The 72,089-nt window shown below is 33.1% G+C and overlaps 3 protein-coding genes and 2 pseudogenes across 16 annotated transcripts; 3 read left to right on the top strand and 2 right to left on the bottom strand.

Annotated features, from left to right (window-relative positions):
- Positions 1-1,636, top strand: part of LOC121172946 (putative disease resistance RPP13-like protein 1) — a 20,601-nt pseudogene extending 18,965 nt beyond the window's left edge.
- Positions 1,637-8,129: 6,493 nt separating this feature from the next.
- Positions 8,130-16,834, bottom strand: LOC106794748 (TMV resistance protein N-like; annotated as a pseudogene).
- Positions 16,835-19,397: 2,563 nt separating this feature from the next.
- LOC100798302 (L10-interacting MYB domain-containing protein) lies at positions 19,398-22,486 on the bottom strand. Of its 6 annotated transcripts, none has more exons than XM_006588815.4 (5): positions 22,391-22,466; positions 21,082-21,422; positions 20,872-21,004; positions 20,391-20,764; positions 19,398-20,311 (listed from the first exon to the last, which is right to left on the bottom strand). In XM_006588815.4, exons 2-5 carry the CDS (start codon positions 21,412-21,414, stop codon positions 19,601-19,603), a joined length of 1,551 nt encoding a protein of 516 aa, XP_006588878.3. In that variant the 5' UTR covers positions 21,415-21,422; positions 22,391-22,466; the 3' UTR covers positions 19,398-19,600. The 6 variants fall into 6 exon arrangements, with proteins under 6 accessions (XP_006588878.3, XP_006588882.1, XP_025979851.1 ...); XM_006588819.4 differs by having other exon boundaries at positions 21,082-21,231; positions 22,391-22,428; XM_026124066.2 differs by lacking the exon at positions 22,391-22,466 and adding an exon at positions 21,784-22,384 and having other exon boundaries at positions 21,082-21,231.
- Positions 22,487-28,718: 6,232 nt separating this feature from the next.
- On the top strand, positions 28,719-34,506 carry LOC100798284 (uncharacterized). Of its 3 annotated transcripts, none has more exons than XM_006588820.4 (11): positions 28,719-28,898; positions 29,458-29,693; positions 29,824-29,942; positions 30,285-30,393; positions 30,503-30,542; positions 30,819-30,908; positions 31,016-31,115; positions 31,212-31,351; positions 32,405-32,507; positions 33,049-33,872; positions 34,024-34,506. In XM_006588820.4, the coding sequence occupies exons 2-11, from the start codon at positions 29,558-29,560 to the stop codon at positions 34,358-34,360; spliced, it is 1,998 nt and encodes a 665-aa protein (XP_006588883.1). In that variant the 5' UTR covers positions 28,719-28,898; positions 29,458-29,557; the 3' UTR covers positions 34,361-34,506. The 3 variants fall into 3 exon arrangements, with proteins under 3 accessions (XP_006588883.1, XP_040862000.1, XP_003535828.1); XM_003535780.5 differs by lacking the exon at positions 28,719-28,898 and adding an exon at positions 28,917-29,108; XM_041006066.1 differs by lacking the exon at positions 28,719-28,898 and having other exon boundaries at positions 28,908-29,693.
- Positions 34,507-37,138: 2,632 nt separating this feature from the next.
- LOC100798830 (iron-sulfur cluster co-chaperone protein HscB homolog) lies at positions 37,139-42,761 on the top strand. 7 transcript variants are annotated; one of them, XM_014763062.3, is made up of 8 exons: positions 37,141-37,399; positions 38,099-38,588; positions 39,253-39,349; positions 39,515-39,604; positions 39,991-40,056; positions 40,687-40,755; positions 40,887-41,029; positions 42,317-42,761. In XM_014763062.3, exons 2-7 carry the CDS (start codon positions 38,251-38,253, stop codon positions 41,022-41,024), a joined length of 798 nt encoding a protein of 265 aa, XP_014618548.1. In that variant the 5' UTR covers positions 37,141-37,399; positions 38,099-38,250; the 3' UTR covers positions 41,025-41,029; positions 42,317-42,761. The 7 variants fall into 7 exon arrangements, with proteins under 7 accessions (XP_040862005.1, XP_014618548.1, XP_040862003.1 ...); XM_041006069.1 differs by having other exon boundaries at positions 38,196-38,588; XM_041006068.1 differs by having other exon boundaries at positions 37,141-37,378.
- The last annotated feature ends 29,328 nt before the right edge of the window (positions 42,762-72,089 follow it).

A 72,089-nucleotide genomic window follows, 5' to 3' on the forward strand; every position in this document is an offset into this window, starting at 1 on the left:
TGCAAAGAAGCATTAATCGGTTGTACCATCGGGGATCCATTATTCGGAGAACTTCCAGGAGGTTGAGAAGAATTTTGCAATAACAGATTCATCGCTAACTGTATTTGATCCATAGAATTCTGGATCTGAAGCATCTTATCATTTTGCTCTTGGTAACGCATATCCATCATTTGACCGAGACAACGAATATCATCTGAATGTGTACGAATTTATGTTTGCAAGTCCTTCAAACGCATGTTCTCAGCCATGGAAGCACAATGAAAGAACCAATGAAACAATTCAATTATTCAACAATAGTTTATTACAATGAACGGAGAACTAGAATCAACGATAATCTGCAGAAACAGCGAGGCAATGAAGTAGAGGAAGAACGATGATCTTGGCACACTCCTCAGCCGTCTACTGGCAATAGAATCACCTGATAGGAAGGGGTAAGGTGAGAGAAGGGAATAACAAAGAGAAGAAACAAGCTCTCAGAAGAGAAGAAGTAGAGAACAGAGAAAAGGAATCACCTTAGAATAATCCTAAAATGTGTAATCCTCCAGCCTTATATTCTCCCTCCTCAATCTTGTGCTATGCTTTCCTCCCTCACCTTTTGGATCGTGAGCCATGTGTCCCTCTCTTCTAATAGAATTTTGCACCAAATCTCCTTCCTTCTTTATACACATCACAGGTGCTTTTCTTTTTGTGCCTTATTCCCCAAAGAGTATGAGTTTGATAAGGAGTGTTTAATTTTGTTGTGGATAGCTAAAAAATTTCTACAATGCCCTCTACATAGTAAGAGTCTAGAAGAAGTTGGTAAACAATACTTTCATGATCTATTATCGAGGTCTTTCTTTGAACAATCAAGCATATCAGAAGCTCATTTTGCCATGCATGACCTTTTCAACAATTTGGCGAAACATGTTTGTGGGAACATATGTTTCAGGTTGAAAGTTGATAAACAAAAATATATACCAAAAACAACCCGTCATTTTTCATTTGCAATCAAAGACATTAGATATTTTGACGGTTTTGGGAGTTTAATTGATGCTAAAAGGTTGCATACATTTTTTCCAATTCCAAGAAGTGGGATTACGATTTTTCATAAGTTTCCACGGAAATTCAAGATTTCAATACATGATTTTTTCTCCAAGTTTATGTTCTTACACTTCTTATCTTTGTATTGTTGTTCGGAGCTTAGAGAGGTTCGTGACTCGGTAGGTGATCTTGAACATCTCCATTCATTAGACCTTTCAGGAACTAGCATAAGAAAAACTACCTGATTCAACATGTTCGCTCTATAACTTGCTAATACTGAAGCTGAACTTTTGTCACAATTTGGAGGAGCTTCCCTAAAATTTGCATAAACTCTCCAATTTGTGTTACCTTGAATTTTAAATATACCAAAGTGAGAAAGGTGCCAATGCTTTTGGGAAAACTAAAGAATCTTCAACTATTTAGTACATTTTGTGTTAGAAAAAGTAGCAAGTTCAATGTTGAGCAACTTGGAGGACTCAATCTTCATGGAAGGCTATCAATTGAGAAGCTGCAAAATATTGTGTATGTGTCAGATGCATTAGCAATGGATTTGAAAAATAAAACATACCTCTTCATGGAAGGCTCAGCCACTTTCTTCATTCATCATTTTTTTTAATATTTTGTTTTACATGCAAGGATTTCTATTACCAATATCATTAATTGTTCAAATTGAATTCCAACCACATGTGTTTCTTATATTTAGGACACTATGAAAATCGTTAAGGCGGTGAAGAAGTGCAAAAGTTCTGTCATGCGGCTTTCATTTTGTAAAGAGTACTCTATGATTGGGAATTATTGTGGCATCATCTTCCTTTGGCTTGTTGAGTAAAAATTTTTCTTACATTATGTTATGGATGTTTCTTCTGGAAAAAAATGAACTCAAGCTTCATAAATAGACTGAATCAAGGAGAAAATGACGTCGACCCCCAAAACATAAGTTATTTAACACCACTTGTCACGTTGTTGACTAGTTAATAGAGTTTATTATGTTTGCATGAAAGAACATGTTTCTAAATGTATTAAAAAGCTTGCCCTGGAAAAATCAAGTTATGAGTATGGACTAGAGATGAGATGCAAACTGCAATCAACATAGGGTACAATAACAAGGCTTGTTCTAGATTTTTTTTTTTTGGAAGTTGAATAAAGTTTAATCTAGTTGTCTTTTTACAGGTATGCTTTAGGTTTACTTAGATAAGACATGAAACAGAAAGTGACCACTCTTGATTAACTAGATATTGAGGCCCTTGTAAAAGGTACTAGACCTTACAAAGTTTTTCGCATTTAATTTTCTCTAAATACTATAGATATTTGATACAATTTCTTAGGCCTTTCATGAAAGCATTAAGAACCAAATTAGAGAGAAAATTTGGCAAATCAAGTTTGCAAAAGAGAATTCTAATACAAATAAAGGATGCTCTTCCAGGTTTGGCTATTCCAAGTCCTTCTTTGAGTTGGCATTAATTGTGTTGTCATATCTTACCCAAACAAAAAGAGGTTATGCTTATGAAAATGACTAGCTTATGTCTCTTATAAGCTCTTTTTATCTTATTTCAAATAAGCTACTTAGCGAAGCTCATAAAAATAAACTTTGTTTAGTTTATTCTAGAGCAAGTTTATGGCACAATCTCTTTTATGACATATTTAATGAATAAGTACTTAATTAAGTTGTTTACCTAAACACATCCTTAATTTACCATGTCCACACTCACAGAGGAGTTAGGTGCTGCCCTTAGGAGAACTACGCTGCTGAAATTGGTGACTCGGCACATCATGGAGCCAAAATATGGCTTGGCACATTCCAAACTGCTGAAGAGGCTGCCATGGCTTACAACATAGCCTCATTCAAGATGAGGGGTGCCAAGGCTTTGCTCAACTTCCCATCAAAATTGTTCTAGCAATTTATGGGGGTTTTTAACCATTAAAAAAATTGTTAAATTCATTTAACTTTGCAAATTATGACGGTTATTAACCGCTACAAAATTAACTGCCACTTAATATAATAAAATAATATGGAAATCAATGTCAGATCACCATATAACGGTGATATTTAATGGAAGAGATTAAAAGCGTTAATGGAATAAAATTTTAGGAACTAAGACTAGTCAAAATTTTATTCATGGACTAAAAGTGAAAACCTAAAAAAGTTTAGGGACTAAAAACATAATATCACCAAGACACTAACAGTGGTGTTGATGCAACAATCTTATTTCTATAGTTCATAATGTTAATTAATTACTCTATCTCATATTTTCAAAAAAAAATTATTTTTCACTTTTAGTAAAGAATTGAATTGAGGAGTTGATGTCAAGATCCCAAATATATTTAGTATTAATTAATATTTGACATTGCATAAGAGAAAGAAACTTGTAAGGAGTAGATAATGATGTTCAATGATTGGGATTTATTGATCATATGCATTATTTTCTTTGTAAGGAGTATAAATCTCACCTTGTCCATTTTTTTATCAAATAGAAGACATGTGATATTATAAAAATGGATATGTATTATTAGCTTTTTGAAGCATAAAAGAAAAAGATACAGTATTACAAGGCTTTCTCTACAATTCAATGTGTTTTAACAAAAGTGTTGAATCAAGCTATAATTACTAATTACTTTATGTAGTCTCATTTGCTTGGCATCGATGCTTCAACCTAGGGCAAAAGACCAATGAGCAGTAACAAGTAACACCTCAAGAAAAGAACAATAATTATTTGAACAAAAAAGTGATTAACTCTACCAACAAAATACAAAATTAATGTTTATTTTTTCACCAATTTTAAATAAAATATTTGAAACTGGAGAGGTCTAGACACTTGATGAAAAATAGAGTTGAGACTAGTTTCTAAAACTAGATATTTTCTGAATACATACTAAAATATGAAATGATAAACACAAACTTAAAGGAATGTATATAAAGATTCCAATGCTCAATCTACTTACATTGAAACCAAATCAAAGGAAAATATCTAAAACCAAACTTGACTAGACAACGTAAACCAGTTTAAGGTAAGCACTACACTACTAGAAAATATGCATATTACATCGTTTAGTTAACATTGGTTTAAATGAAAATCAATGTTAACAAATATGTAGTGGCATTTTTGTATATAACTACAAGTTGATTTTTGTATATAACTACAAGTTTGTAGTTATATACAATTTAGAGTGAATAGGCAATTTAGTCCCTGAGATTGTACCCATTTTGCATATTAGTTCCTAACTTAATGTTAAATTCAAAATAGTCTCTATCTTTGCATTAGTGTTGCAAAATAGTCCTTCCGTTAAATTTTAAAGTAACGCTGTTAGTGAGGTCAATTTTAGTGCCATGTGGACTATCCAGTGTGGCACTAAAGGATGACGTGGCATGGCACATGGACGTGCCTCTTAAAAGATGTCACGTCATTTGATGATAACAAAATGAGTAAATAGGCAATTTAGTCCCTGGATTTGTACCCCTGTTGCATATTAGTCCCTAACTTAATGAAAAATTCAAAATAGTCCCTATCTTTTGCATAAGTGTTGCAAAATAGTCCCTAACTTAAAAGATGTCAGAAATCATGCTTAGTCCATGCATTGCGAAGGTTGTGCCTTGCACGATTTCTAGCGGCACATATTCCTCCTTGGATTCCTTGTCATCTTTTGATTCCTCTAGTTTTTTCTCTTCTTCTTTCTTTTCTTCTTCCTCTGCTTTTTTCTCCTCCACTTTGTTTTCCTCTGGTTTTTTCTCTTCCTATTCAGAACACACAAAAAAATCAGAACCCGGAATGATACATTGATGGTAATTGAAGGAAAAAAAAAGGAAAAGAGAATGGTTATGCAGACCTCACCCATTGGTGTTGATGGCTACAGAGATAAGGTTGTTGCTGTGGATTTTTGGTTCTTTTTATTTGTGCAAGTGTGTGTGGGTTCTTTTTCGTATATATGCCTCAATTGGTTCAAAACCATCAGATTTGAATAACTCATTCTATCATCATCAAATGACGTGGCACTAAAATTGACCTCACTAATAGTGTTACTTTAAAATTTAACAGAAGGACTATTTTGCAACACTTTGCAAAAGATAGGGACTATTTTGAATTTTTCATTAAGTTAGGGACTAATATGCAACATGGGTACAAAGTCAGGGACTGAATTGCCTATTTACTCGTTTTGCTATCATCAAATGATGTGGCATCTTTTAAGAGGCACGTCCATGTGCCATGCCACGTCATCCTTTAGTGCCACGTTGGATAGTCCACGTGGCTCTAAAATTGACCTCACTAACAGCGTTACTTTAAAATTTAATGGAAGGACTATTTTGCAACACTTATGCAAAGATAGGGACTATTTTGAATTTAACATTAAGTTAGGGACTAATATGAAAAAATGGATACAATCTCAGGGACTAAATTGTCTATTCACCCATACAATTTATATACAAATCTTAACATGGGTTTTTGTATACAGCATTTTTGGCGTGCTTTGAGGGTAATGTTTGCACTTCCTTTGGTGTTTTAGTGTCACTGATAATGATTCTGACATTGCCTGTAGCTTGAAGTGAGGCCTTACTTGATGGATGAATTGGGAAAGGTTGATGGTGCCTTGTTGGAGTTGACACATGAACATCAGCTTAGGGTTAAGGTGAGCTATGGTACTATTGATATCAATGCAATTGTTACCTATTTGATTTATCAATTACAAATTGAATAACTTGTTATGGTGGATGATCGGATAACTAGTAATAAATTGCAAGTCAAATTCATGGTTTGTTTTATACCGTGTATCAGACTTGTTTCTAATCTTTTGGGTTGTCAGGATGAAATAAGGAACAAGATCTCGACATTGGAGACAACTCTGGTGAATGAAACTCATAATTCTACTTCTTCCTTTTTTTGGTTTGAGAAATATAAACAAACAAGGATGGACTTAGACAAAAAGTTTGACACTCAATATCAGTGTTAGATGTAAGATTTCATTGTCTCCCCTTCCCTTGCCTTTTCTTTCTAGGCATTATGACTATTTTTTTCTACTACATATTTGTATTGTGAGACTTTAATGCATGCAAAAGTTATAAATTGTAGGCCACTATAGTATTTTCTATTCGCATTTTTAATGAGTTTTATGATACCTTTATACAGTGGATTATTTGTGTGGAAAAGGGCATAATGTGTTTCACAATTCTCTTTAAAAAATACTAGTGAAAGGATATAAGATTAATAATTTAATTTGTTTGTGGGAGGAAGACAATCTATCAAAATAAACATCAATTCAAAACTTGGGAATCTGATTTTATTTTATGAAAATTGAATTTGATGGTCCTTTAATATTGATTTAATTTCTTGTTTTAATAACTAAAATTTGACATTGTAGCATTTTTTATACTGGTCTTATAATCTCACCCCACCAAAAAACCAATTTTATTTGATTCTTTTATTCTTCTTCTGGACAATTACTATTTGAACTATTTGAAAAATGAAGAAACTAATGTTTGACCTCTCTCAAATTTTTGTTTTGCAGAAGCACTTGATAATCACTTGACAATTGTTCAACGGATCGTGTACTTAGATCACAAATAGAAAAAAGGAATATCAAAAGTGATGTAGCTTAAGAATAGGCCAAGAGAAAGGTTGCTTTTGAAAAGCAACAACAAGAAAAGGCTAAAGCTGAAGCAGAGCTGCCATAACCTTTATATTTTAGTTGACTGTTAGTTATTTTCAAAATGTTATACATATATGATTTCAAATTTCATTTGACATCAAAACTATGAATGCTTGATGAGCTTAGTTATCACTTATCACCCGTTTACAACTTTTTTTTCTTGTACATTTTCTTTATAGAGAGTAGAAACTTTGGCCCAAATTCCCTTTCATTCATTGTTCATAATTTTTTGGGTGCAGGCCAAACTTAGAGCTGAGGAAGCAAAACCAAAAGTTGGGAGAAAAACAATAATGGAAGCCAAGAATAGGCAGTAATTAAAGATGAATAAAGTGCAGCAATAGAAGCTGAAAGAAGAGCAAAAAAGGAAGTTACTGAAACTTCCAAAAGAGTTACTTCTGGAGGGACCCAACAAGCTATTGCCCATCCAACAAATATTGCATCAAGCCTATCCAATGACAGTGCTAGTTTTTGTTGTTTTCTTGTTTTTCCACATCTAATATGCAAGAATGATTTTCCTTTTTTTACAATTAGTCTATCACTTAGCTGGTAATTTGATTTTCTTTCTACATTTCTATATTAATGTAATTACTATTCTTCTCCCTTGTCTTATCAACACTGGTTTGATGTGGCTACTTGCATAATTTGGTGTGATTTAAGACATTTGAATCTTCTATTTTATCTTAAGTCACCACATTTTTAATTACAAAAGTTCACTTTTGTGCACTTGGTTATTTTCCCTCTTGTTTTTAAATCTTTGTTGTCTTTTGTTCTTGGTTTGATGCTTTGTTGTGGAAAATAAAAACATTGATGCATTGGGATGCTTTGTAAAGTTGTAAGGCTTTGGTGTAATTGGTCTTGATTCATATTGATATGTGCATGTTGGTGTATTCCCTTGCATGCAAAAGTATTAAATATATAGTCATTCAAGATAATTTATTTTTTTCTTAATAGAATACATAAATTTTAAGAATATCTAAAACTATTTATTTGTGTTTTCAAACACCATAACATTCTTTTTCCTAGTCATATCATCATTTTTTTGCATGTCTTGGAAGGTATGTTTTGAAATTGTGGAACTTCCATAACAACTAGCATAACATCAATTATAATGGAAGCTAATACATTTTGAACTCAAGGTTGAGAGATCGGGTAAAATAAATGTTCCTTTTGTTGCAAACATTATAATAAAGTCACTCTTGCACTAACATATCTTAAATATACATAAAATTGTATTGAGTTTTCTTTTTTCTTATATCTTAAGCATCAATTTTTGTGAAGAACAAAAAGAAAGGGACAAAAAATAAAGATAAGACAGAAGCATCCAATCTTTGTCTTAGTTAGCTAGTTGCTCATGTGCATTTTCTCATTCTGTGTATTTGGTGACCTTAGCACATTTAGGGGGTCCTATTTAAGCATTTTTAATGTTTTATGTCATGTGGAAAAATGCTTGGTTTAAATCATGTTCTATATAGTCAAAACTGACCAAACCGAGGTACAACATTATGTTGTTGTGAAATATTTTCTGATCTGCTCCTTGCTTGTGATGTATCTTTCTAAAACAGTAATGTATTTTTTAAAGGAATGATGTAATTGTTGTGATGTATCTTTCCAAATAGCACAAGCAAGCAACCACAATTTAAGAAAGATTTTAAGCCAACACCTTGATAAAAAAAACTACCAATCAGAAGTATTATGTCAACTTGACACGACTTCACCATCCATTCCCCAACTCTTAGAATATTGGGTTCTATGGCACAATTGAGGCCTCCATCCATGTGATCAGACTATGTGGTAAGGAAGATAGTTTAGCATGGTAAATAAATGTTTTTACAAATTCTTTGAACCAAAGTACCAAATATTTATTGCTTCTATACTATAGAAAACATTTATTTTGTCATTTTAAATCAATTTTTTTTCTTATTGAAGTACCAAATATTTATTACTTCTCTGCTATTGGAGTATTTTCAAAGAACTTGACTTGAAAAATTTAAAGAGTTCTTTCGGAGAGATATAGTTCTTCTATGAATTTTTAGCTATGTATTTATAACCAAATATTTGAGAAAATGAAATTGAAATTTAATTTACAAAGGAAAACTCCTATGTCAACCGACTATAATAGGAATGCATTTGTTTATAACTTTATATCAGTGTTAGAATGAATATTCCAATACATTTACTCTATTCAACGTTGGTTAGATCATATTGACTTGTTTATAAATACATATAGATGATTTCTCACTAGACTATTGATCTATTACCAATTCAACCTGGGAATTAAGAAAGCAACTAATATCTGTAAAATTGTGTAGTATATTAAAGTAATCAGTTTTCACCTTGTCCCTTTTCTCCCCCTCTGTAACTTTTAACTTTGTATGTGGGGAAACATTGTAGCTATAAATATTGTTCTTTTTTTACTTGTAAAAGCATATGCAACCTATGTTGATAACTGGTGAAATTTTTTTAGGTTAAAGCAACATAACTTAAATTGGATCAAGCACATGAATTTGTCCAACTTGAATTGAACAATGCTGCAATCTGTCAATTTTAGATTAATTTTACATGTTTGAGAGTCTCTTTGAGATTCTAAAGTTGCTTCTCACTCGCTGCGAACTCCTATTGTAAAGAAGTAAGGAAGAATGGAAAAAAAACTAGCAAGTAAGGAAGAATTTTAGGTTCACGTTACTAGTTCACTGTCTTTAAAGTGTTTCTTCTATTTCCTTCTTCTTTTTTCAATGGATAATTTGTTTACTTAAACCTTGTTTGTGTTTTTCATAGGTTCTTCAATCCATAGATTTTGGCTCTTAGAAAGGAATTCCCAGGGATGTATATGTTGTTGAGACTCGGGTATCTTGTCCAACATTTAAATACTCTATTTGCATCAATGATACAACACCTAATGAATGTCCTTCAAAGCTTCACACAAATATAGTAAGCTAATATTTCATTTTTTGTATAAAGCATATACTTAGAATGACTCATTTGATAACACACAAGCACATGTAACATCAATAGCAAATTTCCCCTTGGTTCAGATTTTGGCATTTGGCCTCGGTGGAATCTCTTGATTGTGTGTTGGATGAATGTTGTCATCTTGCTAAGCTTCCTATTTTTTGACATATAAAGAATCTCTATTATTAATCTTGAACAAACAATATCATGAAACAAAAGATTAAATGAAAATGAATTTAAATTTTTAAAATCTCTTATGTCGTGCTATGTAGTGAACTCATTAACTTTTTTATGATCCTTTAACTGTATTGGTGATGTTCTCTTTTTCTTTACTTTGTTCCATAGCTTAGGTTTGGCATTGTTGAGGATTAGTTGGGACGTTATTTGTGTAGGAAGTTGCATTCCATTCCATTGGTAGATATAAAGTGGATGGATACTTGTATAGTTTTGCTGACAAGCTTAAGATACCGATGACTAGAAAATGGAATGAGGCTATGAATTATCAACATTATGACTAAGAGGGAGAACCAAGTACTTCTAAGTATTGAGCTGAAAGAGATTTTTTATTCAACTTTTGTCACTATTATACCAGTTTTTGTTGATTATAAATATATTGATATGACTTAGTAACAAGCAACTTTATTCTATATATTATCATTTTAACTGTTTCAAAAATTCTAGTAAAGATTAGTGACTTATCCAAAATTATTTGTGTAAGCATATATATCATATTTAGAACTGTATTTTTAATAGTTTGGTACACTTATTAGTTTTTATGCATAGAATAAATATTTTTGTAGGTTAGATTCATTGTGAAACAAAATAAATATTAAAAAATGAACTTAATTTCTACATCATTTGTGACTACAACTGATGTAGAAAGTTTCTTTACAACATTGGTTTTGAGCAAAAAGGTGCTTTCAGCATCAGTTTTTGAACCATCGTCAAAAGTTATCCACTTTCAACGATGACTAATTCAACGACGGTTCTAAACCGATGTTAAAAGTCCTCGAGAATCGATCTTTAAGGCTTTTTCTGTAGTAGTGCTAGAGCAAGTAAAAAATTAGTTACAGTTGTTTTGTTTTATCTACATTGATACCATCGAAGTTGAATCATCTTTCACATTATTATCCAATTATTGATTGTTGGAGCAACAAGAAATTAAAAACACTAGTGCACAGTTCCACATGCGCGTCAAGAAAGCCATAGGATGTTGGTGTTGCACAAATTGTGTCTCAGCAAGTTCCATGTCCACAAATCTTTGCTTTTTCAGTGACAGTTGGCCTTGTGATTTTGAAAAATTGACATCATCATCTAATTTTCTTTTCCTACCACAATTGGTGAATTGAATATCCTCCATGAAACTTTGTTGTTTCAGTACATGGATTCACCAGTTTGTAAGGTTTGTGACGACCATCCAATGTTCCATATAATCTCTAACAAATAAAAGACTGTGTTTGCAACCTCATGCAACTCCTATTAATTCATCAAATTTAGCAACAATAAGGTCTTGTTTAGATAAATTTCTCCAAAATACTTATAGGAGAGAAAAATAATGTAAAATGAATTAAACTTCTCCAATTAGCTAAAAACAACTACCTCAATTTTTGGAAATATTCGACAGGAAAACTTTTATGAATGTTAGAGTGCATAAATGTTTATGGAGAAGTTTATCCAAAATAAACCCTTGATACACTATCAATGACCAAATCAAATTCATAAAAACAATACCTGTTTTAGTAACATGCTTCAACACGAGGAAGTCAAGGATAAGCATCTTTTTGCAGAGAATTGTTTCAAGTTTGGAGGAATCCTTCTAATTTCTTCAAGAATCACATTCATCCAAATTACGGATAGCTAAAAAGCGGTCTTCTTTGATGCATTCAAGAATAACTGTGAAATTATTCAATGATAGGTCTAAGTCATTCACATTAGCAAAATATGGGAGAAATGTTGGAAAAAAATCATCTAACAAGTTGCAATATCAAAGAGAAACATGTTAAACATTTGAAGACATGGTTAAGCTCACTTTTCATGCACCTTTATCCTCCTTAGGCAATACCCACCCTTCCCATTGCCAAGCTTCAATTTCAGACATTTCTGACATCAAGGAAATGTTCCAAATGAAAATAGCAATGCCATAGTGACTTTCCATCATCCTAGGCAACTAAACAGATAAATTCTTTTATCATAGTTCCTTGCAACCTAAGCTTTGTTATATTTCCCATCTTTCCTAATATTTCTGGAAAACTCTTGAGATTGATACAATATGAAAGTTTTAGTTTTTCAAGAGAGGTCAACTTGATGGGTGGAAAACTCTTGAGCTTGTACATAAATTCTTACACTCTCGAAATGAAATTTTTTCCAAATGTGAGAGACAAGATAGATTATGTATTTGTGTTAAATATTGACACATGTCAAAATTCAAACTTGTCAAATTCACCAACTTCTGCAACAACAAGATATATATATATATATATATATATATATATATATATATATATATATATATATATATATATATATATATATATATAAAGCAGCCAACTCAAGTGATGTAAAAAAACTTTTGGTAACTTGCATATAGCAAATTTCTTAGGATGAAAATCATATGGCAAATCATGTGAAGGATATCTCCACCATTCCAATACTCTTAAAGTGTTAGGAAGAAGTTTAGGACCTTTGGAAAAAATACCATTGATAATAATAAGTGTTTTGAGATTTTTCATCTAGTTGAAAGCATTTCCATCCCATTCTACTTTTACTTCATCTTCTTCAAATAAAAGGAAATCCATAAATATTATTTCAATTTGACTTGTTTCCTTTTAACACAAGAAACACAAATCAACAATGCATGCATACATATTAGGAATTCAACATGTATATTTAGAGAAATGTACATAATTTAAAGCAAACAATAATTGTGACATGAGCATATAATAATCAAAACAGATAATAAATGGTTTAGATGATAAACAAAACCATCCACATGTATCAATCTTTTCACCTAATTTTCTTCTAAAACTTGAACTATATCCTTAGGAAACCATAATTAACCTACTACGTTTCCTAGGCTCTTCTGGTGATTCTTTCCTGACAATTTCTTTACCCATGTCCTCTATAAAGTTATGTAGTGTCACCTTACCATCCCATTTAATCTTTACGAGAGATTTTTTAACTAGCACTCCAATATGATATTTCATGCAACTTCCATGATGAGCATGAAGTATATCTTGGACATCTGACAATTCACATTCTTTGAAGCAACAAGTTATGTCAAGAATGTAGAAGCATGTATGATATGAATTTTTGATGATGCCAAAGATAAGCGCTTCTCAAGTTTGATCCAAGCCAAGAGTCACAACTCTTCAGAAAATAACTCCCAAGAGTCACAACTCTTCAGAAAATAACTCCCAAGAGTCACATTTGTTCAAGAGATTTTTGAATGACCATCAAAGGCCTATAAATAGGTGACTTGGGACACAAAATTCCTAAGAGTTTTTCTGAACTAAATTTTCGTATCCTCTCAAAACCAAAATGTCTTATCCTCTCAAAAATATTCCTTGGCCAAACACTTGTGGAAGCAAAGCTTCATGATGAATCAACAATGATTCAAAGATGTTTTGATGATAACAATGATGACAACAAAAGATGATGAACAAAAAGCTCAAGAGAATCAAGAACAAGTCAAGAGTTCAAGAATCAAGAAGAATTCAAGATTCAAGAAGAAAGCCTACAAACGAGATTCAAGATTCAAGATTCAAGATCTCAAGAATCAAGATCAAGATTCAAGACTCAAGATTCAAGAATGAAGAAAAGACTCAATCAAGATAAGTATTAAAAAGTTTTTTTAAAAACTTTGAATAGCACATGAGTTTTTGACAAAACCTTTACCAAAGAGTTTTTACTCTCCAGTAATCGATTACCATATTGTTGTAATCGATTACCAGTAGCAAAATGAGTTTGAAAATGTTTTCAAACTGAATTTACAACGTTCCAAATATTTTCAAAAGGTTGTAATCGATTACAATGTTTTGGTAATCGATTACCAGTGCCCTTGAACGTTGAAATTCAAATTTAAATGTGAAGAGTCATATCCTTTCACTCAAAAGCTTTGTGTAATCGATTACACTTATTTGGTAATCGATTACCAGTGTTTGTTTCTGAAAAATCTAAAGATGTAACTCTTCAAAAAGGTTTTGACTCTTTCAAATGGTTTTTAAGTTTTTCTAAAAGTTATAACTCTTCTGAATGGCCTTCTTGACCAGACATGAAGAGTCTATAAAAGCAAGGTTTTGTTTTTCATTTTCTAACAAATCTTTCGAACAACAATCTTGAACACTAATTTCATACAATCCTTTACAAGCCTTGAATCTCTTTGAACTTCTTCTTCTTCTTTGTACCAAAAGCTTTCTGAAGTTTTCCGGTTTTCTAAACCTTGAAAACTTGTGCTATTCATCCTTTTCATTCTCTTCTCCCTTTGCCAAAAAGAATTCGCCAAGGACTAATCGTCTGAATTCTTTTTGTGTCTCTCTTCTCTCTTTTCCAAAAGAAGGAAGGACTAACCGCCTGAATTCTTTTGTGTCTCCCTTCTCCCTTGTCAAAGAATTCAACACGACACAGTCTGAGAATTCTTTTGATTCTTCCCATTCCCTAATACAAAAGCGTTCAAAGGTTTAACCGCCTGAGAATTCTTTTGTATCCCCATTCACAAAGTATCAAAGGTGTAACAGCCTGAGATCTTTGTCTTAACACATTGGAGGGTACATCCTTTGTGGTACAAGTAAAGGGTACATCTACTTGGGTTTGACTGAGAACAAGAGAGGGTACATCTCTTGTGGATCAGTTCTAGTGGAGGGTACATCCACTAGGTTTAAAGAGAACAAGGGAGGGTACATCCCTTGTGGATCTTTGCTTGTAAAAGGTTTTTTACAAGGTTGAAAGAAATCTCAAGGATCGCAGGTCGCTTGGGGACTGGAGGTAGGCACGGGTTTGTGCTGAACCAGTATAAAAATCCTTGTGTGTTTGTTTCCTTCTTCCCTACTCTTTTACTTTCCACTATGCATTTAATTTCCGTTTTTACTTTCTGTTAAGTTTCTCTTCTACTTCATATTCTCTTAACAACATAAGTAAAAGCCTTAAAAGAGTAATTTTTAATTGGTAAACTTTTAGGAATAATTAATTCAACCCCCCCCCCCCCTTCTTAATTATTCTGAGGCCACTCGATCCAACAACACTTGCATATTCAATAAGGAATCTTGATTGATCTTCAATTGTAATATCTTTCTCTTAAAGAGAGAATTCTTCTTCTTCGTCTTATTCAAAGATATTTGGTTAAGAGAACGAGAGTCTCTTAAGATGTAAGGATTTCTGAACACAAGGGAAGGGTTGTCCCTGTGTGGTTCAGACTTTGTAAAAGGCATTTTACAAGATAGTGAAAATCTCAAGCGGGTTGCTTGGGGACTGGACGTAGGCACAGGGCGTGGCTGAACCAGTATAAAAATTGAGTTTGCATTCACTCTTCCCTTAAACTTCTTTTATTTATTTTTATTTATCTTTTGCTTTAAAGAAGTTTATTTTTAATTATCTTTTGAATAATTCATATTAAGGGTGCATTGTTAATCCAAAAAGAGAGAGTGAAATTTTTAATTGGGGAATAGTTTTTGTATCTTAATTCAACCTCCCCTTCTTAAGATAACTAAGGCCACTTGTCTAACAAAGAAAAACAGTTTGCATATCTTCTTCCAAACCATCATAGCTTACCTTTAGTGCCTCTTGAATTGTTTTATTAGGAACTCTTTCGTATCGGTTTAAAGTAGATTTTCATTTTTCTATATTTCCTCCAAATAAGTTGGAACTTATTACTTCGAAAGCTAATGGAAGGCCTGAAGCATAAGTTATTGCTTGATTCAAAACATCCTTGAAATGTGGATCAATTTTTTCCAACTTAAAAGCTTTCCAACTAAGTAATTGAAGAGCATCTTCCTCATTTAATTCTTTCACCTCGTACATTCTTTCAACACCGTGATGAGCTAACAACTTTTGGTCCCAAGTTGTGATGATGACTCTACTGCCAAGACCAAACCAATTAGGTCTTCCAACAATAGCCTATAGATGATCATGTTTGTTAACATCATCTACAATCAAAAGAACCTTTTTTTTCTAGAGCTTATGTTGTATTATCAAAATTCCTTGCCTGACACTTAATAACTTAATGTGCTTCTCTCTAACTGTTTCAAAAAGAAGGTTGCTTTGAAGATGTTGTAACCTATGTTTGTTTGAAGTTTCTCAAACGTTTTCAAGAAAACATAAACTTTCAAAATGATGAGCAATGAATTATAAACAGCAACAACAACTGTTGTTTTACCTATGCCTTTAAGTTTGTGCATCCTAACCATGTGGACAACATCATCAAAACCAACATCTAGAAGTTTTCTTACTTTTTGCACTTGTGACTCTAGTCCAACTGGGTAATCCACAATTGGTTAAGGAGCACGATTAATCTTGCAAGAGACGAATTCGACAATCTTCTGAATAAACTCATATTCATATTTGTCCCTATTCCATAAATGTGTTTTGTGGGAAGTCATACTAAACATACGGCTCATGTCCATGTCTTGACGTGTATGTATATTGTTTAGGGTTAGTAAGTACTTTCATCTCTTGAAATTTAACATTAATTAAAATTTTATCAAAGAAGTGAAAATTAATGATTTAAAATAAGATCGGTGAGGAAGGGCACCCATGTGTGAAATGATAGCCAGACAAGCTACTACTTCACGCATAGCCTTCTTCCATTCCTCCAGCTTCTGTATGTTATGCTTGAACTTCTTTTCATGATTAGCCAATGCTTCTCCAAAACTACCTTTGTGGTGTCGCACATGAGAAGGTCCACGTAATAAAAAACTAGCAAAACCAAGAGACCCTTCCCCTTAATAAAGTTAAGGATGTAAGCAAGTTCATTTAAGCAAAAGGAGGAAGATGTATAGTTTTGGGAAAGGAAGATGATGAAAATTCTGGACTCTTGAATTGCCTTCTCAAGCGCAGAGGTGATTCAATCCCCTCTGTGGAGGTCTTGGTCATCGATGAAGGTGTGAATTCCTTTGTCATGAAGAGCTTTGTAGAGATTTCCAGTGAAACCATGACGAGTATCTTCGCCTCTGAAGCTCAGGAACACATCATAGGTGAGTCTATAGCTAAATGAAGAAGAGGATGATTGCATAGCCATGAAACTAAGAAGAAAAATTAGTGTGATTGTGGATGGAGTACTAGATCTCTAAAGCCAAACAAGAATACAAACCTGTATCATTTTGGTGAAGCTCTGTATGTCTTTTTCTTTGTGGCCGTGTGTATCGGCCAGCAAGGTTCAAGTCACAGCTTGTATAGATTAAACAAACTGTTGAAATTTCTAAAATTATACATTTTTTAAGAGTCGTATAGTCTTCTTGCTGATTGATTTATTATTACAATTGCAACTAGATATTCTCCGGCCCTAGTCAAACTATTGTTTAACAAATCTCTAAAATACTAACAAATTTTCTTTAGTAAATTTTAGGAGCAAACATCATTTTGTTATTATCAAACACCATATAGCTTTCTATTTGTGTAATTGTATCATACACATTTAAATACTTTCCTGAAAAAAAAAAACATATTTAATTTAAATACTTACAAATGTTCTGCAGACTTCAGATTGGATATGCCAAGAGCTAAAAAAAAAACTTCGTACCCCATTGCCCGGAGGCTCTTCGCTATGCGAAGGTATGGGGGAGGGATGTTGTACGCAGCCTTACCCTTGATATGCCAAGAGCTAAATTTCCAATTAAACCTATGGAAGATGAGTCGGTAAAACCTGATTGTAAAGTTCATCTTCAAGTTATGATGCTTCACCAGTTTTAGGTATCTGAAGTTGGAGTTATAGCAATAGCGGCATATGTAACTTACCTAACAAAGCCAAAAATAAAAGAAAATATACATCAAATCTAATAGTACTTACGTCTTCATCAAAATGCTTGCTCCCAAGTGTTCACATTAAATGTTCATCTGTTGAAAAGCAAACGATTTTAGTGATATTGCGTAAATGAAAGACAAGTCAAACTTATGAACTGATCATTGAAGAAAAACGATAACTTAATTATAATCTCTGTTGAACCACACATGCATTCTTCATATAACACTTCTTCACTTACTTGAAACCCAGTACTTATCTGTGGTTTTTCATCATATGGTCCATTTGGCTACGTTGAAATTAAATAAGTTTCAATTCAGCGCAATTGGATTCAGACGAGAGGTGATTGACATGATCAAGGTTAGGAGTTGGTTGTGGCTTAAGGCTAGGCTAGAAATAGAAATCTCTTCCATTTCACTCTATGAGTGGTGGACAAATCCTTCTTCTTGTATGTCCTCTAACTGCACTTTGATGAACACATCTTAATGTATTTGAGCTTGGGGTATCCCTTCTGCAGAATTTTTCTTTTGATCAATTTCTGAGTATTAGATACTACTGTGTTTGCTGGTAGCTTGATGGTGTAAAAGTTAAATAGTGGTTGGATGTTTGGATGTACTTTTTGATTTTTCAGCTAGCTCATGGAAATGGATAAGCATTGTGTTAGATTTCAACTTAAAATCAATTGACACTAAGTGTGAAGTTGTCTAACAAATATATAAGCTACACACCTCAAGAATTAAGGCAGGTGACGTGGGAGTTCCTAATACATTACAGTTCAACTGATTGTATAGACCTAAGAGAATCTTGGTAATTATTGGTAGACATGCCTCGTGTAAATTTGAAGGAGTAAAAAAATGAAATTTTAATTGGGAGGATTAAAAAAGATAGATCTCTATATTTGAGTGACTAAAAACAAATGGGATTTAAGCTACTTAGCTTAAATATAGGATTTAAGATCTCTATATTTGAGTGACTAAAAAAGATAGATCTCTATATTTTTGAGCTACTTAGCTCAAAAATAGGATTTAAGATTAAAAAAATGGGTGGTTGAATCTTAAATCTGTATTTTGGAAAAATGAGTTGACCAAATCCCCATCGGGAATTTGCCAGGAGATTCCTCATTCAATTTCGAGCATTTTGACATATTATGGGCCTCAAACGGATATTCCTATCAAAAGTTATACTGGTTTCAATTTTTGGTACAAAAAAGCATTTCGCCGTACATCACTGTGGGCATCCTAAATCGCCACTAGGACTGGCGGTATCACTGCTGCATGGCTATCTCGCCATCAGCAGTGGCGGTTTGCCTTTCTCGCCGGTTGCAGTGGCGAGTCCACTGCCACGTGTTTGCACGAGGCGGTTTCGCCATTGTTGCTGGCATTTTACATGGATTTTACGTAGTAAAATAGCCCCATGTTGGAATTTGTTTTAAAACAGCCCTATTTTCAGAATTAGTTTGTAAAAGAAGCCCTATTAGGACAATTTGCCGTGCAGTTTATTATTACTTAAAACTTTCAAATTCACCGCTGGATGTTGTGTGTCTTAGAAGTTTCATTTAACATAAGTGAACTCTGCCTCCTTTTCAAACATCCCCCCACTTCTTTGTATTTCATTATTTTAAGACTTAAATTTGTTTTTAGTCACTCAAATATAGAGATCTATCTTTTTTAATCCTCCCAATTAAAATTTCATTTTTTTACTCCTTCAAATTTACTAAATGCTCTTTTTAGTCGCTTGCTGCAGTAAAAAAACATCCCGATTTATACATCCAAACCGCCAAAAAATATAAATTTTAATTTAAGGAACTAAAAAAGATAATCCAAAATTTGAGGGACTAAAAATATATTTAAACATTATTTTAACAGACAGAAGTTAGCTTTCGACTTTAATCTCTTGTCATATAAATGTTGACAAAGATAAACAAAAAATAATTCTTCTAGTTTCAAATATGTACATGTGAACACATAAAGTTATGGCTTGGTTTGCATGCAGTCTAACAAAACTTGAAAAGTCTGACTATAAATGAACCAGCCTGAGGTTCACCAATCACTGCGAACGAAGCTTTCTCAATAACCATTTCTTTCTCAAAGGAGCAGCCAGTGCCAGAAACATCCTCCCTCTTGTCTCATCTTCCAAAAAATCACAGGCATCTAATATTAAATCATCATCCAGGTCTGGTATAGCCTGAAGCACCCTGATAACATTATCTACAGAAAAATTATCTTCTTTCTTTGCTTTCTGGGTTAGTGATGTTACTGCAACAGCTATATGCTCTCTTGCCTTCTTAGACTCATTCAAGGTTGGGGGCATCTTAGGTTGATGCCTTTTTAGGTGACCAGGAACATTTTTTCCAACATGTTGTAATGCTTGATTATCTGCAATAGCAAGAGACTGAGTTTCTCTTGCAGAGTTCTCCTCACCACCAATATGCAACACTTCTTTATCTGCATTAGGCAGAGGCTGAGTTTCTCTGGTAAAATTATTTTCACCACCTATATCTGATGCTCCTTTATCTGCATTAGGTAGTGGATGAGTATCTGGGACAAAGTTATTGCCCCAAGAAGATTCCTTTTCAAGATTTGATGCTCCTTTATCTGCATTAGGTAGCTGAGTATCTGGGACAGAGTTATTGCCCCCAGAAGATTCATTTTCAAGATTTGACTTGCAACCTGCAGTAACATCATTACGACATACTATGCACATGCCGGAATAAAAAGGCATGCTTTTAATTTTATAGAGCCGGAAGTTGTGATGTACCTGCAGTCACGAATAAGTGATAGTAGTAGAAAATCAAAAAGAAAAATGAAAATGACCACGAGGCAAGAACACTTTATACCCTGATGCATTTTCGCCATACTTGTTCATCAGCCACAACCTTGTGCTGTGTCTTATCCCAAATAAAGCCTTCTTTGCCAAGGAGAACATTTATAGAACAGTAATGCCTTCTCAGGACATTAAAACGGTTTCTCAAGACAATTCTACCATAATGACATAAAAATCGTTTGTTAAATGATTCTGTCATGTCTACCCATGCTTTCCTCCTGAATGTAGTGCCAATCTTGTTCCCTTTACACACCTGGTCCACCATAAGTTCAACAAAAAATTGGTCCATCATTGGAGACCAGTCAATTCTACCTTGATTAACAACTGCTGGGGGAGTTTGATCATCCACTCCTTTACTAGTCATAGTCTTGTCATCCAAATCTTTTTCTGTGAGAAGAATTAAAAATGTTTGAGCATGATGAAAATACCAACAGTAAATGAATAAATTTGGTAAAGAAATTTCAAGTTTCAACCATCAAGGCATTTGTTTCTACCTTCGTATTCAAAATCTACATCAAAACACGAAAGGCTGTATCTCCCATCAGCAACTGCATGGCCATAAATTATGCACAAATCATCATAATACGGAATGACTCTTTTTTTGAAAGGTTGAGCATCAGGATGGGCCTGCATGCAGAAAAACAGCCATAATTGCAATGTAACAATTCATTAGTGCTTTCGAAATATTGGATGACAATGTATACCTTTATACATTCATCCCATGCTTTATCATCAGCTACTATCATGTTTTGTGTCCCATCCCACTGAAATCCCTTTTGACCAACTATCATTTTCATATCATTGTATTGCTTCCTGAATCTTTTGTGACGGTTCTTCAACACTTCTACATCATACTTGAAACCAAACTTGGTGTTAAATTGTTTAATCATGTCTACCCAGGCTTGTCTGCTAAACACTTTCCCAGTTTTATTCCCTTTGTGAACATGGGACAGCAAAAGTTCTAGAAAATATCGGTCTTGAGATGGAGTCCAGTTAGCCCTCAATTTTTCCAAACTAGGGGAAGAATCATCTCCCATTATATTAACTGTAATTTAAACTGATTAGTATCTAAGAAGCATGGTGAAATTCCTCTAATCTTTGGACACTTGAACCCAGATAAATATGCACATAGACACTAAATAATAATAACAATATCCTTAGAATAAATAATACAATGTCATATGATCAGAAACTATCATGGATGATCAGTGTTACCAATGGCAGATGGCAGAAAATGGCAGAAGGCCAAAGTTCTGCCATATAAACACGCCATTGTGGCCTATGGTGCCGCCATAACGGACCTCCCTTCACAAATTGCCTAGGGCGGTTGGCAAAAAATCCATCATGGCAACACCATTTAACAACATTGTTAATATGATAAGTTGGTTGGTTTTTATAATAACTACCTTGGTCATACCAAGTTACCAGCAATGATTCTTTATTGGTTGAGACTTGACGGTGTAAAAACTTTTACATTGATAGTACATGTCTACAACAACAAAATAATAAATAAAAGTCAAAGGAACAGTGGCAGATATATCAGGATTACTACAGTGCACACCACCTTGAAATCTACCCTTACTCTGGCACATGATCTTTTTGCTAGCAAACACTATCATATTTCAAAATATATTTTGCTACGTTTTCTATACCTGTAACAAAGGTAATAATGCTTAATTTTGCCGCTACAAAAGCCAAACAAAATACACAAAATTCAGCTTAAAATCGTTATACAACATTGACCCAACTCCTTCCTTTCACGAGAAATCAGTTCCATGGTACATTCTCCTCCTCAAGATTTCAAGATAAATTTTATGCCTAACTCACACTGAAAGGTTTGAATTTTAGCAGCCAAACAAGGAAGGCATACCAGAGGGGCATTCAACAAACAATCAATTTCGATCTCCCAAACAATTTCGCCAAACGCGACATTGATGAATGGAACGTGATCGAACCCTAATTCTCTGTTTGGATGCTCAGAGAGAAAGAAAAGAAAAAGAAAAAGGGACTTACCAAAGAGGAAAGACAAACAGCGACGAAGAATAGCAGCGAGCCAAGCAAGTGTTTGAGAAGTGAGAAGAAAAGGAAGTTTTTTGTAATTGTGCTGTGGGCCCCGACGCTGATCTGACATGGAACTAAAGAAAATAGAATTATCTTGGGATTAAAAGATAGATAGAATGAAAATAAAAAAACAATATATATATATATATATATATATATAATATTTTTGGAAGTGTGGATCTTATGTAAGATTTAGATAATTTTATTTTTTTATTTCTCTTGATCAAACACACTTGTAATGAAAGGCACGTTTGATTGTTCCTATCTGGATACATATTGTTTGTAGTTGTTTCTTATTATTTCATTTGTTTAGCTTTTTAATTATTATAAAAAACTTAGGTGAGTTTTGTTGTTTTGAAGTATGTTCTTAACATTTACACGAACTTTGGAAGAAAAGTGAGAGAAAAAAATATAGAGAGGGAAAAAAATATGAATAATAATGTCTTTTTTTAAAAGAAAAACTAATAAGTAATCCGTAAATACGCACGTATCCATGCGCACTTGACGATTTAATCTATGAGAATGCATTTTAAGGGATCACACCAAAGAAAATAGTAATAGGTACACAGCTAAATAAGAATACAAATCCATGAACTTGATAACAAAAAAAAAAAAACTATAATCGACGATTCATAATTAAAGTAGCTAAACATCTAACCCTCTTACACACATGTCATGAATCATTCACTTTAATTGTATTTCAAAATATCATTTAGTTCTATATTCTAAAAGTACTTAACTAAAGAATACAAAATAAAGTACAATATGAAATCAATTAGTATATTGCAGCCAACAAATTAAGTATTTATAAGTCATATATATACTTGTATGCTTCAATTAACTACCACTTAAATTCATATAAAAATAAGAATTAACTTTTAGTAACAAAAATTCAAAAAAAAAAAACAAATTTACTTTTTAAAAAATTTAATTTATTTTTTTTCTCCTCTCTCATTTTCTTTTCTCTAAAAACAAACATAAGTATAAAGGATGCCTATAGATCCCTTTTTAACAAAATTCTTACATTAGTAAGGATATTTAAACTTTTAAACTTGTGGTTATATGAGATACAATTTTAATCCTTATAATTAAATCAACTTGTGCTCTATACTTACTTTAAAGGATACATGCTTAGTTTAAATTAAAGGTAAATATTTATTTATTAAGGAAATTACATTAAATATTTTTTATTAAAAATGAAAATTGTGGAGCTTATAAGATAATTTGACATTATGGGCATAAATATTAATGACTTCTATATCACCAAGTTCAACATGGTAGATGATCATGAAAAACTGATGAACAAAAAGGTCAGAAGATATTTGATTATTATCTTGAAGTGACATTAAAGTCCAGATTCACCAACAGCAAAGATAAAGCATACCCTGTTGGATTCACTTTCGTAGTCCCATTTCAGTTTATTATGATGAAAGTTTTTTGTTTGCCATGGTTTCAGAAATAGGCAAGCATATTAATGTAGACTCTAATAACTTACGGGTTGAGAGAGAGATTTGTTAAAGTTCTTTTGAGAGATTTCATTCAAATTATTGTTTAAATAACTAGGAGTGACAAAATACTTTTGTGTTTATTAATCTTTGAGAGAGATTAAAGGTGTATAAAAAATACCTAGAAAATATTTGTGTAAGTTAGAAATAACATGATAAAATACATGTTTTATAATCAAATTTTGATTATTAAAATTTTTTATGAAAAAAACTAGACATAGTTTTTGAATTTGATTTAACTAGTATAAATTAAGTGTTTTTTTTTCTCTTTTTATTGCTTTAACTTATTTTTTATTGAGTTTATTTTAATACACCTTGAACACCCAAGTTCTTGGTAAATTTCGTTTTGAGGATACTGTTTTTAGCTTCTTTGAACAATCTCTGGCTTAAACCATGCTTTACTAAACTTGGCCAAAAAAAAACTTAAAATTGAATGACTTAAATAATAATATTAATATATATTTAAAAATTAACCGTGTTCAAAATATATATTTAAAATTTAAAAATTGGATGACACTTAGCAATAAAAAAAATAAAAAACAGACGGATATAATTAACATATATATTAATATATTACATACTAAAAAAATTAAAATTAGAATGACTTAAATAATAATGAGTTTAATATCTATGCATGTAGTTTTACATTATCATTCAATCACAAATTATCATTTATATTACTTTAAAATAATTATTTTAAAAATTAACAAATTTATTATATATAATAGATTATAATTGAATCATCATGTAAAACTTCATATATAATTAATGCATAACTTATTTTTTCTAATAATATTAATATATATTTAAAAATTAACACATCTATTTTTTTTTATATTCAAAGTGATAATTTATTATGTTCGTGAAAGCAATTAAGGAGTTAAAAGGTAGTTTCAATATTGACACTTAGCCTCGTCTAATCTTTTACTCTGCTAAGGTGTCCATTAATTTGAGCATCTGAGTATTCTTAATGACACATATTCACCTACCATGATTTTTTAAATTAAGTTTTTACATATTAAAATTTTGTAATTTATTGGACTCCCTCCACCCACCGACACACACTAAAATTTATAAAGACATGTACATTTAATGCTAACTTTAAAAATATAATTAAATAGCAAACTCCTAATTGAATTCCTTTCGTACTAAAACTTTATGCAACATGCAAGTAAAAAAAAAATATGCAACTGACCAAGCACTAGGATGAGGCATGAGAATCAAGCTAGACCATCCTCCCTTTGCTTGAGGGCTACGCGATTTCATTCCCCAATTCAAGCAACAAGCTACACATAAATAACGCATTTATTCCCTATTCTTTCTCAGCTCCTTTTCCTTTTTTCAAATAAAGAAAAAAGAAAACTCTTTCATGGAGTTACTTTTAAAATAAAAAATTAAATATTTAACTATATTTATTTATAAATTTGAAAAATATTTCAAATTAAATAAGCAAAACAAACATTTCCGTTTTCTTATAAGTATTTTAAAAGAATTTTATCTTTTTATGATGAAAAAAGAATTTTATATTTTCAATACGATAAATAAACTAGTATTTTAGTCTATGTATCTTAAGATAAATATTTATTTTGTATGATTCAAAATTATAAATAATATAACGTGTATGTTGAAACACATACATATAAAAAATAAATTTGATTTTATAATGTGTAAGGGATCATTCATGTGGTTGTGATGGGTTATTTATGTTATGTGATTGTCATGTATTTAAAAGTTGATCTTTTAATTTAGTCTTTGAATTTAATAATTTATTAACATTTTAATCCATGAACTTAATTATTTATTGACATTTTTGTTCGTAAATTTAATCATATTCTATCATTTTGATTCTTAAAAACACTTTCAAATTTTTAATTAAATCTCATATTGTATGTAAATTATTAGTATAGACATTATCATATTTTTTCACTTCTATTCTTTAAGCCTCATACTTTTCACATTTCTCTTACCAACTTTACATTTAAATTATACTATAAATATGAAACTAATTTATGAAAAATTTTAAGAATGAAAGAGGTATAAATAGGAGGGATGATATAGGATTCATGCAGGTGATTAACACATATGATCCATTATCAAAGTGAAAGAATCAAACATATTAGAAAATATAAACAACAAAAGTTTGTTTCATGAACTATTACTGCAAATAAAGAATTTTAAATGTAATGGTTACTTGAGCTAAAAGTGTTGAAGAAACTATTTGAATTTTTTATTGAATAAAATGTAATTTTTTAAAGAAGTTGGACAATGTTTATTAAGAAAAAAGTTAAACACTTTTTTAAGACGTTGTTGTGTTATTTTTCTATTACAAATTATGTTTCAATTGAATAAATGATGAACTTTGTAATATAAATGGTAAATGTGAAAGTTAAGATGAACTATAAAGTGTGAAAGAGAAAGATGGAAAAATATGAGGGATATGAAATTGAATAAGGGGATATGGTCATATGGTGATGGTCATGCTGGTAAGTTACACGGAGTGTGATACTTAATTAAATTTCTAAAAGTACTTTTAGGATCAAAATGAAAATACGTAGTTAAGTTAATGAACCAAAATGTTAATAAGTAATTAAGTTTAAGGATTAAAATAACAATAAATTATTAAATTCATGAATTAAATTAAAAGTCAAATTTTTAGACACGTGACAACCGTTAGTTGTCATGTTATCACCATAGATGTCACATAGGTGTCTATGTTAGGGGTAATAGATGAGAGTTGACGACAAAATCAATTTGTTATATTTTTTGCACCTTCATATACTAAATTTGATTTTTCCATCTTTCATGGATCAATCTATCCACACTCACACTTTTAGGAATTAAAATAGATATTTACTCTATTATATACTTCATTTGTCCTTGAGTCTCTTTTCACTAATTCATACCCTTAAGAAAGTTAATTATATAGTTAATAACATTAAATTTGTTAATAATTTATATCTTTATCTTTAAGATTATTGAGATTTATAATCTTTTTTTTTTCCACTTAATTACTTTATCTCTTGATTAATTAGTGTGTATTAATCTTCTTATCCAATTTTTATAAAAGAAATAATGTACTATATACTTCATTATTTACAATAAAATAATTAAGGATATTTAGATAAAAAATAATTAATGTATAAAATAACTTTGAGAGTCTTAAAAAAACAAGCAATTTTTTTTTAAAAAAAAGGTTTTATATTTTGAAGAAAATAGAGTATTATGTTTGCTCCACAACACTGCTCCAATCTCACCAATGACGCGAACTAGTTTTCTTACTACTAGAGTCTAGAGTACTAGTTGTCACCATACCAATTTTAGCATTCACTGATTCCCACCTATGTCCTTCTGTTACAAAGAACAACCCCTTTTACTCAACCTTTTTAATGACCTTCTGCTCTCACCTGCCAGCCTTATCTATATGCCCATATATCATGTGTTTGTGTATGTTCCTCAAAAGCTCTTGCGTTTCCAAGTTCCAACTTCGCCTTCTAATGCTCAAACACGTAGGATGTAGCTATGCTTGAGCCAATTTAGCTAGATACTCTTGACAGTTTTCCTTATTAGTTAACACATTGCTTATTTGCTTTTGTTTTGGGTTAGGTATATAAACAAATACACACTTTCAAAAACAAAATGTAAGCTTTTTAGACATTAATTTCAGTTTTTTTTAAAAATTTAATTGTTACAATCAACCAAAAATCACTATTAGTATGACTTCAATATAGTTAATATAAAAATGTTACAACTACTCTCTATTATATATACGTAAAATAAAATTTTGTTTATGGGTAATGTTATGTAACAGTCTCATATTTATCGTTTTCAATTAAATGCAATCAATTTAAATATTAATTTTAATTATTTTATTCTTCTTCATTTAATGCAATTAATATGAATATTTATTTTAATTTTTTTATTCTTTTATATTAAAATAAAAATAATTCACAATAATTATTGAATTCTCTAAAAAAATGATTGAATTATAAAAAAATTATGATTTTTATGATTTGAATATGATTAAATGTCAATCTAAAACTATTTTATATGTGTATAGCTTATTTTTTTAGATTACAAAGAATATCCCTTTCTATAAAAATTAAAAAAGTTATCTTAATTGTCATTATTCAACAAGGCATTTTTAACTTTTTTCTTCTTCCAATAAACGTGTTTTTATTAAATTTTTTAACCTCTTATCTCTTTTAACTTATCATTTTTAATTATTTTATTTTAACTTGAATTTCAATATTTTTTTTAAAAAATCGTTAATAATTAAAAATAATATTGTGTTGTATTTTAATATAAATTATTTATCATAAACATAAAATATAATTTATTTATTAAAAAATATCTATTTATTTATATGACATGAAAATTACTTTGGATTTGGACTGCTAATGTATGTCCTCTCCAAAGCCCATTCATTTTCTTGATATTTCTTTAGTAGTTCAACTTGTTTTTCATTTTAAAAAATTATATTTGAATAATTTTTTTAGGTCATTAAATCTTTAGAAAAGTACGTTACCAAAAAAAAAAACTTAAGAAAAGCAAATATAACATGTTTTTTTATTGAATGGGTGTGGGCAAAGAGCCCCACATACTATAATAACATTCAAAATAAAAAGGAATATTAAATATAGTTAACAATTAAATTCTACGGAATTCAGTTTTTATTTATTTACTGCTATATGTATTCTTGTTCTTGTATTTAAAATTTTAAAATAAAATAAAATCTCCTAAAAATAAGGTATAATTTGGGCTGAGTTGGAGTGCTGCTATTTTGTCTCCTAGGACTTGGAGAAAGTACAAAGCAAAGTCCATGTTTTGTTGCTCTCACATCACCTGACTTTGTCTTGGGACATTGGATCATTGCTTGAGATCTGCCCTTGTTATGCTTCTTCTGGATTCTTCCCAGATTATGAACATTGAAAAAACCACCACTCTTCAAAGCCAAGGTTCATGAACCATGTATTTATTTTTTTGTTTATTTGTGTGGTTCTCAATAAAGTTTTCATCTTTTTTAGTTTTTAAGCTCCTGCTTCATGTGGGGTGCTTTGATATCTCCAGCTCTGTGTTTTGTTTGGATTTTCTCAATTGGGTTTCGTTAAAGTTCCTTCAATTTCTAAATGATCCTTGTTCACTTCAGGCCTAGAATTTGGTTTTTGGTTTGTAGATTTTATTGACTTCTGTTTGCCATGTTCATGTATTTAGCTATTCTGCCCCCTCTAGAATTTTGTTTCCGTGTGATTCTGAAATTTGAAGTTTCCTTGTGTGTCAAATGGATGTGTGTTGACTTTTTGGACTTTTGGCTTTTGGTTTTTTATATGATTCATCAAAAAACTACATATAGGGGTGGATTTAGAAAGAAATTTTGTTGCTTTGGCTAATAGAGAGAAACCTTTTGTGGGTTCTGGCCTATTAAACACATGCACTATGTTGTGTTTTTGTTAATCTTGCATGATGAGAATTATTAGCAAACATGATTGGCTAATCTTGTTTAATCTGTTGTGGTAGATATAGCAAAAGAATAGAAATCCTTCAAGTAGTTGATGCCTATGTTCATGAATTGACTTTCTGAGAGAAGGCTTGTTCAACGTTCTCAAGAGATGCAAAGATGGAGAAGAAAAGAAAGATTGTGCAGTATAGGGAGAGGCTGGATAGGACTCTTGCCTCACCTGATCTTGCAAATGATGAGATGCTCAAAAAGCTTGTTAGAAGTCAACTCCCACCTTTAGAACCTGAAGTAGAAGGTGATGACATTCCCTAAATTTCTTTTAATTCATATTTCGGGAAGAAATGCACTAGCTAATTGGAACAATTATTAAGTTAGCTTGCTTTTTCTATTTTTATTTTATTTCAATACATGTTTGGTTGGTGCAGGATTTAGAGATAAATTAGTAGAAAACAAGACTGCAGAGGTATCTCACTTTCTTGATATGTTGAGGAGTGCTTCTTCAGATGATAGTGGAAGATCTAATACATCACACACTGATTGGAAAGTATGCTATTTACTCTCTGTAGTTTCACCATGTTTTGTTTTCTTGATAAACTTTTTTTTCTTCTTATTTATCCCATCTTGCATTCATTTAGATCCTGAACCATTTTTTGAATGTCTAGTTGATAACTTTCTTTCACAGAAACCAGGAGTTTACATTAGATGTCTGACCCTGTTGACTTGTTTTTGCTCCAACACTATCCTATTGTTTAAAAATTAAAATTCAATGGACTATTGCAATCTCTTGTGACATTTGTATCCTGACTACTGTTATGCTTTAGGTTGAAGATACTTGGTTCGTTGAATCAAATTCTTGAGTTATTGATAATTTCACTTCTTTCAACAGTTAAAACAAGATGGTGAAGAGTTTCGTGTTATGTATCGCGAAGGACAGGAGGGAACCCCCTTTCATACAATGCTTGTAGAAGGCTTTGTAGATGGGCCTGTTGATGTTTGTAAGTCACACTGGAGCAACCACAATGTTTAATACCTCCCTTTTATTGACAAAAACTATATTATTAATTTCAACATGCAAATTTTAATGAATTACTTTCCTCGTTACAGGTTTATGTATTTCATGGGAGACATACCTTTACAAAAAATGGTGAGAATTATATTTAGTAAAATATGCTCCATGAATTTTCTGTATACTAGTCCCAATATGAAACTACACCAATATCATCAATTTTGAAGTTATAAATTTTGAGAATTATCGTTGCAACAACTGTGTTTCTCATGCAGTTGACTTGCTACTTTTTGTTATGAGGTGGTCCTGAATGTTGTTGTGTACCTTAGGAATGTTTTTGAATCTAAGCAATATATCATTGTAAAAAAGTGTCTGATAATTGTACCTGACACCCTTTTTTCAATTTCCATTTAGGTGGCCTCAATCTACTATTCCCACTTTCAAAATCTTATCAGCTGAATGTTTGCAAAAGGCCCGGATTGGGGAACAATTATCACTAGTGAGGTTTGTTCTTCCTTCACCAATTAATTTTTTTAACATTTTAATGTCCTTTACCATGCCAAAAGTTTTCACTTTTGAATGCTGATTTTTCACTGAATTTTGGAAGAAAGGGTGAAGGTTTCATGGCCTCTGTCTCTGAGGGAAGCTATAGTGCACTATTATCTGTTTGAGTACTTTCAAGATGACTTAGTTGTTGTTCTTACAAATTCGGTAATCATCTGGACCTGTGTTTGTTTTATCTTTTAGGGAAAGTTAATTTTACACTAGATCAAAGCTTCCAGAAATTTGTGCTTGATTTGCTCACAGGTTTCTGATTCAAAGAATGTCACGGAGACTCTTTGTGGTTTCAACAGTGAGGCAATTCCTGAAGCAAAGGATGTTGTAAGAATCGATTTGGTGGGAGGCTTTGCTTTGCAAAAGGTGACATCAGAAAGAAGTTACTTTCGGTGAGTTTAGGTGTACTTAAGCATAAGAATTTACTTTTTTTTTTTGTTAATTTACTTGAATGGAGTTATGGAATATAATGGGAAAGCAGTCATCAATCACAAACCATAATGCCCCATATAGGTTCTGCTTGTTTTAAAAAGAGAGTTGAAGACAAATGGGAAGAAACTTTATGTTTATAACTGTTGAATACAGCTACATGGTTATATTTCTGTATTTTGGACCACGGCAGAATTATGATACATATTAACAGATGTGTGATACAATAATACAATGTTTATTTGTTGCTTGCTATATTTACAAAATTTGTTGCATTTTCTAAATGTGTCTGCATGTGTATTTACAGTGTACTTGTACAGTAACTGCATCTGATTTCCTTTTATTTGTTATTCATTTAGAATATCTGGTAGAGAAAGAAAGAGAGAAATGGTTGTAGAATGTTATAATTAGAATATATGAAGCTAGTTCTCCCATAGATAGTTGTGAAAGTCTGCATTATTTCTATTCGTGATTCAAAAATGCTAATTTTAAACAATAACCATGACTAAAGCTTTACGATATTTATTTTTCCTAATAGTAGTTGGAATCAGGACCTTCACTATGAAAGGTACTACAGTTCTGTTTGTGTGTCAATGCTAATTTTGTGCTATATAGTCCTCTGAGACTAAGTGAAATCACTGCTTTTGAATATATCCTAGGGTTTGCATATTTTGCATTATAGATTATTAATAATAAAGTAATTTATTAGAAAAAATTCTGATTATGTTGGCTTTTGGCTTTCAGGGATCAGTCAGGGAATCAAATTGTTCTTTCTTAATATTTGTTTTGTTTACTTTTTTGTATAGTCTTGGCACTGCTGGTGTTTCTGTAAATGTTTATGTAGCTGGTTTGGTTGTTGTGTCTAAAGTGACCTTACTGGTTCCCACTGATTATTTATGTTTCCAATTTTCCATTCTAATTTACCTATAGTTTCTAGAAGAAATATGAAAGTAAACTGGCTTTATGGATTAACTGTATTGATTGTCATTTCTGATTCAAGACTTCACATTTTGTAGGACAATAGCAAATATGGATATAAAACTGAATTTTGTGCCTCCATCCCTTATAAACTTTATTTCAAGACAGCTCATTGGCAATGGTTTCAGACTCTATCAGAAGGTTGTAGATTCTTTTCAGATATGCTTCTTTTATTATGTGCATTCAACGAAAAATTGTTTATTTTCGGAATCTATCTAATGTGATGACTCGTTTTTTAATTAAGAAAAATAAGTTAAAATGAAATGTGATGGTGCATTTTTTGTGATGTCCTATAATCAAATCATCTACCCTTGGATTCTATAACTATTATCATTAGATTACTGTTATTTTTTCATTTTTTTATACCAGTTATTTGTGTAAGATGGAAAAATGGATCACAAAGAAATAGAGGGATAAGATATTTTCCTTGCACAAAGCAGCATAAATGAAAATTTTCAAACACACGGATTCTTTAATTATTACACCAATTTAGGGTAGGATTACCCTGGCTTTGTGAACTCGGTATTTTAATTGCAATGACCAGTTTGAAAGCTGGATTAAGCTGATGCACCATTTTCTTCTCCATCATGCAAAAGTAAAAAAAACATCATTGCTTCATTGCATTTTTATTTGGTACTGTTTTCTATCTTATAACACAAACCAATCCATAATTATGGTATAGACTGTGTCTTCTATGATGAGCCACGATAAAGGGGAATTCAGTAAGGCCTTGGGGGATCCATTATATGTTCGAATTCGTGATGCTCTATATAACACTAGTGGATCAAAGGCTATGAATGGTGAAGAGCTTCGGCAAGTTGCAAGTGTTCTCCCTGCTGAAGATCTTGTTGAAAGTGAGCAGGGTGGGGAAAAAGATGCATCTAAGGAAGATATGAGTAATCAATATGCAAATGATGTCATGCCAATGGCAATGAATATAGAAGTACAAGATAGTAGCAAAACATTTAATGAGATTGTAGAAGTAGATTGTGAAGAAATTGTACAAGGTGAGGAAAAAGATGCATCTAAGGAAGATATAAGTTATCGATATGCAAATAATGTGGTGCCAATGGCAATGAATACTAAAGTACTAGATGGTAGCAAAAAATTTGCTGAGATTGTAGAAGTAGATATTGACGAAATTTTACAAATTGAGGAGGCCAATGAAGAAGTAAAAGACATTCCAAATAAGGAAGTTGACATGAGTGTTCTAAGGGGCAAAAGGAGTACATATATCAGATCAGAGGTAGAACATGCTCTAGAAACATTAGACAAAGCCATTTCAATGGTTCGTGAACAGCGACTTCATTCTCGGGTGGCATCTTCTAGCGTTGCTGATGAAGAGTCCCATTTTCTGAAAAATGATGACAGAGTTGATACATATTCCTTAAAACTCACTCAACCAAGTTCCAAAAATGAGGTTAGTGTTGAGGTACCAAATGGAGATATTCCGGAGGGAGCTTCACAAGAAGCGCTTGGGAATAACCCTGGCATCCAAAACTCAAGGTGATTATTATATTACCGTTTTTATCATTCTATGGTTGTTAAAAGGAATATAAGACTCTGATTTTGTTTCTTTCCTTATGGTTTGTTTAAAAATAAGCAATGTAGTACAAGATGTTGCTGATCATTAAATTTTCTTTTTTTGTTCCTGCAGGTGTACAGGAACAAATCCTAACTCAAAGGAAGTAAATTCTAACAAAGTAGTACCAACAACATCAGAGCAAAACCTTTCAACACCTATTTTATCAAGCCCAGTTGTTTCATATCCTTTGGAAAACGGAGCAATTCTGGACCAAACAACCATCAGCAACAAGCAATTAAACACTGATTCAGTCGAAGACGCGTCTTTAGATCATGCAGACAAGTCAAGCAGGCAGAAAAAACTAAACACCATTGTAATTCCAGGTAGGAATTCAGATGCACCAAAGAAGTTAAGCAGACAGAAAAAATTTCTGTTGTTTTCTGCATTAACTAGAGGGAAAAAAAGTTAGTTGGCCATGAGCAGAGGAAGGAAATAGGGCATTTTGGGGTATCTTGTCAACATGTAACACAAGCCCCAGTAACTAGTACAGGTTTTTGTATACCTTTATAATTTATCATGTATACCAACAGGGTTCTCCCTTTTGTTTTGTTGGAAGATTCTTTTTCCATATAATCTATGTAGGTTGTTCATTTGCTCCTCAATCTATGTTCTTGTTAGGGGTGTTCATGAACCGATTAAATGTGGACCAAAATGTTTTTCTGTCTGTTTAGTGAAACTAAAATGTACCACTTATTAATAATCTTTTTGAAGCAAGGGTCATTGTGTATAGTTTTATTCTATTTTTAGGATGCACTAAACTTGTAACAAATGCTTTATCCCACTGTAATATTTTTATTAAACGATACCATTATTTCTTCATCTTTTCCATATTTATTGAACTAATTTTTGTAGTATTTGCATATTTGTGGATTAAATTGATTATTTAAAATTAAATCGATGATTTAAAAAATATAGTAACTAAGTTGTCAGTGAATGCATAATTACTAAATAAACTATTTACTTTTTTTTTCCTTCCCCATTTCACGAAATTTCTTCAACCTTCCAAAGTCTAAACTACGTCAAAAGCTTCGCCTTTAACTTTTCTTTTTTCCAATGACCTTTGTTTCTGGGCACTTGAAAGTGACTTTTTGTTTTTTTCTTTCTCGGACATTTGTTTATGAAAGTTCGGTAAGCTACGCGATCTGTATACAGAAGTATTATTAGTTTATTACTAGGAATAATTAACATTGGTGGGCACAAAGGGTAAGAATTTGTGTTATTAACTAAATGATCCAGGTTTGAATTCCGATCTTTAGTACTATTATTTTATAAATATCCGATCTTTAGTACTATTATTTTATAAATATGTTTGGTTAGTATTTAATAACTTAAAAAATATGTAATTAAAAAAATTAAATTGAAAGAAGAAACATAAAAGAAGGAAGTGAAGATAGATTTTTAAGGAATCTAAGATAGTGATATTCCTAAATTTACTTTTCCTAAAGTCTTTCTTTGACGTCTTAAAACAAATACAACCAAAATTCATAAAATTTTAATAAATTCATTTATTCGTAAAACAGTACATATAGTTATATTATTTATTCATAAATAGAATATTTTACGATATTATTAGCAACAACTACATATATTAATTTAGATATAAATTTATTATATTATATTAAATGTTTTTTGTGTGATGAAAATAGTTTTCTATCGAATTGGTTTGAAGTAATATACCTCCAATAATACTCATAATCGTAACTCAAAGTAAATTTTACTCTAAAATGGGCTTTATTTAATCATAATTTTTAATATAAAGCCTAGTTTCATAATTATGTTTATGGAATTATCCAATAATAAATATTATATGTTTAAAGTATGAATATAAATAATGAATAACACGTGACATAATGGTCAAATATTTCTCAAGTCACACATGGTATTGTACACTTTCTTTTTCTTGCACTCTTTTTGAGTGTTTTTTATAAGATTCAATTATATAATATATAGTATCAAAAAAATTAATAAATTTAGTTAATAATATTAAATTTATCTTAAATTTATATATATTTCCAAAATTACTACTAAGATTAATGAGACATACTCTTAATTTTTTAAATAATTTTATTAGTGTAATACTGTTAATCTCTATCATCAATAATGCTTATAATTTTTATTGAATATGAATGTGAAGTGATATAGTAAGTTTTTCTAAAATGATCATCTTAGGAAGAAGCAAAAGTAAGCTTCTTATCATTGTAAGAGTCTAAGACATCTATGTAATATATAATGGGCGTATTTTTTATTTTTTTATTTTTGGGTTTTTCAATATGCAAATTTTAAAATAAAATGCATTTAAAAAAATTGAAATGGTTTTTTTTAACATAATTTCAAAACAGTCTTATGTTAGTTTTAAAAAAATTATTATGAATTTGTTTTTTATTTTTAAAAAACACACTCTAATTGGAATATTTTGTTTAAAATTATTTGTAGAAAAATCACTTATTTTAAAAATAAAATAAGTAATTTTTTTGTTTTTTTTTAATGTTTGTCTATACTGTTTCTCTGCTTAAAAACACGATATTTTTACTTATTTTTGAAAAATAAATCCTATCTACTTATAAAAAAATATATTTTTTTAAAATATCTATTTTAAAATTATTTATTTTACCATTGACATAATTTTCTCATTATCACCAACACAATTCCATCATCACTAGATCAGACCTGCAACTAAACCATATCAGTCTATCGAGATTTGATTATTTTTGTAAAAAATGATGACCTGGCCGGATTTGGTGACCCATTTGAGTATTTATTTTTTTAGTCCTTAAAAAAATGTTTTTTATTTAGTCTTTCAAATTTTAAAAAATTACTTTTAGTCCATTTATTTCATTGTATTAATGCTGTCACAATTTATATCGAATTTTCACCGTCCGAGTCTTTTGCAAAAATTAATTTCTTTAAAACCATCTAAATATGTTAAAGACTGCCACAATTCAACATCCATATTTTATTTATTTTTCTTTAAAATCGTCATAATAGATAAAAAATCACCATAAAATTATACGAGTGAAATATTCTAACGGTTTAAGAGCACCATAAATCACTTTAAAAAAAAATTCAATTTTCACAAATTGTAAAACAGAGATGGACAAAAATCAGCAATTTGAAAATTTGAGGGGTGAAGAGCTATAAAAAATAATTATTCAAATTTTAAGGATTAAAAATATATTTAAGTATTTTTTCCCCTGAAAACGCATCGTTTCACGAACCTTCGTTTGTGCTCTCAGCTCCCATTTCTCATTAACGCAGCTCTGTTCTCTCATCTCAAACCCACACAACACCGTGACACCGTCGCTCCTGCAAGGTTGCCGCGCCGCACCGTCATCTGACGGTGGAACCTGTCTCAATCTGGCATCCTTACCGTCGCCGTCACGGAGGCTGCTGGAACAGCGACCAACGGCCTCCCTTTCTGAACGGCGAGGTAATCTACTGTCTGTTTGAGGTAATGTGAATTGCTTAACTTGAAATAATAAGGTTTTTTTCTGTTTTTGAATTGAGGACAAGTTCTAAAATTTGGGAATTAATGCACAGGAGTAAATCTGTAAGTGTTTCAATTTAATTTGGATTGCCTGTTGATTGTTATTTTATACAAAGAAGCATTGGATTGACTTAATTAATGCATGGGAAAACACCATTCTTGCTTGCAATCTAGTCAATTTTCTGTGAGGAGATTATTAAGGTGGCTATGGCTACTATTATGTTTTGATTTTAGTTTCTAATAAGTAGTGTTTGATTTCATGTTGCTTGATAGATTTTTGCTCTATTGTTTCATTTCCTATTTTGTGAGAAAATAACAGCAGTTGTTGAACTCAGATCAACATATATACAACACATTAAAAGGAGGAAAAAATGAGGTTCTGCAATTGATTCGCAAGTATCAATGTTTATGCAGTGGAGGAGTAATAGGAAATTTAGCAATTAGAATCATTGAATGCCATGCATCTCATGGACTCTAGGAGTGAACCAATATTCTTTATTTTTTTATGTCTTAGAGCTCAACATGCATGATGATGAAAATTACTTAATTTTTCTGTTCTTTTTTTTATTCTGGAAAATGATTTATATTACTATATTAGAATGCTGGTAAAGGACATATTATTGGGCGTCTATTGATCCTTTTCCTTATATTGATAATTTCTAGGTGTTAAATAGCATGTGGGTGTCTATTGATCATTTTCCTTAGTGAAATTACCATTCAGTCCTTGAACTTTCCCCTGACTGCTTCATTCATTCTCCAGTCCTCCTCCCAAAATCCAGGAATCGCTCCCTACCTTCTGCATCTGTGCTCACACGATGTCTAAGAACAAGCTCTGCACACCCCTTTCAACCCTTCTGAGACGCACTTTAACTTCATTTCCCCAACACTTCACTTCCAATTTCTCTCAGATCAAACTCTCTCTTCATGACTCATCACTACCGTTTGCACCCCCTTCTCATAACCCCACCTGCGATTACTATTATTCTCTCGGATTTTTCAGGAAAAGCCTATGCTCAAAATCTGCTGAGGAAATCCAACGTGGATGTTGGAATTGCCACACTGTCCCTCATTCGGAACCTTTCCTTGTTTGTGAGTCATGTCGGTGCATTCAGCCTGTGGATAGCTCCGTTGACTATTTTGACATATTTGGGGTGTAAGTTTCTGTTTCTTTATTTTTTTTTGTTCTGGGTGTTGAAATTGATGGCTAAGTTTTCTTCTTTATAACAAAGGAGAAAACTTACACCCAATTGTCTAGGTGCTTTTAGTACTACATTTAATGTTCTCTGATCAGAATTAGAGTTTTACTTCGTTATTTTGTGTAATAAAAGTTTGCATTAAAGGTTAGCCTAGCTCAGGTGATTGAAATTCCAATTTGGATTGAAGAATTTCACACCAAAAAAAAAAAGAAAATATAGGAATTGTATAATATAAGTTTTGTCCTTATAACAATTCATTTGTTTTTCACCCTGGTTGGTCAGTACTCAATAGCAATGGAAAACAAGTATATATATGGATTATGGATATTGTTAAGTCAGTCTGTTTTGATGAGGCATAAAACTAGTAAGGTGAAACTTAATATTTTGGGTAAGTAATTGTTGTTTTTTTAGCTTTCGGTTATTGCTTGCTTCATTTTCAAGCAGGAAGAAAAATTATAATCTTTTATTTGTCATAATTGATTCTTATTTGAATTTTGAGTTTCATTGATGGGGCTGGGAATCAGTGGTTTAGTTTTTGTGATGGAGAAAAGAGAAATATATTGATTTAATGAATGAGTATAAGAAGTTAAAAATCATTTTTTTATATATAATTTTAAACAGGGAGAGGAAGTATGACATAGAGGGTGAGAATTTGGAGGGCAAGTACAAAGATTGGCAAAAGAAACTGCATCCTGATTTAGTACATTCAAAATCTCAGGTTGGCATGATGGGATATCCTTTTCTCTCCCTTTTTATTTCACTTTTTCTTTTTGATCTTTCTTTTTATTCTTCTTGTTTTAGAGGGGGATGGGGGAGGGTAGTGAAGTTGAATGTCTTTTTAGACAAACTAAAAGATTTTGTTTTAATTCCTTTAATTGGTTAGAAAGAAAGAGATTTTGCTGCTGAACAATCTGCAAGGGTCATTGATGCATACCGTACTCTTAGCAAGCCTTTGTCAAGAGGAATTTACTTGGTAAGCATACTTGATGATGGTTCATTACAGTAGCAGAAATCTCTGCAGAATTTGAAAATCTTAAAAAGTTTAATGGTGATGATATATTTGTGATGATGAAATTTAATTTATTATTTGATTGTAAGCAAATAAATGAAACATGTCATCAATCTGCATGTTTGTTTACACATCTTAGATGTGCGTACAGTAAAATTTCCGAGTAAAAAATTTAGAGACAATGTAGAAGCTAGTTTTTCTTGCTTCCTAATTGATGTGGATCCTGTTCATCAAACACCAAACTAAACAGGCTAAATATAGGATTTCCAATAATGTCTTTAGTTATATATTGTTCAATTTCAATTATTTTTTCTGCAGTGTTACTATGTAATGTGCCATTTTTTTCCCAGCTAAAGCTTTATGGAGAAGAAGTTGATGAAGAACAGACAATTTCAGATTCAGAATTACTTGCAGAGGTAACAGATTAGAGCCTTATTTGTTTTAAATGTGAGATTTCCTTTTAACTTCCTTTGCATGGTAAACAAAATATCAGTGAAAGTGAAAGATGTACTTTAAAAAATGAGTGGATAGTTATCCTCTTTGAATCTTTAATCACCTTTCATTCTCAAGGTTCATTTTGTGAGTTGTACCTGTAAATGGGAAGATTGACAATTGTGTCATTAGTGGCTAGTAATTGTAGTTGATGAAAATTGTAGTTGATGTTTTTCAGCATTTGGAATTCAATATCCATTTAGGACTGGACTTTGCTAGTTTTCAGAAGTTTGACTTACCTTACAGTGAAAATAACAAAAATTTTAAATATATAAAGTACAAACTGCTAGTTATATGTTCAAGGAAATGAAAGCAGCTTTTTATCACAGGAGAAATACTTTCCTCTTTTCTTCCTTGTCACTCTTTTTTTTATTTTCTTTCTCTTGAAAAAAATATGCTTCCTTTTTTCCAAAACTTAAATTGAAATCTGGAATTTAGAATATGGTAAGATTAATGGTAATATATTGTTGGCTATTTCTTTTCTCATCTTTCCCTCTTCTATAAAAGGAAATCTACCTTCCAATCTTATTATATTTGGTCAATTTTGCTGGCAGATTCTGGAAATCAGGGAAGCAGTTGAAGAAGCAACTAACTCTGAGACTTTGAATCACATTCTCTCTGAGGTATGTATGGAAACTCCTATTTGCAAGGCAGAAGTGCTACAAAGAGAATGCTTGATCAGTTCAAATATAGATTTTGAATTATGATTACTTTGATGTTGTTTCTCCATGTCATCCTTTGATTGGTCATCCAGATGCAGGAGAAGCTACATAATTGGTCCAATGCCTTTGGTCATGCTTTTCAAAGCCAAAACTTTGAAGAAGCAAAAATGGCAATTAGGAGAATGACTTACTATAGTCGTGTAATTGATGAAGTTGTAAAGAAGCTTTGATATAGGTAATATCTATATTTTCTCTGGCCTAATTCATTGCGCTACACTCTGTAGAAGATGAAAAATAAGAAATTTGAAAAGAATTGTTTCTTGTGATAAAATGTGCTTAGTGCTTACTGAAAGTAAGTCAATTAGAAAGAAATGATAATAGGATCATAACTATTTTCATCTCATCCATTATTTTTTAATGCAAATTCAGTGAATAAAAGCTGAAGTGGAAGTTAAAAACAACTGTTATTGCTTAAAATAAATTTAACTTACCTGCCCCTTTACATACTTGAATTCATAAGATGAGATTGATCAAGAATTTTCGAAGCCTACCATATTTCATACCTCCCAAAAAGTCTTATGGAGGAAACCTTAGTTTGAGTGTATCGACCAGAGGAATTAATTTACTATATTCATTTTTGAAAAAAGATGTTATTATCTTCATTTTCTATCATATGCACACTCAATCACAAGTCTGCATGCCTTTTATATAGAAACTAATTCTATCAGTTAACTTACATTCCCATGTTAAATACAATATTTTCAAGGTCCAAATGAAGGAGGTAGAAAAGAGAAATTCTCTCATAATCATGAACATGGAGCAGTGATTAATGCATGCTCCAAGAATTAGTTAGTAGCCTAAAATTGATGTTAATGTGGCTAAAATCAATGGTGGAAATATTCTTCGAGCATGCATTAATTGCTAGTCCAGGGATTATGTAATAATTTCTCTGCAGAAAGTGGGATAACATCTTGTCCAAAATTCTACCATATAATTATAAAATTTCTTGCTATCTTGTGCTATGTTTATATGAAGATTTGCACATTACTGGACCATTTCTGACATTATTGTTAATCATGTTGCCGGACATGTGCTGTTGTACCTTTTCTGCATTTTGTGCTTCGAGATTTTTGCAGTAAAATGTATCTCTGTCAACAAACTGATGATTCTGCTGATTCATTATTTCTCTAGTTTACTACCTTGGAAATGTTATAGATAGTTTATCTTAGGTTTAATTACAATCCCCGCCACCCCCCCCTCCAAAAAAAAGTTTGACTGTTACAGATTTTGTCCCCATTATTTTTTTATTCTGCAAAGTTTGCCACGAAAGTTTCAAAAAGTGGCGAATTTTGACCTTTCGACTGTCTACTAAATCCATTTATTGTTAAAGTTTTACAACATTGCACAATTTTGCCTCATTTTCATAATGTTGCACATTTTGCCCCATATTTCCACAATGTTGCATAATTTGCCTTCATATTTTCGTGATCAACTAACGAATTTAACATACAATTGGCATAAGGTTAAAATCACCATTTGACAGTATGAAGAATTTGACTCACTTATACCAATGAAGTGGCCTATCCGTAAATCACCATTTGATTTAATCATGTCTCAATGGACCTTATTGCTTCTCTATGTACAAGATGGAGTTCACATTTTGCCACATCGTGAGGCACATCCTAAGCATGCACCCTTTCAGCTCCGCTGCATGCTACTAAGCAACACTTGTGTATTCCTGAATATTGTTATTACTTACTATTTTCCTAACATAAGAGTGGAGATGACCTTGGAAATTTTGCTACACTTGTATTATTTGATATACAATAAAGGTGTATCATAGCAATGCATCCATTGCGGTTAGGCAATATGATGTTTATAAACTAGATGCTAAATAGTATTGTATTAAATTAGAGAAAAAAAATTATGTAGTGACAATGAAAAATAAAATAATTTTATATTGTCAATCAGACTCTGTAATCACAAATTAATGTTGATATAATTTTTAATATAGTTATTATAAAAGTTAAATTAATTATACATGATAATTTTTTATTATATGATAATATAAAATTATTTTATACTGACGGTACGGATCAATAAACAAATTAAAATAATTTTTTGGTAAGTTCTTTTATTTATTCATAACTGGCCATTCATTATCATCTTTTCGGGGCAATTATTACTTACTTGAGGTTAAATTATTTAACTAAGATGAGAGTGGTAGCCGAATAGAACGAGGAACGACATAGGCATAAATCCAACAATTTCCAAAGATTATAAAAAGAAATCAAGTTATGAGCTTGCGCTTTCTTCTTAGTTAAGATTTTTGTTGCAATACAACACGGGCTAAATCATCCTTACCTTCCCTGTTTAGCCCATAAACAACAGTTCAAAAATTAACCGTAATTGGAAGGGTGTTGCTAGGTGCATCCACACCATTGCTTATGCACCAACAATTTAAATGGAGTGGTAAAAATGTCCTTCATTTAAATCTTAAAAACCCTTCCTCCTTCGTTGCGTCTGTACGTCACTGCACACCCATTCTTCGTCTTCTTCCTTCGTTCTTTGTTTTGTGCCATTCCGCCGTCGTCCTTAGCTTCCATTGCCGCCGTTGAGGATGTTTCCACCACAGTCATGCCGTTTTTGTCATCGAGGTAAGCTTTTTTGATGATTTTAATGGTTGTTGGTGGGCGTTTGGAATCCGTATAACGCATATGGATTTAAGTTATACGGATTGGTGAATCCGTATAAAACATACGGATTGGCTAATCTATAGGAGTCATACGGATTGGTTAATCCGTATAACTCACGTATTAGGTAATCCGTACATTTTTTTAATTATTAATAAATTAATTTTATTTATGCTTTTTAATAGTGAAATATTTTTTATTTATAAATATATTATTTTGATTTTTGTTTTTAAATAGATTTTTTATTAAATATAAATATAATATTTTTATTTTTAAATAGTTATTGTTTATTTTTTAAATAAAAATAGATTATTTTGAATTATGTTTTTAAATATTTATTGTTTTTTTAATTGTAAATATATTAATTTTATTTTTGTTTTTAAATAGTTATTGTTTATTTTTAAAATAAAAATAGATTATTTTGAATTATGTTCTTAAATAGTTATTGTTTTTTTAATTGTAAATATATTAATTTTATTTTTTGTTTTTAAATAGCTATTATTTATTTTAATTATAAATATATTATTATGATTTTTTTAAATAATTGTTGTTTATTAATTATAAATATATTATTTTGAATTTTTTTTGAAATAGTAATTTTTTAATTAAAAATAGATTATTTTGAGTTATGTTTTGAAATAGTTATTGTTTTTTTAATTAAAATGTATTATTTTGAATTATGTTTTTAAATATTTATTGTTTTTTAATTATAAATATATTATTTAGAATGTTGTTTTTAAATAGTTAATATATTTTAATAAAAAATAGATTATTTTCGTTTTTACTGTGAAAAATTTATTGTTTTATTTTTAATTATAAATATATTTATCATTATTATATATTAGCTTTTATGTAATTAATTAATTATAGTGTTTTTTTAAGTTTCTTTTCAATAAAGAAGTTATTTTGATTACATAAAATTAATTAAGAATAAATTTTGAATACATATATATATATATATAATAATTTTTTTATTTATGAATTATTGTATAGTAATTGATTGAAGTATTGTTTGCATTTTGACACAAATTTGTATGTATGTTCAAATTTGTAGATTATGGTTAGAACCAAATGCTTAGGTTGTGCTTTAGGTAGAGGGAGAGCTCTGGGAGAGAAGATAATCGTGATTTAGATGAAGCTCTCCAACGATGAAGGCCCATTGCATCTGCACATAGGCAACGGGAAGCTGACGTTGTTGCTAAGGATGATCATCACGTGGATGACGTAGTTGACGAGGTCTTCCAACAGCCTCAAGAAGCAGTTGTTGATGCCCAAGGTTTTTCAAGCGGGTCGTGTGACATCAGTTCTAACTAGCTATGTTGATCATGTTGCAGTCATTATTTGGAATGAAGTGACATTTATATTTTTAAATAAATTATATTTCAATAAGTATTTGTTATTATTATTAAAATTATTTAATTTTTTTAGGAACGTCCTGAAATGAAGTTATCCTCCTATGGAAGGAAGGTTCAAAAATTTGAGAGACCTGCTGCAGAGATTGAAAGGTTAGTTGTTGTCACAGGATTAAGTCCTCTGATCGCATGTTCATTGGACATTGGCGATTGGGGACTTATATCGGATTTTGTGGAGAGGTGGCATAAGGAAACAAATAGTTTCCATCTTTCTGTAGGAAAGGTGATCATCACCCTCGATGATGTGGCCTTTTTGCTTCATCTGCCCATCACAGGCGCCTTCCATAGCTTTGAGACTCTTTCATGTTGACGAAGTGGTATTGCTATTAGTGGAATTACTTGAAGTCAGTGCAGATGAAGCCAGAGCTGAGACAATATAGTGTCTTGGGGCATATGTACGACTATCATGGCTACGAGACATTTATCATAGCAAATGTGATGCCGCACACTGGACTATAGCAGCTTGAGCTTATCTGCTGGATTTGCTAGGTTGCACTCTTTTTGCTAACAAGAGTGCAACACACATGCATGTGGTGTTCTTGGACGTCTTTCAAGACCTCACTCAGAGTGGATGCTACGCATGGGGAGTTGCCGCCCTAGTGTATATGTACGATAATTTGAATAATGCGTCTAAGAGCAGCGACAGACGACTTGCTAGATATATCACACTGTTACATGTAATTATGATTGAATTTAATTATTTTTTGTTTTTATTTTATGTTTTCTATGATTTGATTTGATTTTTATTTGTTTTGAAAATATGTGTAGTGTTGGATTTATGAGCATTTTCCATTAGTTGTTGAGGCTATTACTGTTGAAGACTATCATGAAAGGAAACCACGTCACTACTAAAATAAAACTTTACAACGACAGTGGATCTACGACGATCATATAAAAGCCATCTTAAAAAAAGGGTGGGGACATTTTTGTAATTAAGTGTAATTTTTCATAGACAGTTTTGAAAAAACCGTATTTAAAAATGCATTACTACATCGTTTCATGAAGAACTGTCTTTGAAAATACATCCAATTTATTTAAAAAGGCATGCGACTTTCTAACTTGTGCCTCGTCTCTCTCATTGGGAGGATACCCTAAGCCCCAATCCAAGGTAGTATATTCGCCAACAATTTGGCTCCCAACCTCGAAGTCTTAATTGTCAAAGCCGCTAGCCACGAACAAGTCCCCGTCGATGAAAAATACATAAGAGAAATCCCGACATTGACGTCGCTTTCCAGAAGCTACATCAATGCTTCTCTCGTCACCATTTCCAAGAGGCTCAACAAGACACGCGATTGGATCATCGCCATCAAAGTCGTCTTGCTCATTCACAGTAGTGGATGAGGAGGCAGAAGAGACAGAGTGTGACAGTCATGGTGGCGCTGAGGTAGAGTGAAGAAAAATCGGCAGAAGGTGGATTTGAGTTGGTCGAAGAGGGTTTCACACACACTGTGAAGGTCTTGGTCTTTGAGAATTAGATCTTGGTCTTTTTGTGTTCCTTTATAGTAGGATTTGAGATTGCTACTTCGCTTTTGTTCATCTCTCTCACACGTCTAATTTTTGTTTACTTTTTTTTTCTCATTTTTATTTTATTTTGGTTTTAAAATTTTCTATTGTTGTGTTGGGGGTTTTGGTGGTGCGGAATATGGTCAAGAACACATTCCAATCTGGATTTCTTTCCATTTTATACAGCTTTGGGTATGTTTTATTTTTTTCGGTCAAATTCTGTTTAGGAAATAAACTATGATCAACATGATGAAATTTATCATTGTTATTTCGTTTATGTTTTGTATAGGTGCAAACCTTTGCAGATATGAGACAAATAATATGAGTGTTTTCTGATTTGTAGTAGCTTCAAGTGGTAATAATAATATTTTGGGATTTGGATGTTCAATGTGAGGGATGGACTTTTGAGCCGAAAGTGTGAAATTGTAATCATTGCTTGAAAACTCAAAGGTTAGGGATGAGGGGTTTGAATCTAGGGAAGTTTTTTCATTTCCAGAAGTAATGGATTATTTTAGCCCCCACCTCTCCCCTTTTATGTTTCATTTCATTTTAATATTACCAAATTACTAATAGCGAAATTTGTTTCTTTTTTCATCATGAATCTTTTATCCCTATGAAATTTAATTATACCTTGCTAATTCTGAATTGTTTATGCATATTGTTGTTGCTGCTGACGAAACTAGAACACACAAGAAGACATTACAACCATGCATGTATCATGAACCCCATAAGGGGTATGTTAAGAAAATCACATTAGAGTGGCACATTTCACGCCAAGAAAGGCCCCAGCAGAAGCTACTTGGTATATTTCCTCTTTTTCTAAACTATTAATTTACTTACAAAGTAATCATATCAATTGTAAACTCTTGTTCCCTCTTTCAGCCCTATATATATGTGGATTAGACGAACCAACCCCACAAGGCATCCTTTGCTTACAGAGCTAAGAAGTTGTACCTACCCTTAAGCTGAATTAGTTATCACCACCATCACCATGTCACTGTCCAATGGAGTTGATTCAAATGCCACTTCCAAGCAGCAAAAACCTCAACTAAAGACACCCTGCAATTTGCTTTGTATGTCAAGCATGATATATATATTAAACTCTGCTTAGTGTGAGAGATACTCAATCATTTTTGTGCCTAAACTGATAACGTCAACTATTCCGAGCATTGTTTAAACTTAACCAATTTTTTTTTTTGTGTGTTCTGTTCTAGTTCATATGGAAGTTATGGTATAAAAAAGTTGTAATTGCTTGTGTGATAGAAAAGCTTTTGACCTCTTTTGTGATGGAGTATGAGAATTGAACTATTCAATATCCATTGAATATAAAACTCATACATTGTGGTAATATTTAATTGCAAAAGGGGTGGCTAGTTTAGGACTCTGAACTAAATGTCAAGAAGAAAGGTGGCTAGAGGAGTACAATAGGGTGATCCCTTTAACAAGAATTCCTGGTGAGTATCCATTTAACAAGAATATTTACCATTCAACTCAATCCTCAGGTATTTAAAAATTATACTATGCCTGTGTTTTATCGGTAAATATTTTTTTTGTTGGAACATTTTCCCTTGAAGCTATTTTCAAGCATTTAAAAGTGGTCATTTTTTATAATAAAGATTAAATACTGTATTATCAGTCCTTGCAAATATCAAAATTTCTCTTTTAATTCTCTTTTCTTAGGGCCACATGGAAATAGATTGATTGATCTATTTTTTTTTTAATATTTTTATTTGCTCAGTTGTACCTAACCGAGCCTTCTAGTTAACCATTAATTATCAAAATTTGTTCCTCAAAGCATATGCTTCTAGTTAACCATTAATTATCAAAATTTCAGAGTATGGTCTCATTGTTTCATCCATTTAAACTAATAGACTAATCTCTTTTTTGTTATAAAAAATTTGCGGATGAAAAATAAATAAACAAGCAGTGTGGTACCACTATCAAGACAAGTGAGGGAAGAAAGTAACATCACATGTTCATAGTCTTTCTTCATATGTGAAAATCATCCTACACTATCAAGAAAAACCAATGCTCTCCAAGAACAATATTAGAAATTAAGATCCAGCATTTGATAGTAGTACAAACTATAGATGAAAGTTCAATCAATCAATTATAGGTGAAAGTTCACAGCATGCGTGTGACATCCTGGAAATTTCTACCCGGAATTTTGTAAACGATACATTTTGAATAATTATATATATAAGTATTATTCAGTGTATATATATATATACTCCTGGTAGAAGTATGTACATTGGGGGAAAGATACGCGGGTTAGGTTAATTAACGAAGAGAAATCTATAACTGGACAGTTATAGATTAATTCTCAATTAATTAGTCTAAAAATTATCGTTTTGCGTGCAACTTAAAATTTAACAAAACCAACCTCTGAACCATGCTCGGGGTTTCATTCTGAGCGTTTTGATATATATATATATATATATATATATATATATATATATATATTGCTTACTTTCAAAAACGGGCCCCGACGGGTGCAGAGAAACGCGAGGGACTGGAACCAGAGAAGCGGTATGCAAACCGAGGCAGGATTTTAACATTCTAAAGGTCAAAATTTTTCTCTCCTTGTGGCTGAGTATGAGTCACATCAAGGGGAAGAGGTGGGCCCCTTTTTGTTCCACTCAAAATGGGACAAGTGGCAAGTGTTTTTTTAAAAATAAAATAATAGGAAAAGGAAATCACTTTCTCATAAAAGCCACGTTCTCTCTCCTCACTCAGCAAAAAAAAAGAAATTCAGAAGCTCTTCTCCTCACCTTCTCACGTTGCTTTTCTCTTCTTCTTCCTCTCCATTGAAGCCTCCATCAAAGCTCCAAACTTTGCTCACCATTTCTACTCCAAATTGCAAAAGGAAGCCATTTTTGGAGTCGTGAAGCGCACCACTACGTTGTGGGACTTCAAATTTCAGGTTTGGGTAGACTTCTTCTCACATGATTTTCGTGGGTATTGGGTTTTGGGGGATATGATGGGTAGTTTTACTAGATTAATGCCTTATGGTAGTTATTTGTGAAAGAATTTGTTGAAAGCATGCTAAACTTGACATGTTTGTTATGAGCCAAATTTACCCATTCTGTTTTAGGGTTTTATAGTGATGTTTTGTGATGCTTGTGGGCTGAAATTGTTGGTAGAAAACTGGTAGAGATGATGGGGAGAGTTAACCTAGGGTTAAATGTGACAATGGTAGTGATGTGAGTGGAAAAGTGTGAGGTTGAGGGTTTGAAAAGCTAAATTTGGGGTTAGTGGTAATTGGGGGCTAAAGTGAGTTAATCCTAGTTTAAAATGTCATTTAGGACTTGTGGGAAAGCTTGGGCTGAGCAAATGAGAAAAATGAGTGACAAAGGTGAAAGCAAGAGCCATTTCTAGGGTAAATTGGGTGTTGAGGGGTCAAATTTTGAATCGGTGGAGTTTTCGTCGTAAAACCAGTTTGAGCAAGTTTAAATTAATGTTATAGACCTGTTTGAGATGAGAGTTTACTCCAAAATTACCCCATTCTCATTTTCACTTCTCAAACCTTGAAAATCCACTAAATTGAGGGGTTTTAGATACCTAGATTTTGAATTGCCTTGACCTAAAGTTTTTTTTGGTTTAAATACATTTTATATATGATTTAGGACTTGTAGGATCCAATTTGAGCAAAATTGGATGAGGGCAAGAGGGATTTCGAAAATCTGCCTATTATGCAAAAAATTGCTGTTGAATTGTGCAGCAGAATTTTTGTTCTTGTGCAAAAAATGCTTGTGCATTGCTGGTTATGGGAAAGGTAGTACATATTGGGTTATGGACACTTTCTAGCAGATCCCAACGGTAAAAATGTAGAATTATGTACTAGGGACCTCCAGTAAAATTTTCGAGTCGATCCAACGGTTAACAAATCGGAACAAAGAGAATGTTACTAGGGTATTTGAGTAGGGAAAGCTGTTGTATTGGAATGTGTTTTGGGCAGAGTTTTCTACCTCTGCCCTGTTTTCTTGGTTTAGGGTAGTTCATGATGTTTGGATATTGAATTGCATGGATATTGTGGAAGCTTGGAGGGGTTGTGGGGACCCGGTGCTGAGAGGAACGAGGATAAGGGCTACTTGAGGGTACGTGAGCTCAGTTGAAGGTGTGCAACTGGGGATGGTGGGTTCATGTTTGATTTGTGGATGTGGGAGAGTTGATTTGCACCATCTCCCGATCGCCACCTAGTACCACATATGACGGGTACCCCATAATCCCACAAGCTTGATGTGAGGAAGTGCGGAAGAGTTAGTCTTCCTACTTTTGTTTGTTGACCACAGAGTGGTACCTGGAGATATGTCGCGGGGGTCAGGAGACCTTGGGGACGTCAGGTGGGGTGCTATTGCCCAAAACCAAGCTTGACCAATCCCGACCCAACCCGGGCATAGTCAGTCAGTGAGGACCTGTGACGTACCTAAACAGGCGAGCTCCTGGCAGTCAACCAATAAAAGAACAAAGACCACAAAGCAAGGAGGCTTGTGTGGTGGTTGGCCAGCTATGGATCTTGAGTGGTATCAGGAATTTGGCCTTTGGTAATCGATTACCAAGGGTGTGTAATCGATTACAAGGCTTAAAAATGAAGACAGGAAGTTAAGATGGCCTCTGATAATCGATTACCAAGGGGTGTAATCGATTACAAGGCATAAAAATGGAGACAGGAAGTTGAGATGGCCTTTGGTAATCGATTACCAAGGGGTGTAATCGATTACAAGGCTTAGAAATGGAGACAGGATGTTGAGGTGGCCTCTGGTAATCGATTACCAATGTTGTGTAATCGATTACACAGAGTAACAGGGCACTGGTAATCGATTACCAGTTATGTGTAATCGATTACACAGTGTAAATTGTAGGTTTCCATGTTCAGAAGCTGTGTAACTCGAGTTTGGGCACTGGTAATCGATTACATACTGTGGTAATCGATTACCAAAGAAGAAAACCCTTGAGACATACCTTTTAACTTTATGCAGCAGTTATGGGACACATTGTATTGTTACCTGTAGTTAGATTTCTTGTGAAAGAGTCTACCCCCTTTCTTTTATTTCTTGTAGATCTCGATGGCAGCGCAATTAATCCATGATCGCGTGGAGATAGAGTGCCTAGAGGGAGTTTGGGAGACCCTCGAAGGCAATGAGAGGTGCCGATTCCGTGGCACGATTCGACTCATTGCTACTTCATTGGTACATCCAGAGGAACCCGCACGCACGCTTCAGCGAACTGTGGAGTGGATACTACCTACACCTACTCCATATCGACTAGTGGAGCCAGTCCAAGTGATAGAGGTGTCGTCCTCTGAAGAAGACCCTAAGGAGGACCCAGAGGAGTTACCTCCTGAGCCTGCTGTGGATGCTCTTGACTTTCCAGAAGATGATGAGGACCCACTCCCTGATGTAGATTCTCCAGAGGATGTCATGTCAGCATCTGAGGCAGACTCTACGGAGGAGAGCGGCCCTGGAGGGACGGCAAATAGTGGAGACTCTTCATCATAGTAGACGGCTCCTTAGATTAGGTTTACATACTTTTATGGGTGGGTGTATCTAGTTCGGACTACTAGGTTTACTCTTTTGATTTTTGGGGTGGGTAGACCTATTGTATAGAAATTTTGATGATTGTATATATGTGGCTGAAGCCACCACAGTTGATACCTTTGCTCTGGATGTCACTATGTATTTTGCAAACTCTCATATTTTGGACAGTTTTAGATGATGATTGTAATTATGTTCAATCTTGTTATTTGAAAAGAAAGTGTTAACAAACTTTATTTGAAAGAGAGTTTACCGACCATATTTTATTTTATTATTTTTCACGTGACGACCTAAAATAATGGCTGGCATATTTTTCTTTTTGAAAGAGTAAAATAGTTTAGAGGTTATGAGTGATCAGAAATAAATGACTCCGAATAGAGTTGTGAACTAGCCATTCAGGACTCTATAGTGATAATTTTCCTTCTGAACTTAATTACTGTGAAAAAGAGAGAGAAACGAAAAAGAAAAAGAAAAAAAAATTCCCATGGTTTTTGTTATTTAATTTATTACTATTAAACCAGTCATTATTTAGGGACGCCACAATGCGAGATGAACTACTCATTGCTAGAAAGGACATGTTGTGCCTTGGCGTGGGCAGCTCATTGTTTGAGGCAGTATATGTTGAGTTACACTACTTGGTTGGTGTCCAAAATGGATACCATCATGTACATCTTCAAAAAGCCCGCTCTTACTAGGATAATAATTCAGTGGCAGGTTTTATTGTCGGAATTCGTTATCATCTACGTCACTCAGAAGGCAATAAAAAGGAGCGCCTTGACAGATTATCTAGCTCAACAACCCATAAGTGATTATCAGCCTATGCATCCAGAATTCCCTGACGAGGATATTGTGGCCCTATTTGAGGGAGATGTTGAAGATAAAGATAGAGATAAGTGGGTTGTATGGTTTGATGGTGCGTCTAATGCACTGGGTCATGGAATTGGGGGCAATGTTGGTTTTTCCAGACAAACAATGTTTGCCTTTCACAACTAAATTGTGTTTTGATTGTACAAATAATATGGCAGAATATGAAGCATGCGCCCTAAGGATCCGAGCGGTGGTCGACTTTAAGGTCAAGTTGCTCAAAGTATACGGAGACTCGACGTTGGTAATTCATTAGTTGAAAGGTGAATGGGAGACCAGAGACCACAAGTTGGTGCCTTACCAGGCTTACATAAAGGAATTGATGGAACTCTTTGATGATATATCATTTCATCACATTTATAGAGAGGAAAACCAAATGGTTGACGCTCTTGTCACTCTATTGTCCATGTTCAAAGTAAGCCCTCACGGAGATTTTCCATGGATCGACATCAAATGTCGTGTTGAGCCTACACACTGTTTTTTGATAGAAGAAGAGGAAGATGGTAAACCTTGGCACTTCAATATCAAATGATACATTAAGGACAAGGAATACCCACCCGAGGCCTCTGACAACGACAAAAGGACATTACGGAGGTTGGCAGCCAGTTTCCTCTTGAGTGGGAATGTCTTATATAAAAGAAAATATGATATGGTGTTGCTTCGATGTGTAAATGCGAACAAGGCTGAACAAATACTATTGGAGGTGCATGAGGAATCCTTTGGTACCCATGCCAATGGACACGCCATTGCCTGAAAGATTCGGAGGGCGGGATATTATTGGCTCACTATGGAGAGTGATTGTTGTGTTCATGTGAGGAAATGCCATAAATGCTAGAACTTTGCTAATAATGTTAATGCTCCACCTGAATCGTTGAACGTGTTGGCAGCACCGTGGTCGTTCTCAATGTTGGGCACAGACGTAATTGGGGCTATCAAACCCAAGGGTTCAAATGGGCATCGCTTCATCTTAGTCATCATTGATTACTTCACAAAATGGGTGGAAGTGGTCTCATATGCTAACGTGACTAGGAATGAGGTGATTAGGTTCATCAAGAAAGAAATAATTTGTAGATATGGATTGTCCAAAAAGATCATCACCGATAATGCCACCAATTTAAACAACAAGATGATGAAGGAAATGTGTGAGGATTTCAAAATCCAACACTATAATTCAACGCCTTATCGGCCCAAGATGAATGGGGCAGTTGAGGTCGCTAATAAAAACATCAAGAAGATCGTTTAGAAGATGACCATGTTGTACAAGGATTAGCACGAGATGATACCCTTCGCATTGCATGGTTATCGGACTTCTGTACGCACCTCCCATTTGAGGTGGAGATTCCTTCTTTGAGAATTCTAGCAGAGTCGGGATTGGAAGAAGCGGAATGGGCCTAGACATGTTTTGACCAGTTAAATCTTATTGAGGGAAAGAGATTGGCTGCCGTGAGCCATGGGCGGCTATATCAGAGCAGAATGAAAAGCGTTGTTGACAAAAGAGTGCGCTCGCGTGAGTTCAGCAAGGGGGACCTTGTTCTGAAGAAAGTATCGCAGGTTCAGAAGGATCACCGAGGGAAATGGGCCCCAAACTATGAGGACCATTTGTGGTAAAAAGGGCTTTCTCAAGAAGAGCATTGTTGCTCATGAATATGGATGATGAAGAGCTGCCTTTGCCTATGAATTCTGATGTCGTCAAGCGATATTATGCATAATACTTGGGGCAATTCAAAGTCTCAATGTTTGGGCCTCCTTAAGGACTCATTAGGATCTCCACATCTTAGGCTATCTCTCCCTCTAAATGTTGTGTCTTTTTCACTTTTTATTGTTGATGGGCATGAATGTACACTCTCATTTTGCTCGCTCACATGACCCACACTTTAGAGCCAATGGCCGAATCTGTTCGATCAGAAGTCGCTCGTTCAGCACGTTCGGTAGGGGTATCGTAAGCATTGAGTAAAATTGAAAAAAAAAACAAAAAAACACAACACTTGGTTAACTGTTGCCTTAAATGAATGTTCAATAAAAACATGCAATTGCATCTTATTATCTCTAAATGTTTTACAAAGGAAAAATGAATGAAGAGACATTTTGGGTTATGATAGGCGCCACACCAACTTGGGTAAACTTAGAGGCAGATAGGAAAGGCGATGCGAGCATGTCATAGCATTTTTAAACATTTGCATGTTAACATTCTCTTTTTCAAGGCATTAGAGCAGGTGCCAACATGTGCTAAGTCCATGATCGGATTTGCTCATGATTGAAGAAATAATTAGGAAGGATGAGATGGCGAAGCCTCGACTATAACCACGCATCTGGCTAAAGACGTTAAAGAAGCGCTCCTAGGAGGCAACCTAGTATCTCTAAACTTTGCTCTTTAATTTTATGCTTTATGCTTTATGCTTTCTGTTATGAGTTGGTGTTGTTCGTTTTTCTTTTTGAATTATCTCATGAATTTGCCTAGGATTTATATGTAATTATAAGGCTTATAAAAAAATTATTATAATAATAAAAAAAAACTTTTTTTCAAAAAAAAAATAATTAACTTGCCTAGGTGAAGGATCTGCTCGCTTAGGCGAGTCAGTGAGGACGACAACCTTAAATAAGAGGTGAAATCTGATTTCACCCCATTTTCTCCAAATTCCAAACCTTCATCACTCAAAACCCATGAGGCATCCATTTTGGCAGCAGCATCAAGCCATCTAAGTGTGCATTCCCTTTAAATCTTTTGCATTCCTTTCATCTCATCCAAGTAAAAATCATCTTCAGCTCGAAGTTTCGTTTTCTTCTTGTTATGTTTGATGATTTGTGCTTTCTTTTTGAACGGGAAATGCAATGTAGATGATGGTTGTTTGGTTGTTTCTTTTGGTGTAAAAGTGCGTTGGTTTGAATCATAGTAGGCCATCCTTGTTGGTTTACCCTTTTGCATTGTTTATTTATGCTCGAATCCTCATTTTTGCATGCTTAAACATGTGCACACCAAGTGTTCGATGAAAAGCCACAAGGGTTAGACTATGTTTTCTTTTAAGTTTTGAAATGTTGGACATGTTTAGTCACTTAATTAGGTATGATACCAATTCAAATTGATAATTTACATAGGGTTGTGAATTGAATTGAGAAAATCATTTGAGTTACCAATGGGCAAGTAACTTGTTAGGTTTGAATCACCACCACTTTCTTGTTAAAATTGGGGCAGCTAGGTGGATTGAATTTGTGGTTAATGATGCTCTTTGGTTGTAAGGCTATTATAGATTGAACTTGTGCGTAAATTAGCTCCTTGGTTGCTAAAAAATAAATTAAATATATGAAAAAGTATATATACATATGTATATATAAAAGAAAAATTCAATGGCTAGCTCATTTTTTAAAATAAATTTTGCTAAGATACTAGTGTCATTTTTCCTTTGTTTTTTTGGTTGTCAAAGATGGCCCCGAAGAAACTTTCTGCTAAAAGAGCTAGGAAAGCCGCTATAGGAGAAGGATCAAGTACGGCTCCACCTATACATCGAGTTTGATGGGCACCGATTCCGAAGCGAGGAGCATCAGTGCCGTTTTGAGGTGACTGAGGATTGGTCTTTTCTCAAAGAAAGACGGGTCTAGCTAGCGGAGGGAAAGTATGCAGAATTCCAAGCCGAAGTTGCCAGGAGGCGTTGGACACAACTGACAGAGCCTATGGCAAAGTATGATCCTAAAGTAGTCATGTAGTTTTACGCAAACTCCTGGCCTACTGAAGAAGGAGTCATGGACAAGTGCTCCTGCGTGAGGGGTGAATGGATCCCATATGACAGAGATGCTATCAACTAATTCTTGGGGCATCCATTGATCTTAGAAGAGGGACAATGATGCAAGTACATTGAGAGAAGAAGCCAATTTTTAGGTTTTGATGAAGAGGCCATAAGTTAGCTACTTTGCTCCCCGGGACATGATTTTGCATGGAGCGTAGCAAGGAGGCGGGTGCAGATCATGCGCACTAGCATGACCACTCTAACTCAAATTTGGATGACGCTCCTGCTCAATAACATCCTTCCCAGTGACCATAACTCTGATCTCACGCTACCCAAATGTCAGTTGGTCTATAACATCATGACCCAGATCAATGTCCATATGGCGTAACTTATCTTAGATGCCATCCACTAGTTTGTAGGTATTGCACCACCGAGACACCCGGTGGACCTTGAGAAGTCCAATAGTGCACTGGGTTTTCCGGCATTGATTACAAGTCTCTGCCAATTCTACGGAGTACTGATCGCACCGACAAAGCTTATCCAACCTCCCATTAATAGGACATTCACTGAGAAATATTGCATGCCAAGGTAGGCACAGCAGCCGGGGCAATACCAACAACAGCAGCCAACCGCAGACGCACCACCATCGCCTCCACATCAGCCACCATCTCTAGAGTCCATCTCAAATCACATATAGAGGATGGAGCTCTAGATGCACGCATACATGCAACATTTGGCTGATCAGTAGACAATAAACCATAGGGGCCAGATGCAGTTGAATAACTACTTCTATTAGTATACACTGCACTTGCATCGCCAGGACCCTAACCCTTACCCGTGGCCTACTCCCGAGTAGTTTAGAGCCACTGTCGCATGGCCTGGGGATAGGCCCAATTTTTAGGAGGAGGCAGGTCCTACAGATGCTTAAGGAGTTTCCCAAGGGAACGAAGGTGGAGCCGAGGACGATGGAGACATGGCAGATTTGCTTGATTTCTTCAATGGAGGAGGTTGAGCTCCCCGACCGCGATCTTCTAAATTTGTGAACTTGTCTTTATCTTATTTATTGCTTTGTTATGTTATTTTGTTGTGATGATTGTTTAAAAATGAAACTTTTCGTGTGGTTCTTTATCTTAAATTTGTGATGATTGTTTGATGGTGTAGTCTTGGATTATAAGTTTGTCCGGGATTCCAACCTTTTCCTTAAAACTAACATGCTTTTGAAAGAAACAACCACCAGTACCCTTCGAAATTTTTTTAGATCAAAACACAACAAAAAGGGTTTTCGAAAAAAAAATATGTATCTTGAGGATGAAAATAATGAAGGGCTTTCCTGAATACCAAAATGGACTCAAATGTTTTTTGCATGGACTTGATAAAAGAACAATTGTTGAAACACTGATTTGATCTGAATGTGGAAATAGGCCCTAAGCTTTAGTGACTGTGTGTCACCATAAATTTTATACTGAGTGTTCACATGGATATGATCTACGATTGGTTTTGCATGAATTTTTAATTGTCATAACATATGATTCATAGAAGTGATTCGGACATTCTTTCTTTCTAAGCCATTGGCCAAACAACTTTCCCAATATACATTATTTTTGCCATCTGCAAGCCCTATGAGCCAGACACTTGATTTTTATCAGAACACTAACCTAGGATGAAGGTTTCCTACCTTACCTTAGGATATGAGAGCATGGGTGTTTTCAAGGGAGATTTCTATCATTTTTGTGGCTAGTCGTGGATTTTGAAGGAAGTTAGATATTCATCAGGAAAGAATGGAAGAAAATAAGGAAAAAAATAATCAAAAAAATAAAAAATGGAAAAGAGCAAAAAAGGAAAATAGAAAAGAAAAACAAGTTCTTTGGAATAAACAAATGTCTAAACCATGTATAGAGTTGTTGTAAAGAGTAAAAAGGAAGAAAAATAATAATAACTTGGTCAAGGCATGAAAGGATAGGAAGTGATCGCGCATTTAAGTTACTAGTCAAATCTTTATGTCTGCTCTCTTATTCACACCACACAAAAAAAAGCAACCAAAGCCAAAATTTCCTACAAGTCCAACCTTAAAAAGACCTATTGATCCATGATGATTATGCGCATTATCCTTGATTTGATGGGAAATGACTTGCAAAATCAATTTATGACATAACTGTGATTTGGAATTGGGATGAAACACTTTCCTGTGTGAAGTTTTATACACCTTTGAGTGGTTTTCCTCTATTTAATTGAATCCATTGTTTCTTCTAATGTTTCTTTAGAAACGAAATGCAAAATGTCTTAATCTCATTATTGGTTATGAGAAATTCTATCTGTTTGTCACATTATTTTTGGAAAAAATGTGTGTTGTTCTGATCGGTTTGGGGGTTTGATTTCTTTACCAAGCGTGTTCGCATTTAGTGAAAGTTTTCAGAGACTTCAATGTCTCCAATCTTTTACATTTACAAGACTTCAATATCTTCAATCTTTTATATTTACAAGACTTCAGTGTCTTTAGTCTTTTACATTTACAAGACTTCAATGTCTTCTGTCTTTTACATTACAAGACTTCAACATCTTCAGTCTTTTGCATTTACAAGACATCAATGTCTTCAGTCTTTTACATTTACAAGACTTCAATGTCTTCAGTCTTTTACATTTCAAATACTTCAATGTCTTCAATCTTTTACATTTACAAGACTTCAATGTCTTCTATCTTTTACATTTCAAAGACTTCAATGTCTTCAATCTATTACAAGACTTCAATATCTTCAGTCTTTTACATTTACAAGACTTCAATGTCTTCAGTCTTTCACATTTCAAAGACTTCAATGTCTTCTGTCTTTTACATTTCAATGATTTCAATGTCTTCAGTCTTTACATTTACAAGACTTCAACGTCTTCAATCTTTCACATTTCCAAAGACTTTAATGTCTTTTGTCTTTTACTTTTTTTTTTACAAGACTTCAATGTCTTCAGTCTTTAACTTTACAAGACTTCAACGTCTTCAGTGTTTCACATTTCCAAAGACTTCAATATCTTCTATCTTTTACTTCTTTTATAAGACTTTAATGTCTTCAGTCTTTACATTTACAAGACTTCAACGCTTCAGTCTTTCACATTTCCAAAGACTCCAATGTCTTCTGTCTTTTACTTCTTTTACATGACTTCAATGTCTTCAGTCATTATATTTATAAGACTTCAATGTCTTCAGTCATTCACATTTCCAAAGAATACAATGTCTCCTATATTTTACTTCTTTTACAAGACTTCAATGTCTTCAGTCTTTTACAAAGACTTCAATATCTCCAGTCTTATGTTTTACAAGACTATGATGTCTTTTGCTTGATGCTTTCGATATTTCAATGTCAATGTCCTTTTGCTTTTTTTTGGTTTCACTTCCTTTGTTTCCTCTGGCGTTCGGTTTCGAATAGCAAGATCGCTCAAATGAAATTAGTGTCCTTATCTTTACTTACCTTTTCATTTTCAATAAAAGATAAGTAAAAATGGGCAACTGTCAGACCCTAATTTTGTCCGGGAAATATCGTTTGATGTGATATTTTTTTTCTTGCTAGTCAAATTACGATATTTGACGCTAGTTACAGTGTGAAGCAAGTAATCACTCAGTGTTTTGATCAAGAAAACAAAAAGATACCAAGGAAGGGGGCAAAAGAGTTTTTTTTTTCTAGACCCTAGCTCGCTCAGGCTAGCACCAGGCTCGCCTGGGCCATGAAATGGCTTCGTGCCTAAGCAACCAGCTCACCTAGGCGAGCTCATTCCTTCAGAGCTAAGCATTAGCTCGCCTGGGCGAGCTTCCCCTGCCCTAAAATGGCTTTTTCCTATAAATAACCATGTTGGGGAGGGGTTTAAGGGTTCAAAAGTTGGAAACAGAAAGAGAAAGAGAGAAAGAAGAGGAAGAAGGAAGAAAAACGAAGTCGAGGCACTACCAAATCGCGACCGTGATCATTGCCTACATCGTTCTCTTGTTCTGTGTCTCTTGTGCAACAGTCGGTTAGTTTTTTCCAAGGGTCGAATGTAATCATTGTACCCTTAGGGGTCCCCTCTGTTATTATGTGCATATTCATCTTCTCCATTTATCATCGGTGATCTCGTTTTTATTTGTAAAGTTTAATCCTAACCGATCACTAGTGCTGTAAAATTGTCTTTAAAAAGATTGAAAGTTAATAAACAAAACCAAAATAAAAACCAACTCCTAACTAAACTTCTCTCCATCAAATATCATTTGAGATCGTTTCAAGGTCCAACGCCTTAACGACCTTCTTGTTTGTAATAAAAATGAATCCCTCAAAAGCATAAAACCAACTCAACACACAAATTTTCTCACTTTAAAGAACTACGTAGGTCTGAATTCCTTATCGCACCTGAGGATACGTAGGACCAAGGGCAACCCCCCTTGTCGACCCTAAAAAAAATAAAAATATAAAAAAAGAGGAAAAATAAATGATTTTGAAGTCACGTTGTGCACACTCAATTAAAGTCTGTCGTCCCTTGTGACGGGCACGTGGGGTGTTAATACCTTCCCTATGCGTAAACTCCCGAACCCATATTTTCAAAATTCACAGACTTCTTTTTGGTTTTTCTAACATTTTCCTTAAACAAAACGTTGGTGGCAACTCCCGTGCGTTTTCTTTTAGAAGACGTACCTTTTTCATTTTGCTCGCACGCTCGTCGTAGGGTAGGTTGCGACAATTCTCAAAATATTTTATTTTATTTTTTTTAAGAAAATCATTCTAAGACGATTCTCAGAAAAATCGTCTTAGAATGTCTACATTTTAAGACGGTTTTTTTCACAATCGTTGTAGATGCGAATATTCTACGATGTTGTCTATAACGACGATTAATAACCGTCGTAGAATGTCCTAAATAACTTATACATTCTAAGACGGTTATTTTTCTGAAAATCGTGTTAGATTTATAGCTTTTCTAAGATAGTTTTCTAGGAACTGTCGTTGTAGATGCGAATATTCTACGATGTTGTCTATAACGACGATTAATAACCGTCGTAGAATGTCCTAAATAACTTATGTAGAATGTCTATTATGTAGTAGTGTGTGCCTGCCGCTGGACCTCTGGGAAGGCATTACCAATGTCGACGTATCGGAAATGTCTCGATCGATTGACGTTTGATGTTCTTTGCTGGATGCCTTACGGTGGGCACCATGCAATTAGAGAGTTCGAGCTCATTTCTTGTTTTTTTGGACATATCCGATGGAGTCCTATTGTTGTCATACATCGACCGAAGAGGGTTGTGTGGTAGTTTGGGTATGTTCAAACTATTCCTCCACACTCTCCGGGTTCAAGATTATGCTTAGAAGATATTGGCGATAGATTGATGCATTTCTTTGAGTACCTTGCATTGGTAGGTCAGATTTATGTTGTGCTTGGGCAGTGTGCATCAGACTACATCGACTAGTTCTACATGATTTTGTATCCTTTCATGAGGCCGGCACAACCCAAGGATCTAGTCAGACATCCACTTGTCGTGCAAGATTACACATATGTCGAACCAGATATGCCTCAATACCCGGTTGCGGCAACTGCACATGCAGCTTCTCATGTAGAGTAGCCTCGACATGCAGTGGTAACATATATATTCATCTTACTCAGAATTTCATTTTATTTAAACATGCAATATGTATAAACCTTATCCGTTGTTGTGAATGTCATAGGAGGCTTGTCAAGTAATAGCTGAAAGGTTAGAGCGGTTACTCAACCTAAGGATAATGAGTGAAGGCACAAAAACATACGATGTCATGGAAGACTGCCTAAGGATCGCTAGAGGTGTGACTGCGGATCACAATGTATATATGCAGTTGCGACGAATGCGGGGCATGGAAGACGCATGAAGACATTTACAATTTTTTAGGAAATGTACAGACAATGTTTATCATTTTATTTTATTTGACAACATTTTTATTTTACCAAATTTTATTTGAAACTTTTTTATATTGCTATAGAACTGCTTATATCAACACATGCGAATTACACCATAAACCTTATATTCCACACGTAACAAAAATTTTAATAAGTTTTGAATTAACCCTAAATTGTAGCACTAAACCGTAGTCGACAACGCGCATAACACTAAACCCTACGTATTATAGTAACCCTAAACCGTTTGAACGTAAAGGACAATTAACATAATTATGTGAATTTCCAATGAAACAACTGTATATGATTGTAATACATGAAAATTACATAAGTACCTAAATCTTCACTATTCTCTTAAATCAACATAGTCTATTTTTAGCATCATCAAATTTTTGTACTCCTGCATTCTACTGATATAAAACATCAACATACTCCCAGTAAGACAGATCACTCTTTGTTGATCTTTAATGTTTGGTCATCCGTTTCTTCTGAGAACCTTTGGTGTTGACCTTTTTCGGAGGAGGACACATAGAGTTTAGATCAGTATAGGCAATTTTCCAAAGTTTACTTTTTAGAGTAACTTTGCCACAAGCATCAAGTTCTTCAGATTGCTTGGATATGGTTTCCATCTCTTTGGTTATTCTCAGTTGGAGCTCAAATAATCCTTGGTCTGAAAAACTTAGCCTCCGCCAAAACATATGGATTGTCTCAAGTGGTATGATACCAACAACATGTTTGGATAACTCACATACACATGGAAGACTGTGAGTAGTTCTCATGACACATCAACAATGAGAAGAGTTTTCGCCAGCATAATATACACACTCAAACTAAGTAGCAATCTGATTTAAAGCATACATTAATACCCTGCCAAGTAGTCTCTTGTATAAGATAACTTTAAAAACATGTACATGTGCACTTGTCTCAAAATATGCCTTAATTTTAGTGTGTTGCAGCGTGATCATGTTGTTCATGGCTTCCCAAACACTACATAGGTCTCCAAGGCTATTTTATAAGTGTTTTTAAAGTCCAATGGGAAAATTCAACCCTGCATATGAAATTCACAAAAAAAATAAACAAATACAAGTATTTTTATCTATTAAGTCCTAAACCCTAATAAAAATGTCAATTTTCATACTTATTTGTTGTTGTATTTCCTAAGTGCAACACCTTATTTGTCCAAGCTTTAACAAAATTTTCTTTGTGGGGAATTATCCATGTTTGGTTGACATAGTCAACAAACATTGACCATGGTGAAAAAACAATTTCAAACATCTAGGCAATCATCAAACTGATCCATAGAAGGACAATCAACCAAACTCCCCAAGGCATCCATCACATAATCTCATGCATTTTTTTTTTACCAACCAGGGATTTACATTTTGCCTTGACATTCTTGTCAATGTGAAATCTACACAATAAGTTGGTACACTCAGGAAATACATTTTTCACTGCATTCATCAATGCTAGGTTTCTGTCGGTAACAATAACTCTATGGAGGGCATCACGTCTTAGAAAAAACCTCGAAACTGTTCTAGAGCCCAAACCAAATTATTTTAACGTTTTCCCTCCAAATAGGCAAAACCAGCAGAGAATGTCATCCCCGTTGGTGTCACACCAACAAAGTCAAGTAACGGGAGCCTGTACTTGTTTGTTTTGTAGGTACTATCTATCAAAAAATACCAAATTACAAACATTGCATAACTTCACTGCATCAGGATGACACCAGAAGATATCACGTACAACATCTTCATCCTTTAATCTATGTCAATGAATATACTGATCTTGTTCAAGAAGCTTTATTAGTTGTTGCATTTCAATATTATTGCCTCTTATGGAATAACGGTATGCACTTCTTGCATTGTATATTTGTTTGATTGTTGTATAACTATTGACATTGTGCTTTTTCAGTGTTTTAGAAAAATATTTCTTGGTTTCATCATTGACTTTGTCATATCAGCAATAATTATATTTTCATTCTTAGTCAATCGACCAACGTATGAATGTCTAATTAATGACTTTGTCATTTTATGATTGTGACTCCCACACATTAACTTCCCCATCCATCCTTGGCCTCCAACCACTGGTTTCCTATGATGCTTAAAGGGACACCCACATTTCCTACTGCTAGTATCTCTTCTTACAAGATCTTTCTTCATATACTTATATTGACCACTCCTTTCACAACCAATTAACACAAAGGAAGTCCTTCCTCTCATCACCGTCACAAATCCAATTTCATAAGCAACAGATCGAGTCCAATGCAGCACATCATCTCGGGTAACAAACACCTACAATGCAATCCACACAAGTTTAGTGTTCAAGGGACATTCATTTTATTACTTTAATAACAATAAATCATATTAATACCTGAGAAGTATTGAACGCATAAGAACAATCAACATGTTCTTCATTCACATCAGCTTCGTCTTCATTTTGTTCATTCATATCAACTTCTTCAGACATTATACTGTCATACATCTATTGATGTTCGTCTATTTTAACAAGACATTCAAAAATTTTAATCACAAACAAACGACCCCTAACCGTATCATACATATACTATCACACAAAACCCTAGGTAATTTTTCACTGCATATGATATTATAAAACATTAAAATTGATAACCCTATATATTAAAAACCAATAACATCAACTTTTTCTACTTAAAACTGATAACCATATAATAGATAAAAAATTATAACCTAACCATATGAACTAAAATAAATTATATTATTCAACTTAACTCTAATTCATGAAATTATAACCACAAAAAACAATCAATTTTAGATCACAACAACTCAAATAAATTATACATAAATTATAAGTGCAAATTATTTTACAATTAATACCATTTCCAAAATATAAAAACAAATACTTACAAATTAATTATCAAACTACACTTATTTAAAAATATTTAAAATAATAATACTAATTACATTTCAAATAAACAAATAAATATATAATTTTTTTACATATTCATTTTTATAACAATCATATTAATATATTTATAATTTAATAAAATTAAAAAAAATCAAATATTTCTTTTAATTATAAAAAATATTAAAAATCCATATAAGTCATATGGATTAACCAATCTGTATGAGTTATATAGATTCTCATATGGATTAACCAATCCGTAAGTTATATAAAACTTATGGATTAATGAATCCGTATGTTTTATATAACTTACGGATTCTTTAATTCGTATTTTATGCAGAAAAAAAAACCAAACAACGCCGACGTACCTCCGTTAACAACCAAACCAACTACTACCACAACCACCACCCATGTACCTCCATAACACTTTCACCTCGACCGAAGCGGTACAATGGACCTCTCACAACATTGAAAAAACCAGAAGAAATCAAGAAAATGAACGCGTTAACGTAAAAAAAGTAACTTAAAAGGAAGAAAACACTTTGGGGCATTTTTGAAATTACCTTTTATTGTTGGGTGCCCAAGCAATATGCCTAGTGCACCTAGCAACACCCTACTTGGAACAATTCCTCCGTCCAACATTTCAGAAATAAGTCTCATTCCTTCTTCATATCTCCCAGCCTTGCAAAGGCAAGTGAGAAACATAGAATACGTTTTAAAATCAGGGAAGGGTCCTTTGAGTTTCATACGATAGAGGATGTTCCATGCATCAAAAGGCCTCCCCACCTTCATGTACCCACCTATAAGTGCAAAATATGTAACAATGGTTGGTTCATAACCGGAATGTATCATCTTCTCAAAAGTCTCAATAGCTTTCTCTACTTGTTTCTCTTTAAAGAAATGAACTATTAGTGATGTTTAAACATGGATGGTAGGTGTTATGCCTTTCGGTTTCATGGCATCCTCCTTGGCTAATGCCTCTTCTAATTGACCCTTGCGCAGTAAACCATGAACAATGCTTCCACACGTTAGCTGATCTATAATGGATTTCTCTTCTCCAACTTCTTCAAGTAATGCCAATGCTTCTTCCACTCTCCCAGCTCTAATAAACAAGGAATAATTGAAAGGGACTGTGTAGCCAAAAATTTTAAGAGAATTCATGCATCTCCTAGCCTCCAACACTCTACCAACTTCACATAAACAACCAAGGTAAGTTTCAATTAATTCTTTGTTGTAGAAGCAAAGCTTCATGGTGAATCAAAGATGATTCAAAGGTGTTTTGATGATAACAATGATGATAACAAAAGATGATGACAAAGGTGATGACAAAACGCTCAAAGATCAATCAAGAACAATTCAAGAGTTCAAGATAAGAATCAAGAAGAGTTTAAGACTCAAGAAGAAAGTCTAGAGACAAGAATCAAGATTCAAGGTTCAAAAATCTCAAGAATCAAGATCAAGATTCAAGACTCAAGATTCAAGAATGAAGAGAAGACTCAATCAAGATAAGTATTAAAAAGTTTTTCAAAACTTTGAATAGCGCATGAGTTTTTGACAAAACCTTTTACCAAAGAGTTTTTACTCTCTGGTAATCGATTACCAGATTGTTGTAATCGATTACCAGTAGCAAAAATTATTTTGAAAAAGTTTTCAAATTGAATTTACAACGTTCCAATTCTTTTCAAAAAGCTATAATCGATTACAATGTTTTGACAATCAATTATCAGTGCCTTTGAACGTTGAAATTCAAATTCAAATGTAAAGAGTCACATCCTTTCACACAAAAGCTTTGTGTAATCGATTACATTAATTTGGTAATCGATTACCAGTGTTTGTTTCTGAATAAATCAAAAGATGTAACTCTTCAAAAGGTTTTTGACTTTTTCAAATTGGTTTTAAGTTTTTCTAAAAGTTATAACTCTTCTTAATGGTCTTCTTGGCCAGACATGAAGAGTCTATAAAAGAAAGGCTTTGATTTGTTTTTCAACATACTTTACTTTTCCAATCAATCCTTTACAAGCCTTGAATCTCTTTGAACTTCTTCTTCTTCTTTGTACCAAAAGCTTTCCAAAGTTTTCTGGTTTTCTAAACCTTGAAAACTTGTGCTATTCATCTTTTCATTCTCTTCTCCCTTTGCCAAAAAGAATTCGCCAAGGACTAACCGCCTGAATTCTTTTTGTGTCTCTCTTCTCCCTTTTCCAAAAGAACAAAGGACTAACCACCTGAATTCTTTTGTGTCTCCCTTCTCCCTTGTCAAAGAATTCAAAACGACACAGTCTGAGAATTCTTTTGATTCTTCCCATTCCCTTATACAAAAGTGTTCAAAGCACTAACCGCCTGAGAATTCTTTTGTATCCCCATTCACAAAGTATCAAAGGTTTAACAGCCTGAGATCTTTGTCTTAACACATTGGAGGGTACATCCTTTGTGGTACAAGTAGAGAGTACATCTACTTGGATTTGACTGAGAACAAGAGAGGGTACATCTCTTGTGGATCAGTTCTAGTGGAGGGTACATCCACTAGGTTCAAAGAGAACAAGGGAGGGTACATCTCTTGTGGATCTTTGCTTGTAAAAGGATTTTTACAAGGTTGAAAGAAATCTCAAGGACCGCAAGTCGCTTGGGGACTGGATGTAGGCACGGGTTGTTGCCGAACCAGTATAAAAACTCTTGTGTGTTTGTTTCCTTCTTCCCTACTTTTTTACTTTCCGCTGTGCATTTAATTTTCGCTTTTACTTTCTGTTAAGTTTCTCTTCTACTCCTCATTCTCTTAACAATTTAGTAAAAGCCTTAGAAGAGTAATTTTTAATTAGTAAAGGTTTAGGAATAATTAATTCAACCCCCCCCCCTTCTTAATTATTCTGAGGCCACTCGATCCAACAAGTGGTATCAGAGCTGGTTTCTTGTAGAAAGTCTAACAACTTCAAGATTAATGGCCACTTTAGATTCTTTGTCTTTCAAAAAAATTTTCAGGAACATGTTACTCAAAGATCATGATGAAGACCAAGTCAACTTGTGTCTCATGACAAAATCTGATGAGAATAACAAAGAAGATTCTGTAAGGAAGAAATGGTACATAGACAGTGGATGTTCCAAGCACATGACGGGTGACGTATCCAAATTCACAACTATTTCCCCCAAGAAAAGTGGACATGTTACATACGGAGACAACAACAAGGGTAAAATTATTGGAGTCGGTAAAATAGGTACGAGTTCTTCTACTCCTATTGAAAATGTGTTACTTGTAGAAGGTTTGAAGCATAGTTTATTAAGTGTTAGTCAATTATGTGATAAAGGATATAAAGTATCTTTTGATTCTGAAAAATGTGTTATTAAGCATGAGCATGACAAAGATATAGAACATATAGGTTTTAGAGAAAATAATGTTTACATGATTGATCTAAAACAAAAATCTGTAAATGATAGATGTTTTTTAAGTAAAGATTGTGATCCATGGTTATGGCATAAGAGAATTGCTCATATTAACATGGATCATATAAATAGATTAATTTCAAAAGATCTAGTTATTGGATTGCCTAGATTAAAATTCAAAAAAGATAAGTTATGTGATGCATGCCAAAAAGGTAAACAAACAAAAGTATCCTTTAAATCTAGAAATATTGTTTCCACCACTCAACCATTGCAATTATTACACATGGATTTGTTTGGACCATCTAGGGTCATGAGTTTTGGTGGAAGTTACTATGCATTAGTAATTGTTGATGATTATTCTAGATATACTTGAACTTTATTTCTTAGTCATAAGAATGATGCATTTCATGCATTTAGAAGACTTGCCAAAGTCATTCAAAACAAAAATAATCTCAAAATTATCTCCATCAAAAGTGATCATGGAGGTGAATTTGAAAACAATGATTTTGAAATGTTTTGTGATGAGTATGGCATAGAACACAACTTTTCTGCACCAAGGATACCCCAACAAAATGGAGTAGTAGAAAGAAAAAATAGAGCGCTAGAAGAAATTGCTAGAACTCTTTTAAATGACACACCTCTTCCAAAATACTTTTGGGCAGAAGCAGTTAACACCGCATGTTATATTATGAACAGAGCCTTAATTAGACCTATTCTTAAGAAAACCCCATATGAACTTTTCAACAATAGAAAACCAAACATTGCACATTTACATGTTTTTGGATGTAAATGTTTTGTTCTAAATAATGGTAAAGAAAGTCTAGGAAAGTTTGATGCCAAGGCAGATGAGGGTATCTTCCTTGGGTATTCCTTACATAGTAAAGCATTTAGAATATACAACAAAAGAACCATGACAATTGAGGAATCTATACATGTTACTTTTGATGAAACTAATATTTCTTCTCCAAGAAAGGAGTTTGTTGATGATATTGTAGATACTTTGGAAGATACTCAAAATGAAGAAAGAAATCTGAAAAGAAAGAGAGATGATGAAGACAAGGATGATCAAGATGACACAGCACAAGAAAATGATAATCTTCCTAAAGAATGGAAAACTTCAAGAAATCATCCTCTTGACAACATCATTGGTGATATCTCAAAAGGGGTAACAACTATACACTCTCTTAAAGATTTATGCAATAATATGGCATTTGTTTCATTAATAGAACCTAAAAACTTTAAAGAAGCTATTATAGATGATCATTGGATAGTAGCCATGCAAGAAGAATTAAATCAATTTGAAAGAAATGATGTATGGGAATTAGTAGAAAAACCTTCAGATTATCCAATCATACGAACTAAGTGGGTATTTAGAAATAAATTGGATGAAAATGGTATAGTAATTAGAAATAAAGCTAGACTTGTAGCAAAAGGATATAACCAAGAAGAAGGTATAGACTATGAAGAAACTTTTGCACCTGTAGCTAGATTAGAAGCCATTAGGATGTTATTAGCATATGCATCCGTTATGAATTTTAAATTATATCAAATGGATGTCAAGAGTGCTTTCTTAAATGGTCTAATTCAGGAGGAGGTATACGTGGAACAACCTCCTGGGTTTGAAGACTCACAAAAACTAGACCATGTCTATAGATTAAAGAAGGCACTTTATGGCTTAAAACAAGCACCTAGGGCTTGGTATGAAAGATTAAGTAAATTCCTATTAGAAAAGAATTTTAATAGAGGGAAGGTAGATACCACCTTATTCATAAAAAAGAAGGATAATGATATATTGTTAGTACAAATTTATGTTGATGATATAATTTTTGGATCTACTAATGAATCTTTGTGCAAGGAGTTTTCTATTGATATTCAAAGTGAGTTTGAAATGTCCATGATGGGTGAGTTAAATTACTTTCTTGGACTACAAATCAAACAAACAAATGATGGGATCTTTGTCAATCAAGCAAAGTATTGCAAAGAACTCATTAAGAGATTTGGAATGGAAAACTCAAAACACTTGGCTACTCCTATGAATACAAGTTGTTATCTTGACAAAGATGAATCTGGTCAACCAGTTGATCCAAAGCAATACAGAGGTATGATTGGATCTCTACTTTACTTATCTGGAAGTAGGCTAGATATTATGTTTAGTGTATGCATGTGTGCAAGATTTCAATCAGATCCAAAGTTTTCACATTAAATGGCAGTAAAAAGAATCATAAGATATCTATTAGGAACAATTAGTTTAGGATTATGGTACCCTAAGAATTTTTTATGCAACCTAGTAGGATACTCAGATTCATATTTTGCTAGATCAAAAACAGATAGGAAAAGAACTAGTGATACATGTCAATTCATAGGGTCTGCACTTGTTTCTTAGAATAGCAAGAAACAAAATAGTGTAGCATTATCCACAACAGAAGCAGAATACATTTCTGCTGGTAGTTGTTGTGAACAGATTTTGTGGATGAAGCAACAACTATCTGACTATGGAATAGTATTAGATCACATTCCCATTAAATGTGACAACACAAGTGCCATAAACATATCTAAAAATCCAGTTCTTCACTCTAGAACCAAGCATATAGAAATTAGGCATCATTTTATTAGAGATCATGTTCTAAAAGGTGATGTTGTTTTAGAGTTTGTAGATACTAAAAATCAACTTGCAGACATCTTTACAAAACCACTAAGTAAAGATACCTTCTATAACATTAGAAGAGAATTAGGACTAATAGATGTAAGTGTTTTATCAAAATAAATCTCTATATTACTATGGTATTTGAACAATTTACTATTTCCTTATTTGCATGGTATGGTTGAGTAAGTTTGTTGTTTGACTATATGGGTTTTATAGTTAATCTATTTATGATTGTTGCTTCATGATTCTTGCTTCATGGATTGGTTGTTAGTTTCTCAATGAATGTTGTATGGATGTTTAGTTATTTCAAATTTGTTACGCACTTTGGCTTTTTGTTGATGCCAAAGGGGGAGAGAAATGAGATTAAATCAAGAACTCACATGAGTAATCAATGTAATTTTAAGATAAGCATAAATTCAAAAACAAAGGGGGAGAATTTATGAGAGTGATCAACTAGGAAAAAGTGTGTGTGTGTTTCTTGATTTCAGAAGTTGTCATCATCAAAAAGGGGGAGATTGTAGAAGCAAAGCTTCATGGTGAATCAAAGATGATTCAAAGGTGTTTTGATGATAACAATGATGATAACAAAAGATGATGACAAAGGTGTCGACAAAAAGCTCAAAGATCAATCAAGAACAATTCAAGAGTTCAAGATAAGAATCAAGAAGAGTTCAAGACTCAAGAAGAAAGTCTAGAGACAAGAATCAAGATTCTAGGTTCAAAAATCTCAAGAATCAAGATCAAGATTCAAGACTCAAGATTCAAGAATGAAGAGAAGACTCAATCAAGATAAGTATTAAAAA

The sequence above is a fragment of the Glycine max genome, chromosome 10 (genome assembly GCF_000004515.6).
Source record: "Glycine max cultivar Williams 82 chromosome 10, Glycine_max_v4.0, whole genome shotgun sequence".
Taxonomy (NCBI): Eukaryota; Viridiplantae; Streptophyta; class Magnoliopsida; order Fabales; family Fabaceae; genus Glycine; species Glycine max.

Excerpts from the sequence above, each read along its gene's own strand:
- LOC100798284 (XM_006588820.4), top strand. The coding sequence starts at position 29,558 with ATGGAGAAGAAAAGAAAGATTGTGCAGTATAGGGAGAGGCTGGATAGG. Across the intron at positions 30,394-30,502 it reads AGATGGGCCTGTTGATGTTT|GTTTATGTATTTCATGGGAG; the intron begins GTAAGTCACACT and ends TCCTCGTTACAG. Across the intron at positions 31,116-31,211 it reads TTGTTGTTCTTACAAATTCG|GTTTCTGATTCAAAGAATGT; the intron begins GTAATCATCTGG and ends ATTTGCTCACAG.
- LOC100798830 (XM_041006067.1), top strand. The coding sequence starts at position 38,251 with ATGTCTAAGAACAAGCTCTGCACACCCCTTTCAACCCTTCTGAGACGC. Across the intron at positions 38,589-39,252 it reads TATTTTGACATATTTGGGGT|GGAGAGGAAGTATGACATAG; the intron begins GTAAGTTTCTGT and ends AATTTTAAACAG. Across the intron at positions 39,605-39,990 it reads TGTCAAGAGGAATTTACTTG|CTAAAGCTTTATGGAGAAGA; the intron begins GTAAGCATACTT and ends TTTTTTTCCCAG.
- LOC100798302 (XM_006588815.4), bottom strand. The coding sequence starts at position 21,414 with ATGGGAGATGATTCTTCCCCTAGTTTGGAAAAATTGAGGGCTAACTGG. Across the intron at positions 21,005-21,081 it reads CATGGGATGAATGTATAAAG|GCCCATCCTGATGCTCAACC; the intron begins GTATACATTGTC and ends TTCTGCATGCAG. Across the intron at positions 20,765-20,871 it reads TGTAGATTTTGAATACGAAG|AAAAAGATTTGGATGACAAG; the intron begins GTAGAAACAAAT and ends TTCTTCTCACAG.